Raw genomic sequence first — 72,089 nt, 5'->3', positions numbered from 1 at the left:
AACTGTTTTCTGCCCCTCCCAAAAGATAGAATTTGTAGATAATTGGCCCTCTTTCTGGGACTCACCCACAAACAGGACCAAGCCTGACCTGCTAAGGAGTGACGGACTCCATCCTACCTGGAGGGGTGCTCTCATCTTATCTACCAACATAGATAGGGCTCTAACTCCTTTAGCCCCACAATGAAATAGGGTGCAGGCCAGGCAGCAGGCTGTTAGCCAACCTGCCAGCTTAGTGGAGTCTGCCAATAGCACAGTCAGTGTAGTCAGCTCAGCCATACCCATTGAGACTGTGTCTGTGCCTCGACCTAGGTTGGGCAAAACTAAACATGGCGGTGTTCGCCTTAGCAATCTTATTAGGATAAAGACCTCCTCCATTCCTGCCATTATTGAAAGAGATCGTGATACCTCACATCTCAAAATAGGGTTACTTAATGTTAGATCCCTCACTTCAAAGGCAGTCATAGTCAATGAACTAATCACTGATCATAATCTTGATGTGATTGGCCTGACTGAAACATGGCTTAAGCCTGATGAATTTACTGTGTTAAATGAGGCCTCACCTCCTGGTTACACTAGTGACCATATCCCCCGTGCATCCCGCAAAGGCGGAGGTGTTGCTAACATCTACAATAGCAAATTTCAATTTACAAAAAAAAAAATGGCGTTTTCGTCTTTTGAGCTTCTAGTCATGAAATCTATGCAGCCTACTCAATCACTTTTTATAGCTACTGTTTACAGGCCTCCTGGGCCATATACAGCGTTCCTCTCTGAGTTTCCTGAATTCCTATCAGACCTTGTAGTCATAGCAGATCATATTCTAATTTTTGGTGATTTTAATATTCACATGGAGAAGTCCACAGACCCACTCCAAAAGTCTTTCGGAGCCATCATCGACTCAGTGGGTTTTGTCCAACATGTCTCTGGACCTACTCACTGCCACAGTCATACTCTGGACCTAGTTTTGTCCCATGGAATAAATGTTGTAGATCTTAATGTTTTTCCACATAATCCTGGACTATCGGACCACCATTTTATTACGTTTGCAATCGCAACAAATAATCTGCTCAGACCCCAACCAAGGAGCATCAAAAGTCGTGCTATAAATTCTCAGACAACACAAAAATTCCTTGATGCCCTTCCAGACTCCTTCTGCCTACCCAAGGACGTCAGAGGACAAAAATCAGTTAACCACTTAACTGAGGAACTCAATTTAACCTTGCGCAATACCCTAGATGCAGTTGCACCCCTAAAAACGAAAAACATTTGTCATAAGAAACTAGCTCCCTGGTATACAGAAAATACCCGAGCTTTGAAGCAAGCTTCCAGGAAATTGGAACGGAAATGGCGCCACACAAAACTGGAAGTCTTCCGACTAGCTTGGAAAGACAGTACCGTGCAGTACCGAAGAGCCCTCACTGCTGCTCGATCATCCTACTTTTCCAACTTAATCGAGGAAAATAAGAACAATCCAAAATTTCTTTTTGATACTGTTGCAAAGCTAACTAAAAAGCATCATTCCCCAAGAGAGGATGGCTTTCACTTCAGCAGTAATAAATTCATGAACTTCTTTGAGGAAAAGATCATGACCATTAGAAAGCAAATTACGGACTCCTCTTTGAATCTGCGTATTCCTCCAGGGCTTAGCTGTCCTGGATCTGCACAGCTCTGCGAGGGCCTGGGATCGGGAGAGACACTTAAGTGTTTTAGTACTATATCTCTTGACACAATGATGAAAATAATCATGGCCTCTAAACCTTCAAGCTGCATACTGGATCCTATTCCTACTAAACTGCTGAAGGAGCTGCTTCCTGTGCTTGGCCCTCCTATGTTGAACATAATAAACAGCTCTCTACCCACCGGATGTGTACCAAACTCACTAAAAGTGGCAGTGATAAAGCCTCTCTTGAAAAAGCCAAACCTTGACCCGGAAAATATAAAAAACTATCGGCCTATATCGAATCTTCCATTCCTCTCAAAAATTTTAGAAAAAGCTGTTGCGCAGCAACTCACTGCCTTTCTGAAGACAAACAATGTATACGAAATGCTTCAGTCTGGTTTTAGACCCCATCATAGCACTGAGACTGCACTTGTGAAGGTGGTAAATTACCTTTTAATGGCGTCAGACCGAGGCTCTGCATCTGTCCTCGTGCTACTAGACCTTAGTGCTGCCTTTGACACCATCGATCACCACATTCTTTTGGAGAGACTGGAAACCCAAATTGGTCTACACGGACAAGTTCTGGCCTGGTTTAGAATTTACCTGTCGGAAAGATATCAGTTTGTCTCTGTGAATGGTCTGTCCTCTGACAAATCAACTGTACATTTCGGTGTTCATCAAGGTTCCGTTTTAGGACCACTATTGTTTTCACTATATATTTTACCTCTTGGGCATGTTATTCGAAAACATAATGTTAACTTTCACTGCTATGCGGATGACACACAGCTGTACATTTCAATGAAACATGGTGAAGCCCCAAAATTGCCCTCGCTAGAAGCCTGTGTTTCAGACATAAGGAAGTGGATGGCTGAAAACTTTCTACTTTTAAACTCGGACAAAACAGAGATGCTTGTTCTAGGTCCCAAGAAACAAAGAGATCTTCTGTTAAATCTGACAATTCATCTTGATGGTTGTAAAGTCGTCTCAAATAAAACTGTGAAGAACCTCGGCGTTACTCTTGACCCTGATCTCTCTTTTGACGAACATATCAAGACTGTTTCAAGGACAGCTTTTTTCCATCTACGTAACATTGCAAAAATCAGAAATTTTCTGTCCAAAAATGATGCAGAAAAATTAATCCATGCATTTGTTACTTCTAGGTTAGACTACTGCAATGCTCTACTTTCCGGCTACCCGGATAAAGCACTAAATAAACTTCAGTTAGTGCTAAATACGGCTGCTAGAATCCTGACTAGAACCAAGAAATTTGATCATATTACTCCAGTGCTAGCTTCCCTACACTGGCTTCCCGTTAAGGCAAGGGCTGATTTCAAGGTTTTACTGTTAACCTTTAAAGCGTTACATGGGCTTGCTCCTACCTATCTTTCCGAGTTGGTCCTGCCGTACATAGCTACACGTACGCTACGGTCACAAGACGCAGGCCTCCTAATTGTCCCTAAAATTTCTAAGCAAACAGCTGGAGGCAGGGCTTTCTCCTATAGATCTCCATTTTTATGGAACAGTCTGCCTACCCATGTGAGAGACGCAGACTCAGTCTCAACCTTTAAGTCTTTACTGAAGACTTATCTCTTCAGTAGGTCATATGATTGAGTGTAGTCTGGCCCAGGAGTGTGAAGGTGAACGGAAAGGCTCTGGAGCAACGAACCGCCCTTGCTGTCTCTCCAGGGCCGGTTCCCCTCTCTCCACTGGGATTCTCTGCCTCTAACCCTGTTACTGGGGCTGAGTCACTGGCTTGCTGGTGCTCTTTCATGCCGTCCCTAGGAGGGGTGCGTCACTTGAGTGGGTTGAGTTACTGACGTGAACTTCCTGTCTGGGTTGGCGCCCCCCCTTGGTTGTGCTGTGATGGAGACCTTTGTGGGCTATACTCGGCCTTGTCTCAGGATTGTAAGTTGGTGGTTGAGGATATCCCTCTAGTGGTGTGGGGGCTGTGCTTTGGCAGAGTGGGTGGGGTTATATCCTTCCTGTTTGGCCCTGTCCGGGGGTTTCTTCGGATGGGGCCACAGTGTCTCCTGACCGCTCCTGTCTCAGCCTCCAGTATTTATGCTGCAGTAGTTTATGTGTCGGGGGGCTAGGGTCAGTTGGTTATACCTGGAATACTTCTCCTGTCTTATCCAGTGTCCTGTGTGAATTTAAGTATGCTCTCTCTAATTCTCTCGTTCTCTCTTTCTCTCTGAGAACCTGAGCCCTAGGACCATACGTCAGGACTACCGGGCATGCTGACACCTTGCTGTCCCCAGTCCGCCCGGCCTTGCTGTTATTCCAGTTTCAACTGTTTCTGCCTGCGGTTACGAAACCCCTACCTGTCCCAGACCTGCTGTTTTCAACTCTTAATGATCGGCTATGAAAAGCCAACTGAGATTTATTCCTGATTATTATTTGACCATGCTTGTCATTTATGAACATTTTGAAAATCTTGGCTCTCTCTAATTTTCTCCTTCTCTCTTTCTCTCGGAGGACCTGAGCCCTAGGACCATACGTCGGGACTACCGGCCGTGGTGACTCCTTGCTGCCCCCAGTCCGCCTGGCCTTGCTGCTATTCCAGTTTCAACTCTTCTGCCTGCGGTTATGGAACCCCTACCTGTCCCAGACCTGCTGTTTTCAACTCTTAATGATCGGCTATGAAAAGCCAGCTGAGATTTATTCCTGATTATTATTTGACCATGCTTGTCATTTATGAACATTTTGAAAATCTTGTCTCTCTCTAATTTTCTCCTTCTCTCTTTCTTTCTCTCGGAGGACCTGGGCCCTAGGACCATGCATCGGGACTGCCGCCCGTGGTGACTCCTTGCTGTCCCCAGTCCGCCTGGCCTTGCTGCTATTCCAGTTTCAGCTGTTCTGCCTGCGGTTATGGAACCGCCACCTGTCCCAGACCTGTTGTTTTTCAACTCTTAATGATCAGCTATGAAAAGCCAACTGAAAATTATTCATGATTATTATTTGACCATGCTTGTCACTTATGAACATTTTTGAACATCTTGGCATAGTTCTGTTATAATCTCCACCCGGCACAGCCAGAAGAGGACTGGCCACCCCTCATAGCCTGGTTCCTCTCTAGGTTTCTTCCTAGGTTTTGGCCTTTCTAGGGAGTTTTTCCTAGCCACCGTGCTTCTACACCTGCATTCTAGCTGTTTGGGGTTTTAGGCTGGGTTTCTGTACAGCACTTCGAGATATTATCTGATGTACGAAGGGCTATATAAAATAAAATTGATTGATTGATTGAACAGTAGGTGAACATAAGAGGGGTAAATAGACCAAATTATTAGGGTGAGGCACGTGGGCTACTAACAGCTTACTACACAACATACACTTAGTATTACTTTCTTAGCTACAGTATACATATCTCCCTGGCATATTACATCATTATGCAGCAACATACAAGACATTTTTGGACCCACCAAGTGCTCACTTGAACAGGAAGGTGCGCGGCGATCTTTCGTGGGCAAATTTTGTCATCAAAGTCTGACATTCTCTGGATTTATGGTGCTTTCAAGACAACTGGGAACTCTGAAAAAAACATTGTCGAATCATGACAACGTCAGTGATCTTCACGTCGTAGCTCTAGAAAGAGGCCCGAGTTCCCAGCTTACAATTCCGAGTTGGATGACCTTTCAAAACGTATTTTCCCATTCGGAGTTCCCAGTTGTCTTAAACTCACTGAAGTCAGATTTCCCAGTTCTGACTTAACAGTTGTTTTGAGCGTGGCAGAAATCCTGCTGGATTGACACAATTGCCAATGTTAAATGTATATAATTTTAAGCTTGGAAAAGAGACTCTTAAACCGAGAATTGGGACCACACACCCACTCCACTGAATAGCAGACTAGTGATTGCTTTGCAATGCTTGCAGTTAGCCACTGATTTCTTACAAACCACTCATTGTTGAATTTGCGATTTCCAACTTGTTGTGTAATGTTTATGTTCAATGGCCGATGAGCACCAATATGTTTACTCTATAATTTCTCTTCATATTACAAGGATTAAAAAGGATTTGCCAGTAGATTGTCGACTTGATTCGATCATTCCAATCAAAGCTAATGTAGATATAATGTGATTTGACGTAAATTTGTCTGTGACCAATGACCTTGAACCTTCTTGGATGGGCACTTCTATGGCAGCACCCAAGGGGTTTGAATTTTCTAGCTCTACCCTTAGATATGGCAGTGACGTAGTGTCCCCATGATTGACAGAACACTGAGCCAATCACGGCGCAACTAGGGTACATTACCAACCCCTATGCTTCATATTTTCCACTGGCTGCCCCACCACCACAGAACGCACTGAGCTAGGCTGAAACACCTGCATTTTGGAGCTGTCGTACTCAAGAAAGCAAAAAAGAGACCATGTTTGTATGGAGGCTTTATTAACTCAAAGATATATTTATTTATTTATTTTTACATTGTTTGCAAACTGATATGTGACTACTTTTAGTGAACTAGGCGTATGTCGCGGGTCACTACTTCACAGGAGAGCCATTTGAACATAAACTTTTTTTGTTGTTGTCAAAATGCGTTTTTTTTTGTTGCAGAAATTCCTTCTGCCACATGTGAACTTTCATCTGCCTTAATAACAGACTTGTATGCCATCTGTAAATACGAATAAAATGGTTAAATTACGAGCCTAGTTGGTTTAGCCACAGAAATAGGCAGCAACCTTCCCGCTAGTCATGATTGGCTGAGATAATGGACATGCCGAGAGATGAGTTTGGATTGGTCTACCATATAGCATGCTTCTGTTTATTTGAGCTGGTCAGTACTGTACGTGTAGGTAATCCTGTCTAACGCGGCTTTTATTTATTTTTATCGCGTAGTAGAACTGCATGAGTGTTGCTCTCCACTTTCTGGGTGACAAGTTTTGAAATCAGTGGAATTAGAGTATGATAGCTAAGGAGATGGAGAAAACACCTGTCTCCGGATTACGTCTTCAAACTAAGGGCAACCATGGCATCTGTAACAGGGAGAGGCATCCATCCATGATGTATAGGGGTAAGACAGTCTAGCTGGCAACATTTTCAGATATTACACATTTCTAATTTTGACAGAAAGTCATTTTAATTTCAAGTCAAAGTGTACTGTTGGCTGGCTCGCTAGCTAATGTTACGTGTACAGTATGATGTTATTAATTGTATCTCAGAGCCATTTGCTTTGCTAGTTATAGCCTAATGTTAGCTAGCTAACATTCAACCTGGTTAGCTACCTGCAGATTATTGCAGGGTAGTAACGTCATTAGTTGGGATTATGGTACATTGTTTACCTATACTAGCTAGCTACATGTCTTAACAAAAGACTCCACTAGGCAAGTAACCATTTCAATAGAATGTCACTGCGACAACTGTTGGTAGACATAGCTGGTAAATTCAATCTGGCTATCTACTTCGATTTCAGAGCACTCTCGTCTGAGTGTGTAATAACGCAAAATAACTGACGAATTTACGAACGCTCAACACCCATGGAATATGGCCGGTGTAAGTAAACTTTGGCAAAAACGTCTAAATTGTTGCCAGCAGCACAGTTACAGTCACCAACGCTCTGGATAATATAAAAACAGCCTAACCAGCTCTGCTAGGGCGAGTAAAATGGTCAGTGAACGGTTCTCTTACATTAGTCAGTTAGCTTGAGAATCCTCGGATCAATCCTTAAAGGGATGGGTGGGGCTAAAGCTTAAGTGGGTTTTAACATTGCTGAATGGTTGTAGACAAGGAGGAGCTCTCCAGTAGGTACCAACATTTTCAAAGGCCATTTTCTCAAAAAGTTTATCAACTTTCACAGCAGAATTACTTTCCCATTGTTCCTCAAATGCAGTGTAGGATCCTATGTGACACGTATTAATGTCAAAATAAAAAGCAAAAAATGTGGTGCTCAAAACATGAATGACGGGTCACCACTGCACCCACTCAGCCCCGGGCTAAGGTGCAGTGTGAACCTGTCTATTATGTAGCTCACAAGCACTCTCATACTGGGATAGAGGGAGATAGAGAAGGGGAGAAAAAGAGAGGAGAAAAGAGAGGGAGAGAGATAAAGAAAATGAGGGTGAGAAAGACAGAGAGAGGAAGAAAGAGGGAGAGAAAGGGAAAGACAGAGTGTTCTCAGTCTGAAGAGGCCTGGGGTGAGACCAGCATCTGTGGTTCAGGTATCTGAGGGGGTTGATCGATTTACCAGACGATCAATCAGCGGACATGGACTCAGAGATTTCAGGCAGGTCAATCTCTCACCAGCGCGCGCGCGCGCACACACACACACACACACACACACACACACACACACACACACACACACACACACACACACACACACACACACACACACACACACACACACACACACACACACACACACACACACACACACACACACACACACACACACTGAGTGAGACAGGTCAATCACTCACCAACCCACCCAGCAGACATCTGCTGATTGGAGGAACGACAAGGCTTTTCTTACAGGCCAAAGGGAATCATACACCCAACCCCCCCACATTTTTACATTTACATGATAGCGATTTAGGAGACGCCCTTATCCAGAGCAACTTACAGGAGCAATTAGGGTTAAGTGTCTTGTTCAAGGGCACATCGACAGATTTTTCACCTATTCGGCTCAGGGATTCAAAACAGCGACCTTTCGGTTACTGGCCAAACGCCTTAGGCTTCCTGCGGCCCAAATTCCATAAAAGTACGGATAACGCTAATATTTTATCCGTTGAGATGATTAAGGTTCACATTTAATGATGCAATGAGAGTGTGAAAGACAAAACAGTAAGATGTGATAACAGCGTTCTTCCATCAGTGTGTCAGTAAAGGGAAGAGAGATGAGAAGACCAGTAGCTCAATATTCCCACAGGAGCTTTCACGCATCCTCATCAACTCAAAGCCCATGTGTTATTGAAAGCTGCACAGGGACAGAGAAGAGAGAGAAAGAGAGAGAAAGAGAGAGAGAGAGAGCAAGAGCGAGAAAGAAAGAGAGGATTATATAGTTTATAAGATATGAAAGATATGTGTTATTTAAATGACTTAAGAAAATAATGAAGTAAAGGAAGGACAATACAGCACATTTCAACTCACAGCACTGTGAGTATTATATACATGTTCAAAGTTGCATGACGGGGCTGGGTAGATTTCAAAAGAATTCAAATGCAGGGTTCAGTTGGAGTTGAAATGATTATACAGCAACACTGCAGCAGCTTGCCAGTCTTTGTGGCTGTGTGTTAAAGATGCTGTGGAAGTCACAATCAAACAACAACATATGGAGACGTGTCTATAATGTTTATATGTACATGCCACTCAGAGTTTCAAGCAACGTCTCATATGGAACAATGGAAGTCAATATTTATATATAGTAGTTTGCACATGCAAAAGAAGGAAATAATTTCCTCGCTAGAAGTTATTTATTTTTGTTATATTAATAAGGGGTATTTTGGTACTATTGTTATCATGCTGAGTTGGACTGAAAGGACAGAAAGGTAATCTTTTTGTGATGGAGGGCATACTGATGGAGGACAAGGTATTATGAAAAGCCTTTTCTCCCACTAGTGAACTCATTTCACCCAGATGACTTCATTAAAAAGAAATCTATTAGCTTTTACATGATGGACTGCTTGAATCCATGAACATTCATCAACTAAGTCAACTCTTGGCTCTGCTGATTCTTGATTGGCTTAAGGGACGCACACACACACACACACACACACACACACACACACACACACACACACACACACACACACACACACACACACACACACACACACACACACACACACCACACACACACACACACACACACACACACACACACACACACACACACACACCACACACACCACACACACACACACACACACACACACACACACACACACACACACACACACACACACACACACACACACACTGCACTCACATGCATACACACACTGATTGGCCAGGTAGCTATATCAGTCAGTGTGCTCCCTCACTCTAACCATGGTGCTGGTAGAGTAACTTCATATCAATCATAAGCTCATTATGTGTGTTCCAAACTGGTAATGTATCATTCTTTGTAATTACTGTGTGTGGATATGGATGTGTGTGATACCTCCTTTCAGCAGCTCATCTAACACTCCATTTATCCCCTGGCATACATCACCAGCCAGCCTCTCTCACACTCTTAACAATAGTTCAAATCAGGCGACATTCTATTTAATCTTACTACAGTCTTTTTACTTCAACTCTTTTCCCTATTTTCAGGTCAAATGGTGAATATTATTTTCAGAGAGGTACAGTATGATGTTTAAATAGTTTTGATCTTCCAGCATCGTCTGAGAATCCTAAAGATTGGAAAGCGGCCGCGGTCATTCCCCTCTTCAAAGGAGGAGACACTCTAGACACAAAATGTTACAGACCCACATCCATCCAGCCCTGCCTTTCTAAAGTCTTCGAAAGCCAAGTGAACAAACAGACCCCCGACCATTTTGAATCCCGCCCTAACTTCTCCAATATGCAATCCGGTTTCCGAGCTGGTCACAGGTGCACCTCAGCCACGCTCAAGGTCCTAAACGATACCTTCGATAAAATACAGTACTGTGCAGCCATCTTCATCAACCTGGCCAAGGCTTTCGACTCTGTCAGTCATCGTATTCTTATCGGCAGACTCAACAGCCTTGGTTTCTCAAATCACTGCCTCGCCTGTTTCACCAACTACTTCTCAGATTTAGTTCAGTGTGTCAAATCGGAGGGCCTGTTTTCCAGACCTCTGTCAGTCTCTATGGGGGTGCCACAGGGTTCAATTCTTGGGCCAACTCTTTTCTCTGTATATATCAATGATGTCGCTCTTGCTGTGGGCGATTCTTTGATCCACTTCTACACAGACGACACCATTCTGTATACTTCTGGCCCTTCTTTGGACACTGTGTTAACAAACCTCCAAACAAGCTTCAATGCCATACAACACTCCTTCCATGGCCTCCAACTGCTCTTAAACGCTAGTTAAACGAAATGCATGCTAATCAACCAATCGCTGCCCGAACCCGCCCGCCCGCCTAGCATCACTACTCTGGACGGTTCTGACTTAGAATGTGTGGACAACTATAAATACCTAGGTGTCTGGCTAGACTGTAAACTCTCCTTCCAGACTCATATTAAGCATCTACAATCCAAAATTAAATCTAGAATTGGCTTCCTATTTCGCAACAAAGCCTCCTTCACTCACGCTGCAAAACATACCCTCGTAAAACTGACTATCCTGCCCATCCTTGACTTCGGCGATGTCATTTACAAAATAGCCTCCAACACTCTACTCAGAAAACTGGATGCAGTCTATCAGAGTGCATTCCGTTTTGTCACCAGAGCCCCATATACCACCCACCACTGCGACCTGTATGCTCTCGTCGGTTGGTGCTCGCTACATATTTGTCGCCAAACCCACTGGCTCCAGGTCATCTATAAGTCTTTGCTAGGTAAAGCTCTGCCTTATCTCAGCTCACTGGTCACCATAGCAACACCCACCCACAGCATGCGCTCCAGCAGGTATATTTCACTGGTCATCCCCAAAGCCAACACCTCCTTTGGGCGCATTTCCTTCCAGTTCTCTGCTGCCAATGACTGGAACGTATTGCAAAAATCGCTAAAGTTGGAGACTTATATCTCCCTCACTAACTTCAAGCATCGGCTGTCAGAGCAGCTTACCTATCGCTGCAGCGGTACACAGCCCATCTGTAAATAGCCCATCCAACCAACTACCTACCTCATCCCCATATTTTCTTCCCCTTTTTTTCTGCTCTTTTGCACACCAGTATTTCTACTTGCACATCCTCATCTGCACATCTATCACTCCAGTGTTAATTGCTAAATTGTCATCATTTCGCCACTATGGCCTATTTATTGCCTTAAATTAATTTGCACACACTGTATACAGATTTTCCATTGTGTTATTGACTGTACGTTTGTTTATCCCATGTGTAACTCTGTGTTGTTGTTTTTGTCGCATTGCTTTGCTTTATCTTGGCCAGGTCGCAGTTGTAAATGAGAACTTGGTCTCAACTGGCCTACCTGGTTAAATAAAGGTGAAATAAAAAAATAATTTAAAAAAATCATGTTGGGGAAGAACTTTTCAAAGCCAAGTCAAACAACCCCATGAGAAAGGAAGCAAAACACATTAATTACCTTGTTGATTACCATGTTAACACACACACGCACCCACGCATGCACGCACACATACACACACACACACACACACACACACACACACACAAACACACACACTCACGATCCATTGATACTGACCTCATCAACACACAATTAAAGCCCAGGCAGAGGTGATCCATCATAAGAGCTCAGACAGGCTCATCTGTTTCCCTTAATGCTGTAACACAAAGAGCAGACCCAGTCAACATGGTTTCCCATGTGGAACTCTAGTCGCCTTCTGAGAATCAATAATGTGCTATATGAGTACAGGGAAGCTCTGATGATGAGGATATTTACAAAGGCAAACAGAGCTCTGCGGCAGAGCAGCGTAGCTGGACACCTAATCTCAGTGAAAGAGAACCTTTGAGTCCTGTATTTCTGTACTTTCTATATACTGTAAGCCCAGGCAAGTTTCTAATTTGGTTGAACTACTTGGTGGTTCCCTGGGGCCTACTGTATTCTAGATTGGGTGAAATTATTTATGGTGGTCGACTCCAAGAGGGCTTCTGGGATTTTTCTGGGATAATTTTTAAAAATTCAGCTACAGATTCACACCCCGGACATTCAACTGGGCGTTCATTAAACCAGTCCTAACGAATCGTGACTAAAATCCCACTGGGCTTTTTAGACCTACATGCTTAAGGTCATCTACAGTATCAGTTAACATTTTTGGCACACCTACTCATTCAAGGGTTTTTCTTTATTTTACTATGTTCTACATTGTAGAAGACATCAAAACTATGAAATAACACAAAAAGAATCATGTAGTAACCAAAAAGTGTTCAACAAATCAAAATATATTTTGACTTTAGATTCTTCAAAGTAACCACCCTTTGCCTTGATGACAGCTTTGCACATTCTTGCCATTCTCTCAAGCAGCTTCATGAGGAATGCTTTTCCAACAGTCTCCAACAGTTCCCACATATGCTGAGCACTTGTTGGCTGCTTTTTCCTTAACTCTGCGGTCCAAGTCATCCCAAACCGTCTCAATTGGGTTGAGGTCAGTTGATTGTGGAGGCCAGGTCATCTGATGCAGCACTCCATCACTCTCATTCTTGGTCAAATAGGCATTACACAGCCTGGACATGAGTTGGGTCATTGTCCTGTTGAAAAACAAATAATAGTCCCACTAAGCGCAAACCAGATGGGATGGCGTATCGCTGCAGAATGCTGTGGAAAACATGCTGGTTAAGTGTGCCTTATTCTCTTAGTAAATCACAGACAGCGTCACCAGCAAAACACCCCGACACCATCACACCTCCTCCTCCATGCTTCACGGTGGGAACCACACATGCAAGATCATCTGTTCACCTACTCTGCGTCTCACAAAGGCACAGCGGTTGGAACCAATAATCTGAAATTTGGACTCATCAGACCAAAGGACAGATTTACACAGGTCTAATGTCCATTGCTCGTGCTTCCTGACCCAAGCAAGTCTCTTCCTATTATTTGTGTCCTTTAGTAGTGGTTTCGTTGGAGCAATTTAACCATGAAGGCCTGAATCACGCAGTCTCCTCTGAACAGTTGATGTTGAGATGTGTATGTTACTTGAACTCTGTGAAGCATTTATTTGGCCTGCAATATCAGAGGCTGGTAACGCTACTGAACTTATCCTCTGCAGTAGCGGTAGCTCTGGGTCTTCCTTTCCTGTGGCGGTCCTCATGAGAGCCAGTTTCATCATAGCGCTTGATGGGTTTTGCGACTGCACTTGAGTTCTTGACGTTTTCCAGATTGACCGACCTTCATGTCTGAAAGTAATGATAGACTGTTGTTTCTCATGGCTTATTTCTTGCCATAATATGGACTTGGTCTTTTACCAAATAGGGCTATCTTCTGTATACCACCCCTACCATTCCACTATTAAACTTTAAACAAGGCACACCTGTTAATTGAAATGCATTCCGGGTGACTACCTCATGAAACTGGTTGAGAGAATGCCAAGAGTGTGCAAAGCTATCATCAATTAAAATTGTGGCTACTTTGATGTGTTTAACATTTTTTGGTTACTACATGACCTGGTTACTACATGTGTTATGTCATAGTTTTGATGTCTTCACTACTTTTCTACAATGTAGAAAATAGTGAAAATATAGAAAAACCCTTGAATGAGTAGGTGTGTCCGAACTTTTGACTCATACTGTATATTCGCTCTGGATCTATGTTACTTAAACTATTCTGTATAGGTAATACTATTATATTTAGGTAGTACTATTCTGTATAGGAAATACTATTCCGTATAGATAATATCAGTGCCATATTCAGTGGGGAGAACAAATATTTGATACACTGCCGATTTTGCAGGTTTTCCTACTTACAAAGCTTCCTACTTCCTACTTACTTGCTACTCATCATTCTTTGGAGATGCTTTTCTGCAAAGGGGACAGGACGACTGCACCGTATTGAGGGGAGGATGGATGGGGCCATGTATCGCGAGATCTTGGCCAACAACGTCCTTCCCTCAGTAAGAGCATTGAAGATGGGTCATGGCTGGGTCTTCCAGCATGACAACGACCCGAAACACACAGCCAGGGCAACTAAGGAGTGGCTCCGTAAGAAGCATCTCAAGGTCCTGGAGTGGCCTAGCCAGTCTCCAGACCTGAACCCAATAGAACATCTTTGGAGGGAGCTGGAAGTCCATATTGCCCAGCGTCAGCCCCGAAACCTGAAGGATCTGGAGAAGGTCTGTATGGAGGAGTGGGCCAAATCCCTGCTGCAGTGTGTGCAAACCTGGTCAAGAACTACAGGAAACGTATGATCTCTGTAATTGCAAACAAAGGTTTCTGTACCAATTATTAAGTTCTGCCTTTTTTATGTAAAATGCTAATTAATTACTTAAAAATCATACAATGTGATTTTCTGGATTTTTGTTTTAGATTCCGTGTCTCACAGTTGAAGTGTAACTATGATAAAAATTACAGACCTCTACATGCTTTGTAAGTAGGAAAACCTGCAAAATCGGCAGTGTTTCAAATACTTGTTCTCCCCACTATATATAGAGAGTTGAGCCAATGCCGTTTCTGTCTGAGCAATCCGAGAGCACAACTTTCTCCTCCATAGCCTTGCTAAGTGATAACTGACCTTTCTGCATTGTTCTGTTTATTCTGAGAGCTTTCAAAACCTATGAAGATGTCCAGTGAAACCAGATATGCAATTGGTTGGCACCACAACCCAGTACAGATTTGGATACACATTATCCCGAATGCTAATCAATAAATAGTCTGTTAAGTTTGCAACTCAGTTTTGCATGTTTACAGTTGGTTATTTCATTATTATCATTGGTGCTCTCATATTGTTACATCACCAACAATTTGAGAATAAAGGCACTAACATTGCAGCCGCTCTAAAAACCTGGCCGAACTCTATATCAATTAGCTCTCACAGTCTCACATCATAATTAGACGCTCATCCATGTCTCCCAAACGTTACATTACGAAGTTGTTGCAAATGTCAAATTTTGAAGTGTTTCAGGTTAAGTTTAGGCATTAACTCCACATTTTTAAGAAATGCAGTTCTATGATTCAGTACTGTTTCAAACACACATGCACACACACATGCACACAATCTCACACGCACACATGCGCAAACACACGCACGCACACAAAAACACACAGCTGTCAAAACAACGAACTTGTGGATTTATCATCAAGACAAATGTGTGTTTTCCTGCTCCCACGTCAACCCCACAGCCCCTCAAGACAGAGCGATGGAAATGATAGCATGATTTTGTCTGTGGGTGAGTGGTAACAGAAGGGAACACAGCAGGGATGAGGGAAACAGACTCTCTCTGTCCTCAGATCTGTCCTCTCATCTCCCTGTAGAGTCGACTAGAGGAGAGACTGGTGGGTAGCAGCTTAATAGACACTGATGATGAAGTAGTGAACCTATATGACAGCACTACCTGGACAGGAGTTTTACTAAGTTTTATAATATGTCAACCTGTTGGTTTACCTGTTGGCACAGAGCTGCAAGGACAGAGTACATAACTACACCTGGGATACTCTTCCGATGAACTGCTTTGAGCTAGAAATGGATAGAGGTTGGATTCATTCACATGAATAACAGTGGTGTTGCACAAACATGGCACGTATTGATGTAAGTATGGTGAATCGATCTATAAATCAGTCTCCTAAAGGACCTCAGCCTCCTCTATTGTTAGTCCATCAGTCTTGACAAACCACAGCGCTCTGTGGAAGACAAAGATCTATCTCTATTACGCTTACAGAACACTAAAACAAGCCTCACCTTTTCTCCTTGGCTGTGTACAGCTAGAGCAAAGTGGCCAGGTCCAGGGAGGGAGAATACAACATTCAAATGAAAGGTCAGACGCCAGTTATTAGACCAAACTGTGCTGTCTGTTAATGGTATGGCCTACAGAGAGACACATTGATCAGCAGGCTGTGTGTGTGTGTGTGTGTGTGTGTGTGTGTGTGTGTGTGTGTGTGTGTGTGTGTGTGTGTGTGTGTGTGTGTGTGTGTGTGTGTGTGTGTGTGTGTGTGTGTGTGTGTGTGTGTTGATAGTGCAGCTTGCAGAGGGAGGCATTGATCAGCCCCTGTCCCCTCTGACAGCCAGGAATACACACTGCTGTTTGTTCTCCTAATTGAGCGTGTTCACCTTGTGGAACACACACACACACACACACACACACACACACACACACACACACACACACACACACACACACACACACACACACACACACACACACAGACACGGACGGACGGAAACAGAAACATACACACCAACACACACCTCTGGAGAGCGCTGACGGATGTAATCTCATGGCACAGTGTGTTTATCTGACCTCAGGCTCAGTCAATCAATGGCAGCACTCCAGCAGAGGGCTCTTTGTGTGTGTGTGTGTGTGTGTGTGTGTGTGTGTGTGTGTGTGTGTGTGTGTGTGTGTGTGTGTGTGTGTGTGTGTGTGTGTGTGTGTGTGTGTGTGTGTGTGTGTGTGCGTGCGTGCGTGCGTGCGTGCGTGCGTGCGTGCGTGCGTGCGTGCGTGTGTGTGCGAGATGCTGCAGACAAACACAGGCACATGCAGTAGTTAGTTTGCAGAGCATTACCTCTAAAGGGAGATAAACTCATTAAGATTACAACACAATCAGGGTACTATCAACACAGATATAAAGTGTTATACACACTACGTCCATTAGCTCAACTCTTTGCAACTTCATAAACGGCACGGACCTCTTGGTTTAGCAGCTATGGGTGTTTGGCTTTGAGTTGTAAGGTCATTGGTTCCTATCACTATCCCACACGTACAGACGCAGAAACACACTCCGCACACACACTTTCGTTACAATATGTTGTAGTCTTTCTGTTCATTTAAAGTCATGAAAGTCCTTGTATCTAGTATAGCTAGAAGCTGTGTGATGAATTACAGTAGTTTCTCTGTGCCTCTGTTTCATACCACCGGGTCAATAACTCATCTTTGATCAGACTCCATGAAGTTCTGATCAAAAACAATATCTGCTTGTGTTCCCCTCACACTCGCTTATGACGACACAGGGTCTGACAACCCATCACAAACACACCCTCACCCAATTCTGTACTTTCATATGCTCTCGTCACACATTCTACTCCTTATACAGGCTGGCTGATCCTAACATCAATCATCTTGTGATTATGCAGTGTTTGGAAGCAACTGGCATGTTGATAAATTAAGCAGTAGAACGATCCTCTAGTGTGTGTAGAGGATCAAATGAGCCACTAGCAGATAAACTACCGCAGCTAGCCATCCTGAGGAAATATGAATGATGCTATTGATCTTGAAGACATACTGTGTGATTATGTGTTGTTTTCAAGGATACAGGGATACTTTATGTATGCTATGTGCATATGTGAATTAAGGATGACTACAGTGCATGTCTATTCAAACATGGACAATCCTATTCCAGATTTGATGGCCTCCCTTCACAATGGACTATCAGTATAAATGTGTCCCATTGAAAAGCTCTAGTCGGTACAACCTCTGTCACAGATCCACAGCGCTCCTTAAATGAACCTGTCCGATTCTACATGAGGAAGAATGGAACAAATAGGCCAAATAGCTTATCAGGCCTTTTACTCTGGGAGGGAAGGGCAAGGAGGTCATAAAAAGGGCTTTACACGGCCAGACGGCCTGTACGACACACACACACACACACCGCAGGGCTGAGACAGGGCTCTCAGGCTTATTACGATGAACACCCCTGTCCCCCAGACACTTTAATAACCATTCTTTATGTTATAATAACAGTGCCCATTTTGGCATGGAGGGTTTCCATTCCCCCGCCAGTGTCCATCATGCGCTGCACAGATTAAGAGGCTTGTGCAGCCTAATGGCACACAGAGGCAGATTGGCCTCTCTGCTGGTCCTCTCCTTGGTAATGAGACCATTTTCCCAGAGCGGGCGCCACTCAGGGGGAACTAATCTCAGAGTGGTGTGAAGTGCAGGGCGCAGGGGGGGCAGAGAGAGGCGTCAAGCAGGGAAATGACAGGGAGGATCTGAAGAGGAAGGTTTCTTTACAGATCTCACAGTGAGAGGATGGGACCAAATGACTGCACACTGATCTAAATAGACGCAGGATGACGTTTATTGTCATATATCTTGTCCTGGAGGCAGAACTGAGCGATTTCCCCTTAGATAGGCCAGCTGCAAAGTAAAAATTGCTTTTTGGTCTTAATTTAAGGTTAGGATTAGTTTTAAAATCAGATTTTATGCCTTTGCAGCTGTGCCAGGTAGGGACCACTCTGCAACTCTAACCTGCTAAATACACACTGTCCATCCAGATGATTTGGAGATCTCACTACGGTAGTAGTGCTCCTCTCAAAGGCTAGATAAGGGTTTGTCAATATGAATGATTTACTAAATGCGGAGGCTGTTGGTTTTCCTGAAATGCAGTATAATATGACTGGAAAAGATGAAAACCCACTGATACTGTACTCATGCACACAGGCACTCACACGCACACATGCACACATGCACACAGGCACTCACACACACACACACACATACACACATGCACACACTGCAGTCGATATGCGAACAAAAAACATCATAGAGCACTGTTAGCTAAATATTGCAAAACATTAAAAGCTTAATTTCACACAGCACTCCATCAATAGACATTTTGGCAAATGACTCTAATTTATCGGCTTTACTAATACTCAGCAATAATTCTCCTGTATGCCAGTAATTAATAGGAGCTTTTCATCATCCAGATTTCCTCTATTACATTCAGACCACGTTCGTCTTCTGTAGGACGAGTCCAGGAGTTGGTTTGTCAAATAATCTATTGACCACAATGCATAACGTCATTGATAGGTTTGATTATTAAAGACCAATTAATAGAAAAATGACAAATTGCAAATTATTAAAAGATGTCTCAAAGATGTCTCATGACATGATCAATGGTACTGCTCTATAATCCATGCCTCTGCATACTCACAGACTTGACTGACATACACACATACACTAGGAATTAAGTAATTTTATTTTCAAGAATTAACGGGAGAGCATTACGATATCTCATCATTTATGATTACCACAAACCGCAAAATGATTTATTTTATCACTCTCAACAGAATGAAATACATGTAGGTCTACACTACTACTCAGGTTTAATACAGGTGACTGGTATCCCAGGACTTCCCGACTAAGCTTCTTCCTTTTCCCAAGAAGAAGAATGACTGGTCCCATGAAAAATATGCTGCAAAGAAATACACAATATGCAAATAGCTGAATGAACTGGACGTATGAACTCTCTGGCCTCATTCATACATTAGACCAGCTATCACAACACTGGCAGCCTACTAGCTGACTAAACTCCACTCCATGGTGAAGGAGGTTTCTGATGAACTCCACCAACGGAGTGGAGCACAGACCAGGCTTTGTGCAATTCAGTTGCGGTAATATCTATTCACCCAAGGTCAATGTTTCACAAAATGTAAATTGTGAAATGCAACATTTACTTGGAGCTAACTCTGCAAATAGCACTGCTGGGTGATTTGATAAGTCATAGTCACTCGATCAATAATATAATAATACTCTTAGCAAAGGTGTTTATCTTTCATTTACAATCTGTAGAAACTATGAGAATAGAATGGTTCAGACTTCTGTGAAACATCATAGCACAATAGGAAAGTATATGGCAGCTAGAAATCCAAACTGGACAGTCTTCAGAGATAGATGGGAGGGTTTGAGCGTAGCCCAAGGCTGTGACTTAAAGCAAACAAAAGATAACTAATGTAAAATATACTGTCTGTGAAATGTATATAGTATGTGTAAGTGTCACGATCATCAAAGGGACTGAGAGAGGACCAAGGCGCAGCGCGTGGAAAATACATCTTCTTTATTACAGAAAGAAGTCGAAAACGAAACAAACACTATACGACTAAACAAAACAACACAACAAAACAGACAACCGTGAAGCTATACAAACAGAAGTGCAGACACTAAACACTTCGACATAGACAATTCCCCACAAACAGCTAAAGCATATGGTTGCCTTAAATATGGCTCCCAATCAGAGACAACAATAACCAGCTGTCTCTAATTGAGACCAATTCAGGCAACCATAGACTTTCCTAGATACCTACACTCAACCATAGACACAGCTAGACTTCTATACTAAACATAAACCCAACTACTCTAATAAACCCCCTAAACCTTACAACCACCCTAGACACTACAAAAACACATACCTTCCCCATGTCACACCCTGACCTAACTAAAATAATGAAGAAAACAAAGAATACTAAGGCCAGGGGGTGACAGTAAGCTGGAAGTGGAAGGCTAAGTGTTGTTGTCCATTAGTTTACTCTGTTTAAAAAAGAACAAAACATAATAATGCTTGGGTTGTACCTGTCCTTGTCCTCTGTAGTTGAGCGCCTTTCTTTGTTTAATGAACTCCATACTTTTTCAATACATGTTAATCAAATACAACCATCGACTGTTTCCTTGTTGAGATTCAATTGCATTTGAGCTGACTTGCCATCTTGGAGCAAAAGCAATGAGCAAACAGTTGGTGGTTGTATTTGATTACCGTTTATTAAAGAAGCATGGATTTCAGCAAACAAAGAAAGATGCTCAACTACAGAGGACGGACAAACATAGGTACAAGGTGGACGTTTCATAGTTCATTTTTTTGTAAGTATTGACCTTGAGAGAATTGATGTAGCCGGAGCATAATTGGCGGAATTTATCAGAAACGTCCTTCACCATGGATTGGAGTTTAGTCAGCTAGCAGCCAACCATATTTAGCGTATTCAATGTAAATTGACCAATAGAAAACATTTACTTTCATGATATCTATAAATTCCATTGTTGACTATAATGTGTAGGTTACACTCGACCACTCAACGCAATTTCTGAAGGCAATCTCCATCTCCCATTCACAAATCTCCAAATTAGCTTTGTGGCATTGGAAGAGGCTCAAAATATAAACTCCAGCTAGGCCTATAGTCATTGTTAACAACATGGTTGGTAATGTGTTCAGAAACGCACTAGAGGAAATAGACATTTGCAACATTGATCCAACATTGATCCAACATTGATCCATTCATGATGTTACAATAACAAAAGCGAGTGCACGGCTTAACTAGTCAGATTTGCGAGGATTTGATCAACCGCGGCGCTATACATGGTGATGGATCTCCTCGACAAGGTCTATTTGCCTCTGCATTTGTTTCCTGTGACTAAGTCACCACGATAAGTGGGTCATCATAAAGTAAAAACAGCCACAACATTCTGAAATCCCCCTGATTGCCAGGTGCAAGTGGAGAGGACAGGGCCAACAAAGGTAAGCTAAAATTAATGAAATGTTCACTAGGATGTAGGCTAATAACATAATATTTTAGGCCTACATTTAAACTAGGCTCCATCAACAAAATAGTGTGGTGACTTTGACAGAACTTTGATCTGATTAAATTGTGACAAGATTCCTGTCCAGAATTCTCAATTTACATTCGTATAATCATGTGAGATGTTTTTAGCTGGTATTATACACTATTAAATCATATTTCCGGTTTGAACGGGAATACCGGGAATTACAGGGATGGTTTGAATTTTGTCTGGAAGGAAAATTGGTAGATTTTCAGAAAAATATAAAACCCTAATGACTAAAAAAGAGGAGAGGAGGGGAGAGGCCGTGCTTTTTCAGGTGAATTATGTCTCTTGCAGGCCATTGTAGGAGGCAGGGGTCCGTCTGGGTGTGACAGCACTGACACTTAGCAAGCGGACACTCAGGCGCTCCAGTGTATTTTAGAAAACTAATTTCCTGCTTAACAAAAGGTTACGATTTACATTTGGAGATGTGCTTTGATGGAGCATTTATCAATCCTGCCAACAAACAGGAAGCGGAGAGAATAGGGAGGTAGCTGGCTCCTAATACAAGCATGGACAGTAGGCCTATATCACAGCAAGGAGATCAGGAGAAATAGACAGACTGATGACCAAATTGCATTCACAACCAAATTGTATTTATAAAACCAGTTAAAGAGACATACAGTATGTGTGACGGTTATAGACAAGACAAGGTTATTCAGTAGGTCTATGCATCCACACACACACATGGAAACACACAGACAGGTGTGTGTTGCTCTGTAGGTGAGTGAAGGACACAGTACCCTGATGTGAACCCAACTCAGCTCAGCGTTGATGAGAAAAGCTGCTCTGGTGAGGAAGCCGTCCCAAATGATCCAGCACACGAGCAGGTGTGAACGAGACAATTAAGAGTTTTAATGAGGAGAAGGTGAGGATGGAGGGAGGAGAGTGGAAAGGGGAACACAGAGTGAGGAGACAGGAGCTGCATACCTGAGATGCCTAACGATATAGATCTAAAGAGCTTCTCTAGTGAATCTGACTCCAGCTCAGCTATGCTCTGTCTCTCACTAGTGTCTTATTTAGGAAGTCAATCACACGGCAAACATTGTTGAAAGTAGAAACAGTTAGGTACCAGGTTCGGTCAACACTACAATGTTAGATTCATAAAAACGTATATTCTGACAGAGTTCTATGAAAACATCCCTTTGTCTGGGTCAGTTTGATTGGATAATCAAGTGCAACCCTCTCTCTCTCTCAACTTTTGTGTTGTATTTTCATTATTGACCATGTCTATTCTCCCCATCACAGAGTGGGCCTAGTTCCGAGGCCAGAGGGATAATTCGATTGGTGAAAGCTGAGAATAAATCTCCCCTCTCCCTAAAAACACACCCAGCATTCCAGATTATGCAAATCGGCTCCCCATGGTTCCTTTGAATGTAGACGGAATGGGAGAGTTTACTGTCACCGGGAGGCCTGTAACACTGGGAGGGGAGCTAGAGCTACTGAGATAATCATACAGAGAGTTCATCTAAATGGCAGAATGGATGAGGAACCTATTGAACCATCAGTGTGATGTCCATTTAATTACATGAGGTTGTAATTAGGAGAAAAGTATCCCTTTACTCCTTCATTTTGTGTCTGAACTTTGATGTACCCAGATCTGTAAAGACTTTAGAGTACTCAGTATGCTTTTTTAGTTAGCAACTCAGCCACACATCCAACTGAACCTAACCATGTGAAGACGATCTCCAACATTCTCACCATTAAGAATACTCTACTTTACTAAAGGATTAAGGATTCATTTGGAATTATTAAATTATGAATTCCTTTTTCTGTCTCCATTTTCATTACCTCGGTCTCCTAGTGTTAGAACCCACACACAGCTATTATATCTAACAGCTCCAATGTCCTCCTCTCTCTCTCTCTCTCTGTCTCTCTCTCTCCCTCTCTCTTTCTGTCTCTGTCTCTCTCTGTCTCTCTCTGTCTCTCTCTCTCTGTCTCTCTCTCTCTCTCTGTCTCTCTCTCTCTCTCTCTCTTTCTGTCTCTCTCTGTCTCTCTCTGTCTCTCTCTCTCTCTCTCTCTCTCTCTCTCTCTGTCTCTCTCTCTCTCTCTCTCTCTCTGTCTCTCTCTCTCTCTCTCTCTTTCTGTCTCTGTCTCTCTCTGTCTCTCTCTGTCTCTCTCTGTCTCTCTCTCTCTCTCTCTCTCTGTCTCTCTCTCTCCCTCTCTCTTTCTGTCTCTGTCTCTCTCTGTCTCTCTCTGTCTCTCTCTGTCTCTCTCTCTCTCTCTCTCTCTCTCTCTCTCTCTCTCTCTGTCTCTCTCTCTCTCTCTCTCTCTCTCTCTCTCTCTCTCTCTCTGTCTCTCTCTCTCTCTCTCTCTTTCTGTCTCTGTTTCTCTCTGTCTCTCTCTCTCTCTCTCTCTGTCTCTCTGTCTCTCTCTCTGTCTCTCTCGCTCTCTCTCTCTCTCTCTCTTTCTAACACTCTCTCTAACACTCTCTCCATCCTCTCCTACTCATATCTTCTCCTCATTCTCACTCTCATCTCTCCCTCATTTCCTCCCAATGTGCAGAGACTGTTAAATGAAATCTCTTCCGTCACTGTACTTCTCTGTGAATGGTCCCACTGCTAAATGTTGTTTATCATGCTCAAGTGCTGGGGATAATGTGGGGTCTAGTCTTAAAATTTAACGCAATTATTCCAAATTGCTGTAGTTAAAACGCGTGCTTAAATTACCAGTGGCAATTTGTATGTTGAAAATGCTCCATTCTCAACGGTTCATTGTTATCTTGTTTTTAGTTGGCTGCATTTACACAAGCAGCCCAATTCTGATCTTTTTTTCCATTAATTGGTCTTTTGACCAATTACATCAGATCTTTCCACATCAGATTTTTTTCAGAACTGATCTGATTGGTCAAAATACCAATTAGTGAGATACATGATCCCCCAACACTTCTGAGAACAGTCCTGATTGTTGTGTGCTGTGTCCCGACGTGCACTTGGCTTATAGAATCACAGAGTGTCAAGCATATGAGGATCAAACTACAAAACGACAGAAAGAAACACAGATCACACTGGTACTATGAAATGACCCATAGAATAATAGCAGTTTAACTATGCATGAATTCCAAGGAATACAGGAGAGAGAAACAATGAATTATCTCACTATGAAAGTATTATTCATACTGTATGCTTGACAAATAGGAGAGGATTTGTAGAGATGCATACAACCGATATATACAGTAACAGTCAAAAGTTTGGACACACTTAGTCATTCCAGAGTTTTTTATATTTACTTTTCTCTACATTGTAGAAAAATAGTGAAAACATAAAAACTATGAAATAACAAATATGGAGTCATGTAGTAACCAAAAAAGTGTTATAAACAAATATAATATTTTTTATATTTAACATTCTTCAAAGTAGCCACCCTTTGCCTTGATGGCAGCTTTGCACACTCTTGACATTCTCTCAACCAGTTTCATGAGGTTTGATTTTTGATTTGATTTGATTTGGACCTCTTTTAGTCCTCATTTGGACTAATCTTCCAAGAGTCCATTAAAATACAATTAATAATACGAACACATTTTCACATATAAACATACTGTTACAAACAGACATAATACAGTAACATATTGACCCGATAAATACTCAATCTAAAAAGGTATTGATTCTTCATCTACTGTAGTCCAACACAACATTTCTATGTATTATATTTAAATGGTTTTAAAGTATTATTTAAATGTATGTATTGAGAGGTTTCTGGTTTGCGCAGTAAATTTATTACATTTCTTTATCGAAATGTTATTTTTCCTATTTCTCTTTTCTGTCTGTGAACAATCTATTCCTAGTATTTACTGAATGTCTGTCTCTTACCAACTCAATAACTCATTTAAATGTGAATAGAATTTGGCTGTTTTAAATGGTGTATACAATGAAATAAAATAAACATGTTTTTTTTTCAATTATCTTGTTGATTGATGACCAATCACCTGGAATGCATTTCAATTAACAGGTGTGCCTTTTTTAAACTTAAAAAGTGGAATTTCTTTCCGTTTGAGCCAATCAGTTGTGTTGTGACAAGGTAGGGGTGGTATACAGAAGATAGCCCTATTTGGTAAAATGCCAAGTCCATATTATGGCAAGAACAGCTCAAATAAGCAAAGAGAAACGGCATTCCATCATTACTTTAAGACATGAAGGTCAGTCAATTCGGAAAATGTCAAGAACTTTGAGAGTTTCTTCAAGTGCAGCCACAAGAACCATCAAGCACTATGATGAAACTGGCTCTCATGAGGACTGCCACAGGAAAGGAAGACCCAGAGTTACCTCTGCTGCAGAGGATAAGTTCATTTGAGTTACCAGCCCAGTAAAAGCTTCACAGAGTTTAAGTGACAGACACATCTCAACATCAACTGTTCAGAGGAGACTGTGTGAATCAGACCTTCATGGTTGAATTGCTGCAAAGAAACCATTACTAAAGGACACCAATAACAAGAAGAGAATTGCTTGGGCCAAGAAACACGAGAAAGGTGGTCTGATGAGTCCAAATGTGAGATTTTTGGGTCCAACTGCTGTGTCTTTGTGAGACGCAGAGTAAGTGAACGGATGATCTCCGCATGTGTGGGTCTCACTGTGAAGCATGGAGGTGGAGGTGTGATGGTGTGGGGGTGCATTGCTGGTGACACTGTGAGTGATTTGTTCAAGGCACATTTAACCAGCATAGCGACAACAGCATTTTGCAGCGATACCTCATCCCATCTGGTTTGCGCTTAGTGGGACTATCATTTGTTTTTCAACAGCACAATGACTCAACACACCTCCAGGTTGTGTAAGCAAAAGCAGCCAACAAGTGCTCAGCATATGTGGGAACTCCTTCAAGACTGTTGGAAAAGAATTCCAGGTGAAGTTGGTTGAGAGAATTCCAAGAGTGTACAAAGCTGTCATCTTTGCTAATTTTAGCTGTTCTTGCCATAATGTGGTATTTTACCAAATAGGGCTATCTTCTGTATACCACCCCCACCTTGTCAAAACACAACTGATTGGCTCAAGGAGGAAAGAACATCCACAAATTAACTTTTAACAAGGCACACCTGTTAATTGAAATGCACTCCAGGTGATTAACTCATGAAGCTGGTTCAGAGAAAGCCAAGAGTGTGCAAAGCTGTCATCAAAGATGGCTACTATGAAGAATCTCAAATATAAAATAAACTCAGCAAAAATAGAAACGTCCTCTCACTGTCAACTGCATTTATTTTCAGCAAACTTAACATGTGTAAATATTTGTATGAATATAACAAGATTCAACAACTGAGACATGAACTGAACAAGTTCCACAGACATGTGACTAACAGAAATTGAATAATGTGTCCCTGAACAAAGGGGGGGGTCAAAATAAAAAGTAACAGTTAGTATCTGGTGTGGCCACCAGCTGCATTAAGTACTGCAGTGCATCTCCTCCTCATGGATTGCACCGGATTTGCCAGTTCTTGCTGTGAGATGTTACCCCACTCTTCCACCAAGCCGCCTGCAAGTTCCCGGGGGAATAGCCTTAGCTCTCACCCTCAGATCCAACAGGTCCCAGACGTGCACAATGGGATTAAGATCCGGGCTCTTTGCTGGCCATGGTATAACACTGACATTTTTGCCTTGCAGGAAATCACGCACATAACGTGCAGTATGGCTGGTGGCATTGTCATGCTGGAGGGTCATGTCAGGATGAGCCTGCAGGAAGGGTACCCACATGAGGGAGGAGGATGTCTTCCATTTAACGCACAGCATTGAGATTGACTGCAATGACAACCAGCTCAGTCCGATGATGCAGTTACACACTGCCCCAGACCATGACGAACCCTCCACCTCCAATCGATCCCGCTCCAGAGTACAGGCCTCGGTGTAATGCTCATTTCCTTCGATGATAAACGCAAATCTGACCATCACCCCTGGTGAGACGAAACCGTGACTCGTCAGTGATGAACACTTTTTGCCAGTCCTGTCTGTTCCAGCGACGGTGGGTTTGTGCCCATAGGCGACGTTGTTGCCGGTGATGTCTGGTGAAGACCTGCCTTACAACAGGCCTACAAGCCCTCAGTCCAGCCTCTCTCAGTCTATTGCGGACAGTCTGAACACTGATGGAGGGATTGTGCGTTCTTGGTGCAACTCAGGCAGTTGTTGTTGCCATCCTGTACCTGTCCCGCAGGCGTGATGTTCGGATGTACCGATCCTGTGGAGGTGTTGTTACACGCGGTATGCAACTGCGAGGAAAATCAGGTGTCCGTCCTGTCTCCGTGTAGCGCTGTCTTAGGCGTCTCACAGTAGGGACATTGCAATTTATTGCCCTGACTACATCTGCAGTCCTCATGCCTCCTTGCAGCATGCCTAAGGCATGTTCACGCAGATGAGCAGGGACCCTGGGCATCTTTCTTTTGGTCTTTTTCAGAGTCAATAGAAAGGCCTCTTTAGTGTCCTAAGTTTTCATAACTGTGACCTTAATTGCCTACCGTCTGTAAGCTGTTAGTGTCTTAACGACCGTTCCACAGGTGCATGTCCATTAATTGTTTATAGTTCATTGAACAAGCATGGGAAACAGTGTTTAAAACCTTTACAATGAAGATCTGTGAAGTTTTTACGAATAATCTTTGAAAGACAGGATCCTGAAAAAGAGTTCATATTTTCATCTGTTTAAAACTTTTTGGGTTATTACATGATTCCATATATGTTATTTCATGGTTTTGATGTCTTCACTATTATTCTACAATGTAGAAAATGGTAAAAATAAAGAAAAACCCTTGAATGAGTAGGTGTGTCCAAACTTTTGAGGTGCTTCCGGGTGCTTTTTTGCAAACTTGAGTCAACGTTTTGTATAACATGTGTCCCAATATGCCTGGCAAAAACCAAACACTGCATGGTTGAAGATCTGATAACATTCAGTATCATGCACAAATAGAGAAAATCTGAAAGGGGGCAAAAACCTTTTCACTGCACAGCTTAATACAGTCATGTACTTTGCCTTTAATTTAATTACTAAACGACAGTGAGTATGTCTCATAGAGGATACAGAGGAGAAACCTGTAATGATGAAACATGATGTTGAAATTTCAGTTATGGGAGTAACTATATATATAAAGCGTGTTCACATATATATATATATATATATATACAGTTGAAGTCGGAAGTTTACATACACTTAGGTTGGAGTCATTAAAACTAGTTGTTCAACCACTCCACAAATGTATTGTTAACAAACGATAGTTTTGGCAAGTCGGTTAGGACATCTACTTTGTGCATGTGTAACGGCTTTCGTCGGTGGAAGGAGAGGACCAAAGCGCAGCGTGGTTAGTGTTCATCTTAATTTAATAACAATCAAAAAAACAGAACACTTCAAATACAACAACAAAAGTGAAAACCGAAACAGTTCTATCTAGTGCAGACACACAAAGACTGAAAACAACCACCCACCAAAACACAATAGAACATAGATATTCTATACCTAAATATGGTTCTCAATCAGAGACAATGACTAACACCAGCCTCTGATTGAGAACCATATCAGGCCAAATGAGAAACCCCACATAGAAACAGAAAACATAGATAATAACCACCCAACTCACGCCCTGACCACACTAAAACAAAGAAACTACAAAAGAACTATGGTCAGAATGTGACAGCATGACACAAGTCATTTTTCCAACAATTCTTTACAGACAGATTATTTCACTTAGAATTCACTGTTTCATAATTCCAGTAGGTCAGAAGTTTACATACACTAAGTTAACTGTGCCTTTAAACAGCTTGGAAAATTCCATAAAAGGATGTCATGGTTTTAGAAGCTAGGCTAATTGAGTCAATTGGAGGTGTACCTGTAGATTTATTTCAAGGCCTACCTTGAAAGGCCTACCAAGCCGAAGAACACCATCCCAACCGTGAAGCACGGGGGTGGCAGCATTATGTTGTGGGGGTGCTTTGCTGCAGGAGGGACTGTTGCACTTCACAAAATAGATGGCACCATGAGGAGGAAAATTATGTGGATATATTGAAGCAACATCTTAAGACATCAGTCAGGAAGTTAAAGCTTGGTCGCAAATGGGTCTTCCAAATGGACAATGACCCCAAGCATAGTTCCAAAGTTGTGGCAAATGGCTTAAGGACAACAAAGTCAAGGATTTGGAGTGGTCATCATAAAGCCCTGACCTCAATCCTATAGAAAGGAAGGTCGGAAATGAAAAAGCGTGTGCGAGCAAGGAGGCCTAAAAACCTGACTCAGTTACACCAGCTCTGTCAGGAGGAATGGGCCAAGATTCACCCAATTTATTGTGGGAAGCTTATGGAAGGCTACCCAAAACGTTTTACCCAAGTTAAACAATTTAAAGACAATGCTACCAAATCCTAATTGAGTGTATGTAAACTTCTGACCCACTGGGAATGTGATGAAAGAAATTAAAGCTGAAATAAATCATTCTCTCTACTATTATTCTGACATTTCACATTCTTAAAATAAAGTGGTGATCCTAACTGACCTACAACAGGGAATTTTTATTGTGATTAAATGTCAGGAATTGTGAAAATCTGAGTTTAGATGTATTTGGCTAAGGTGTATGTAGACTTCCGACTTCAACTGTATATATATATATATAAAGAGAGAGAGAAAGGTAGAGCGAGAGAGGGCGAGAGAGAGAGAAAATTTGGAGGAGAGACAATCGAGCAGGAGTGAGAAAGAGAATGAGGGAAAACTTGAGAAAGAGAGGAAGGGAGAGGAGAGAGAGAAAGAGAGAGAAGGTAGGAAGAGGGAGATCCACTTGAGAGTGAGTGTTATTAATCTGAGTGTCTGCACCTACCCACACTTCTCTACCCACGCTCCTCAGGCGGAAAACCAGGGTTATCAAAGCTGCTATTCCATATTAAATACCACACCTGTCTATACACGGATGTGAAGGGGGGAAAGTAACAGGATTGGAAGTGAAGAGGGGGAAAGAGAGAGGGGGAGAAAATGGAGGGAGAAAATGGAGGGAGAAAATGGAGAAAGAGAGAAATAAAGAGAGAAAGACTTAGGCCCTGCAGCAAGGATGTCAAAAGAGAGGTGGGAAAAAATCCTGATTCTTAAATTGCCTGTCGTCAATTTTTTTGGTGAAATAGAGTAACATGGAGCTGAGTCCTGCTAATCTGGAGGGAAAATCACCTTAAAGTATATTATAACTCCCATAACTGAAGGTTCAACATCATGTTCCATCATTACAGGTTTCTCCGCTGTATCCTCTATGAGACATACTCACTGTCATTTAGTAATTAAATTGAAGGTAAAGTACATGACTGTATTAAGCTGTGAGCAGACTATTATACTTACACTGTATTAGGACAGACTAACGGGTAATGACCTTTGGAATGAGAACAATTCATGAAATATGTTTAAAATATCCACATGAATGTACTGTATCGATGCCAATACTTTTTGATGCATTGTGAAGGCCAATTCAAACCGTTACAGTTACAGTGTAATCTTCATGTGCATGTGTGTGTGTGTGTGTGTGTGTGTGTGTGTGTGTGTGTGTGTGTGTGTGTGTGTGTGTGTGTGTGTGTGTGTGTGTGTGTGTGTGCATAATCAATCAACTGACGAGTCAGCAAAGCTGTCCGGTGGATCAGAGATGTCTTTGAATGGCTCATAAAAACAACAGCAGCCAGCCAGCTGTGAAATGCTGCTTATGCTAATGAAAACAAGAGCTGCTGCTGCTAGCTGCTAGCTGCCAAAAACATAAGGTGTTGAGAACGCACACTCTACAGAACCATCTATTAGGGGGAGGAAGGGGGGGGAGAATTGGAATTTTCTAATACTGCTACTGACTCTGTCTCTCTCTCTCTCCTGTCTGGATAAGTAGTATAGAGTATAGAGTATAGAGTAGGACAGAGTGGTCCAATCACAGTGACTCTTCGCATGTCAGTGATAGCACTGTGTGACTTCAAATCAAATTGTATTTGTCATGTAAACAACAGGTAACTAACAGTGAAATGCTTACAATGCAGAGAGAAAAATATAGAAAAATAATAAAACAAGGAATAAATACACAATGAGTAACGATAACTTGGCTAGATGCACAGGGTACCAGTAACAAGTCGATGTGCAAGGGTATGAGGTAATTGAGGAAGATATATACATATAGGTAGAGGAAAAGATCATAAACAGTAGCAACAGCGTATGTGATGTTGGTGGTGGGCAGTAGCAAGCTGTCTGCTTAAGTTTTTGAGATGATTGATCTCTGTCAAGGGAGGAGCTTGTTTTTACATATTGTGTATGTTCATTTAATCTGAACATATTTACTTTTATATTCGCTAGCTCAATAGGCAAATGCCGCTGAGTACTACACTGTAAACCAATCAGAACTTGTTTTACTATCCATGTTACTATCTCTGATAATCACATCTGCCAATCAGGTTATCCATATATAAGGTAGTAGACAGCTGGTGACATCTTGAGAGAGATCTGCATCCGACAAACTGCTCTCTGGTAAAGTATTTTTTATACCTTTTTTATTCAACTATTTAGTTATAAAACGTGATACCGTCATTGGCAGCTGTAAAATGAATCCCAACTTAGAACACAGCAACCTTTGCGTGTTTTGTCTAACACTGAACACCAACTACAGATACACATGCTTGTTTGAGCATCTCGAAGACAAAATTCCAAGTAGAATCAGTTTAACAGGTGTCATTATTTTACTATTGTAACATTCAGTGGGAAGAATTCTATTGCCCCTGTCAGGAGCCCAGGCTTTTGCCATAAATGGTAGAGTTTTCATCTGTGGACCACACAAGCTTTAGATTGTATTCTGCTGAGGCACTTGTCTCTCTCTACATTGGTCCGCTACACTGTTGACCAGGGTGGGATCCTTTCTATATGCCTATGGGGCCTGGGCACACAAATGCTGCTAGAGAGAAGGGGGAATACTGAAGCATGAGTTGATGACAGTTCTATAGTCTCCATCAAAGGCCCAGGCTTTTGACATAGATGGTAAAGCTCTCATTTTTGGAATGAAACATTGTAAGATTGTGCCCTCCACGGCAATTGATATACATTGATTGGCAGGTTACACTATATTTAGATGCTTAAAATACTGACTGAGACACCTTTGCTACTTGTCTCCGTACTCAATAAATGGTGAAACTAGTTTGAATGTATATGCATGAAATGTACATTATGGAAAACATGTCTCCCACTCAGTTAGCAGAATAATGAACGGTTTGCCAAGATTTGGGCACTGTCAACTTTTAGAAGGTTAGTAGGAAAAATAATAATTTGAACTAAATATACTCACTTTCACTGAACATTTAGTATTTGAAACTCATTCAATTCCCAACTGCTTTTTATATAATCCTACAGGTATCATTCTCCATACCTTACTGTATATTCCACAGCATCCAACATTATGTATGCCCACCATGGTATTAGGCAGCTGCTAAATGATAACTTATCTGGTTTAGAAATCAAATTCTTATTGCAGAGCGCATTCTACAACTATGTTTTAGAGAAGATTGTACTGCAAGGTATGCTATATGTGTAGGCTACGCCATATGTATTTTCAAATATGCATTTTAGCATACATGACACACACACACACACACACTTGAAATAAGACATAATCATGCCAAAACATAATTAAACATTGTATTCACTGACAGAGATAAAAAAAAAAAAAAAAAAATTCTCAGGGGGTGGATCAGCTTTAATATTGCTGATAGATTGTTGCAACCATCACTCCTGTGTTCCAATGGCACGTTGTTTTAGCTAATCCAAGTTTACCATTTTAAAAGGCTAATTGATCATTAGAAAACCCCTTTTTCAATTATGTTAGCACAGCTGAAAACTGTTGTCCTGATTAAAGAAGCAATAAAACTGTCCTTCTTTAGACTAAATCAAATCAAACTTTATTTACCACATGCGCCAAATACAAGTGTAGACTTTACCGTGAAATGCTTACTTACAAGCCCTTAACCAACAGTGCAGTTGAAGAATAAGAAAATATTTACCAAGTAGACTAAAATAAAAAGTAATAATAAAAGTAAGACAACAAGTATAGCAATAACGGGGTTAGATACAGGGGGCACCGGTACCAAGTCAGTGTGCAGGGGTACAGGCTAGTTGAGGTCATCTGTACATCTAGGTGGGAGTCAGTGTGCAGGGGTACAGGCTAGTTGAGGTCATCTGTACATCCAGGTGGGGGCAATTATTGTGATTCAACCTATATTGTCCCTAACATCTTTTACTCTCTCACAACAGTCATGACACACACACACACACACACACACACACACACACACACACACACACACACACACACACACACACACACACACACACACACACACACACACACACACACACACACACACACACACACACACACACACACACACACACACACACACTCAACCCCTTTCCCCCACAACATCCATAGACTCTCAGCAGTTGCATCATCCCAGAGCCCAACTCAAGAGAGGTCTTGATTTACGAATGCATATACAGTTGCAACTGTATGAGTAGGCCTGCAAAACTGAACAAAAAATGGGCAGAAATGTGGAGATTTGATTATCCATTGTCACGTCCTAGGTGATGGAGGTCAGATATACCCTCTTACCCTGAAACCCTAAAACACCCACACATGGTCCCCGTAGTGACCTTATTCACAAGTATCTCTGTGCAGTCAGACCTTTGATTTTGTGCCACTAGGGTCACAATAATATGCCCCCTCTCTGAATGTCCGAGTGTGACCCCTTCCCCATGGGTTACTGCAGCTAGTGTTGCCAGCACTGCCACTATCTGGGTGGGGGCACCCCACCGGAATCCCCACCGGCTAGGTACAAGGTCGTCAAGGTTCTCATTAGCAGCTTTGAGAATTTCCTTGTAAATTATGCTCTCCCTTTAGGGGGCTTTGACTTTGCAGGACCAACCCTGCCAAGCAGGCTCAGAATCTTGAGGGGGCAGTACTGCTCTTGGTCTCTGAGCTCATTTTGGCTGCATACAGACCGCTTACAGCAGGCGCATAAAACAGTTAGGGACTTCTTCTTAGTATCTGGGTCGTTCAGGTGGGTGTTTAGGGTATAGGGTTGTGGACTGTTCCATCAATATAGGACCATAAATAAATAAATTAGATGTATAATTTATTTGAAAAATGTAGTTCCCCATGATAGGACAATAAATAAATAATATGTAATAATTATTAATAATAATAATATGTATAATTCATTATAAAATGTATATCCCTCATCTGCACAAAATTGAAAGCTCTCTCACAGTGAATTCTGACAGAGAGAATTCACTGACAGAGAGATAGCTAATGAAACACAATTGTACCGTCATATACACAAAATTATCTCCTCCCTCGACGGGGATCGATCACCTTCACATTTTTCAGCTTTGGCCCACCACCTAATGAGTCTAAAGAGTTTATGCAAAAAGGATCAATGCAGATAGTCCGGGTAGCTATTTGGTTAACTATTTAAAATTCTTATGGCTTGGGGGTAGAAGCTGTTCAGGGTGCAGATGGAGAAGAGAGAACTGTCAATGACTTGGGTAGGTGGAGTCTTTACAGAAAGAGATGTTCCACTTAACTGTCTGACATTGTTCCTCTTGCTCCTCAATGCCAACGGAGGATTTATTCATTTATTATATATTTATAGGCTTCTCTCTCGGACAAATGATTGATCTATAATTAACGAGGTCTGGGTTTGACCTATTGACCCTGGTCACTGGGAAGGAGGGGGTTCTGCAGGTATTTACGATGAGCCATATTATAGACTCACGGGACTAGCCACTGGAACATGCAGTGACATGCTTAGGTGTGTGTGTGTGTGTGTGTGTGTCAGTTTCAAGAGGCAGTCTATTAGGGTTTAACTTCTTATGGCTGCAAGGGGCAGCACTGAGTAACCTGGAAAGAGGTGGCCATTTCAAACGGCCTCCTACTCAATTCTTGCTCGTACAATATGCATATTATCATTACTATTGGATAGAAAACACTCTCTAGTTTCTTAAACCGTTTGAATTATTTCTCTAAGTGAACCAGAACTCTTTCTGCAGCCCATTTCCTATCCGGAAGTGAGATTTCCAAAAGCGAGGTATTTTTTCAAGAGCTTGTCTATAAAAGGGAATGTCACTTGGGACTATAGAAACACGTCATACGCCTTCCCCTGGGTGTCATGCGGAAGTGAGAGCAGAAAGGATTTGAATATCTCATTCTGGGATTGAATACAGCCTCTTGGAGTGAGAGGTCCGCCATTATTTTTTTTTCGAAGGCGCGAAGTTGGACCTGGAATTACCTCCTGGAAAACCGTTGTTATAGGTGAATATGATCTCCGGCTTCGATTTTACTTGATACATGTCACAATATCATCTTAAAGTATGTTTTTTCAATATAGTTTAATTATATTATTGAAATTTCTTCGGGACTTTAGACGTGATGCGTTGGAAGAATTTTTTCAAGAAGGAGAGGTTAGCGCCGCACGGCCAGTGTGCTTGCTAATTCAAGAGGGAAATAGTTCGTTCTGGATCCAAACAAAGACCGTTCTGGACAATGGACCCCTTTACAACATTCTGATGGAAGATCAACAAAGATAAGGACCCAATTTGGGATGCTATTTCATATACCTGTCGAGCTGTGCTATCGCTACCGATTACTTGGAATCAATGCTGTTGTGTGTTAGCCATTGCAGTAAGCTAATATAACGATATATTGTGTTTTCGCTCTAAAACACTTAAAAAATCGGAAATATTGTCTGTATTCACAAGATCTTTGTCTTTCATTTTGCTATACACCATATATTTTTCTGAAATGTTTTATGATGAGTAATTAGGTAGTTGACGTTGGTGTCTGTATTTACTTGGCTACTCCCGTGCTATTTCTGACTGTAGCTATGATGGTAGCATCAATGTAAAACTGATTTATAGCTCAAATATGCACATTTTTCGAACAAAATATAGATTTATTGTGTAACATGTTATAGGACTGTCATCTGAGGAAGTTGTTTCTAGGTTTGTTTGGTTGGATCTTGGTTAGTTAGGTTGGCTTTGTGCATGCTACCTGTGCTGTGAAAAATGTCTGTCCTCTTTTGTATTTGGTGGTGAATTAACATAAGTATACGTGGTGTTTTTGCTGTAAAACATTTTAAAAATCGGACACGTTGGCTGGATTAACAAGATGTTTATCTTTCAAATGCTGTATTGGACTTGTTAATGTGTGAAAGTTAAATATTTAAAAAAAATTGATTTTGAATTTCGCGCCCTGCAATTGAGCTGGATGTTGTCATAAGTGTACCGATGTCGGGACAGCCCGCCTAACAGGTTAACCTGTTGAGGCTGGAGGCGCTGTTGTCACTATTTATGCTAATCGTGTAATTTTTGAAACGGCTTCCCACAAAATTCTTGATCGTACAATATGCATATTATTATTATTATTGGATAGAAAACAGTCTATAGTTTCTATAGGAGTTGAAATTTTGTCTCTAAGTGGAACAGAACCCATTCTACAGCAATTTCCCTGACATGGAGTCAGATTTCAGAAATTTTGGCCCCTGATCTGGAGTCAGTTAAAAGGCCAATGTTATTGCTATGAGTATACGGACACTGCTTACGTCTTCCCCTGGATGCCTTTACGTGATGACGATTTGAATGGGGTCGATTGCGCGTTCACAGGCACTATAAATTAAAAAACCCTGTAGCTAGCAACTCTTTTATTGGTGCGTCACGCGCGTGGAGGACACCGACCCGCACCTGTTCCAAGCATTAGTGTTGGGAGTAATCTTTCTCCGTTCATGTTAAGACTCGTTATAGGAGTTAAAAACATCATAAGGTAGTTAATTTAAAGCGTTTTATAGCAATTTATATCCGTTTAGTGCGATTTTGGGACATTTATTTCTGAAACGCTGTGAATCACCGGGCACGCTTCTAGTTCATGCTGAACGCAGTTGGCATTTCCACATGGCAAGAGGACAGCTTTCCACCAAAAGACGATTAGACCCAAGAAAGGATCCTTTGCCCAAGATACTGATGGAAGAACAGCTCAAAGTAGGACATTTTTATTATGATAAATCGTGTTTCTGTCGAAAAATGTTAGTGGCTTAGGACGCCATGTTTTTTGACGTTGCTTCGCTTGGCGCAAACTGTATTGAAAAGTAAGGATAATTTAAAAAATGTAATTCCGCGATTGTATTAAGAATTAAATTGTCTATCAATCGATGTCCACCCTATATTTTTTAGTCACGTTTATGAGTATTTATGTATAAGAGTAGATCACTGTCTAATATGGAGCACGGACATTTTCTGACCAGCTGGGCTACTTTCCCCATTGTCTAACCATGGAAATGTATTGTAATGCAATGAGAATACAATGCTAATGAAACATCTATGTGCAGTATATACAGTAGCATTCAATCTAACGGATCATTCAGGAAATACTACATTAACAAAATAACAAGCAGCTGTTTTTGGAAGTTGTGCTCCTCTCCACTTCCCTTGTTGCATTGATGATGTAGCCCCAGGACATTGGATCATTAGGGAAGAAATTGTCAGGAAAGATAGATATTGTCTTTAGAAGGAGCAATTTATTAATGTGTGGTCTCCTGGCCAAGCGCTCCCCCTCACTAAATGGTAATGCCACTGCCTGCCCTTGTGCTGGAGCCTGAATGATGCATGGACAGATCTGAGGCGGAGGTACGGAGGTGTGGAGGTAAGAACACTTTTCCACCTAACTGCCTCCTGCGGTGCGAGTAGATCTAAAGGCCATCCGCCCACCGCCGCGTGAAACGGACTGGAAACAAGGCTTCATATTCAGCCATTTATGATGTAGAGGAGAAGGGGAGAGGGGAGAAGATGAGGAGGGGAGAAGAGTGGAGAGACCTTGGGATGGGAATGAAGGGCATCATCCAAGACAAACTCTGCCAGACAGACAGACAGACAGACAGACAGACAGACAGACAGACAGACAGACAGACAGACAGACAGACAGACAGAGGTAACAGTGTTTCTCCTGCACCCCATCTCTCTCTCTCTTTCTCTCTCTCTCTTTCTCTTTCTTCTGTTTTCTTTATCTGTTTCTCTCTCTGTCTCTCTCTTTCACTCTCACTTTCCCTGTCGCTCTCTTTCTCTCGCTCTCTATCTCTCAGGTGATTGTTAGTATAGAAGTAATAGGTATTATAGCTCCTATGGGAAATACAGTATTATGACTGTTCTCATCACACTCTAGCTCAGAGAAAACGAAGACAGAATAATACTGCTATTCTTCAGGTGTGAAAGAGTATTAACCTGATAAGGACAGCAAAGGGAGTTTCCCCACTGGGCAAAAACTAGTTGAATCAACGTTGGTTCCACGTCATTTTAACAAAAAACTGTTATGACGTTGAATCAATGTGGAAAACGTGCAAAAAGTCATCGAAGTAAGGGAATTGAGTCTTATTTTCACAAAACTCTTAACCTAAATGCAATGTCATGGTGACATTTTTTGTTGATTTCATATTGAATTCACGTTTGTTGACAACTCAAATGTAAATCAAGAATAGATGTTCAACTGACGTCTGTGCCCAGTGGGTCCCTGCATGCTCAGCAGAGATACACAAAGACAGGATGCTCGTCTCCAGTTCACACAAGAAACCTCACGGGGCCTCAACAAAGAGCAGTTTCACAGTCCAGCAGCCCCATCTGCAGGCTCAGCACAACACAATGAATATTCACAACGTTCTGCTGGACTTCACAACACATTCAAGAGAGAAACAGAGTGAGAAGAAAGCACAACCACAGAAATATCTTGAAAAACCTACTCAATAAAATGATAGACACACATGATGCAATCTCATATGCATATGTATGTGTTCCTGTAAATAATCCGATCATTAACAGGTTGTTTGTTTATTTCTACCAGTGACACATCAACCCCTTTCGACAGGTTAGATTATCTAGCCTATACGTATTTCTGAGTGGTCCGAGCACTGTGCCTGGCTGGCTGTCCTCTAAGGGAATCCATCCTGTTGCTACTGGAGGAACAGGACGAGGGCACAGGCTTTTTTCCATCTTAATTAGGGGCCTGACGGCACCATTTAGACCAGGGGGATGAAGGACGACCGGGCATTAGCCATTACAGCCACCCCCGACTGTCACACACACCAGAGGAAGCACACACACACACACACACACACACACACACACACACACACACACACACACACACACACACACACACACACACACACACACACACACACACACACACACACACACACACACACACACACACACACACACACACACACACACACACACACACACACAGCCCTCCCGCCTATCTATCCCATCCCCAGCTCCTGTCACAGCCAGAGTCATTCCCATACTATAGGTCTGAGGGGCAATGCCACTTACTTGTACAATGACAATTACTACAACATGGCCCTGGAAACCAGCTTGCAGAGGCAATGTCACATCTCTCACTTTTAATAGCTGATTCAGTGATGTATTGTGGTGAGGCTGTAATGTTTTGATGTGGATGTAGGTGGATGGGGATTTGATGTGCTGCATGCAAAGGCTTGTAAATAAATGAGTGTTTTATGTGGATAAGCAAAGATACATAAACACACACACAGACACACACACACACGTACAGTACGTACACACACTGAGGTTACGAAATATTAGGAACACCGTCCTAATATTGAGTTCCACCCCCTTTTGCCCTCAGAACTCAATTCATCGGGGCATGGACTACAAGGTGTCAAATGTTGACTCCATTGCTTCCTGCAGTTGTGTCAAGTTGGGTTGTAGACCATTCTTGATACACACAAAAAACTGTTGAGCAGTTATTGACACACTCAAACTGGTGCGCCTGGCACTTACTACCATACCCCGTTCAAAGGCACTTAAATATTTTGTCTTGCCAGTTCAACCTCTGAATGGCACACATACCCAATCCATGTCTCAACTGACTCAAGGCTTAAAAATCCTTCTTTAACCTGTCTCTTCATCTGCACTAATTGAAGTGGATTTAACAAGTGACATCAATAAGGGATCATAGCTGGATTCATCTGATCAGTCTCTGTCAGTGTACGCACCTACATGTGACCCCTCTGAGAAGTATTGAGATGGTTCTCCCTCTCTGTATATGTTTGTGTAGTGGGGCGGTGTATATAGGTGTACAGTGGTTCTTTCTTTAAAAGTTGTGGCGTACTGCAGCACAGCTTGCAGGGTGCCACAGAATTCTATGGCACGTTATTAAAGTGTCAGCCATTGTTGCCAGAATGACACAATTTACCACAATATGCCACCCTCTACCACAAACGGTTGCGCCATAAGCTCCAAACTTGTAAAGGAAGAACCACTGTGTATATATAGGTTTATATAGAGGTGTATAGAGGTGTATATAGAGGTGTAGATATACATTAGCAGAATTGAACATTTTTATTTTGTTTACAGAAATGTACCTCTTCATGTGATTGTTTATTTATTCTCTTCTGATCCTGGTCCACAGCAGCAGGGAGAGATGGAGATCTTTATCACAAGCACACAGATAGAGCAGAGGCTGGAGTTTGTGTGTTTACTCTGCTTTTAATCTGCTTGTGGACCTTTCTCTCCCCAGGTGAACACAAATCACACAGCCAGAGGGTTTACCTCTATCTGCATAGGTTATCCAGTGCTTTGAGTCTGAGCGTGTGGTATGGCTGTAAGGTGTATGGGTCAGTGACACAGTTACTGGTTCTGCTGATAGCGGAAAGTACAGTCAGGTGGACTCAGGTGGAATCTGAGGGAGAAGGTCTACTGGGGCCAGAGCTGTATAAAGCCTCCTGTTCCACCCCTACTGTGGAGATGCAACACTCTACACTGGGGACCAATATAGACCTGGGATGCCAGGTGTGTGCACTCACTTGGCAATCAGCCACGTTAACTGTTCAGCAAAGTTCCAGGGAGAAATGCTAACCAGCAGGATTGCAGGTGGCCCTCCAGGACTGTAGCCTCTGAGGACTGCAGCTCTGCACCCTGATCTGAACTATAGCATTAGAGCAGGAAATAACTTTGTCTACTAGACATTTACAGTGAAGATATCCATCAGTACTGCCCTGTAGGAGCCTTAAATGTAGAACTCACTGATGTAGTCTATTCGCAATGGAGTCCAATGGTACTTCAGGGTAGTTACAGCCACAAGCTACTGTATGTCTATGACTTTCAGGTGAACTAAATAAAGAATAACCTCCATCTGTCACTAGTGGACAATGTGCTCCAGGTTTACTGGACACTAAGTGCTTGGGTAAACAGTACTGAAGGATAGGCAACTTCAGTTCTACTTCTGGTTTTACTATAGCTTCTAACAATCTACCAAACATAACATTAACATGGCAGAGAGTCTTTATTACCAGTTTGGACCTTTAGACTGGAGGGAGACTGAGATGACTGGGTCCATCATAGAAGTACTACATAGGCCTGACTTTCTGGCATACTGTTCTACAGATCACTAACTCTTCTGGAGAAACGGAGATACAGATCACTCACTTTTCTGGAGAAACAGAGATACAGATCACTCACTTCTCTGGAGAAACAGAGATACAGATCACTCACTTCTCTGTAGAAACAGAGATACAGATCACTCACTTCTCTGGAGAAACAGAGATACAGATCACTCACTTCTCTGGAGAAACAGAGATACAGATCACTCACTTCTCTGGAGAAACAGAGATACAGATCACTCACTTCTCTGTAGAAACAGAGATACAGATCACTCACTTCTCTGGAGAAACAGAGATACAGATCACTCACTTCTCTGGAGAAACAGAGATACAGATCACTCACTTCTCTGGAGAAACAGAGATACAGATCACTCACTTCTCTGTAGAAACAGAGATACAGATCACTCACTTCTCTGGAGAAACAGAGATACAAATCACTCACTTCTCTGTAGAAACAGAGATACAGATCACTCACTTCTCTGGAGAAACAGAGATACAAATCCCTCACTTCTCTGTAGAAACAGAGATACAGATCACTCACTTCTCTGGAGAAACAGAGATACAGATCACTCACTTCTCTGGAGAAACAGAGATACAGATCACTCACTTCTCTGGAGAAACAGAGATACAAATCACTCACTTCTCTGGAGAAACAGAGATACAAATCACTCACTTCTCTGGAGAAACAGAGATACAGATCACTCACTTCTCTGGAGAAACAGAGATACAGATCACTCACTTCTCTAGAGAAAAAGATACATGGTACATGTTCACTAGGGATTAACCACTTTGTCACGGATTCCTCCGTTACTGCTGCTCATTCCGTCCACCAGTTCTGTAAGTTTACGTCACCGGCCTTTAGGTGTCTCATTACGCACACCTGATTCTAATTTCCCTGATTAGTAATTTTTGTATACGTGTTTGTTTAGGGCTTCGTCCCCGTGCCTTTCATGGCATGTTGTATTTTTGGGTGGAGTATTAAAACCCCTTATTATGTATTCCTGCGCCTGTCTCCAATCATTTAAACAATGTGACACGTTCAGTACATCATGATTAACTGTTGTTCTGTTTGATAAAGATCTGCAGTTGATGGCATTTCCTAAAGATGTTTATCACTTTTATTTTCTGCCAGCTGATTGAACTTAGCTCACTTCCTCATCCATGCAAGGGGTATTCTTTTGACAGCGGGACGACTCTGGGCCTCCTCTTCAGCAAATTCTCTTGATCTATTTTCCTTTCTCATTTTTTCCTCATTTCATTTCCTCTCCTCCTCTTCCAGCCTCTCCTTCCTCTGCTCCCTCAGTCTCTCCTCCTCTCCCAGCCTCTCCTTCCTCTGCTCCCTCAGTCTCTCCTCCTCTCCCAGCCTCTCCTTCCTCTGCTCCCTCAGTCTCTCCTCCTCTCCCAGCCTCTCCTTCCTCTGCTCCCTCAGTCTCTCCTCCTCTCCCAGCCTCTCCTTCCTCTGCTCCCTCAGTCTCTCCTCCTCTACCAGCCTCTCCTTCCTCTGCTCCCTCAGTCTCTCCTCCTCTCCCAGCCTCTCCTTCCTCTGCTCCCTCAGTCTCTCCTCCTCTCCCAGCCTCTCCTTCCTCTGCTCCCTCAGTCTCTCCTCCTCTCCCAGCCTCTCCTTCCTCTGCTCCCTCAGTCTCTCCTCCTCTACCAGCCTCTCCTTCCTCTGCTCCCTCAGTCTCTCCTCCTCTCCCAGCCTCTCCTTCCTCTGCTCCCTCGGTCTCTCCTCCTCTCCCAGCCTCTCCTTCCTCTGCTCCATCAGTCTCTCTCCTCTCCCAGCCTATCCTTCCTCTCCTTCCTCTGCTACCTCAGTCTCTCCTCCTCTCCCAGCCTCTCCCTCCTCTGCTCCCTCAGTCTCTCCTCCTCTCCCAGCCTCTCCTTCCTCTGCTCCCTCAGTCTCTCCTCCTCTCCCAGCCTCTCCTTCCTCTGCTCCCTCAGTCTCTCCTCCTATGTACACACAGACATGCAAAAATATTGATTACAACAGACTGACAGGGAACACACCATAAGTCTGAGTTACAGTAAATACCAGATCAAGGGTCAAATCTCCCCAGACTGGTAGATAGACTCTAGAATGGATTGATGAGAGTATTCCCAGGGTTACAATGTTTGTTTGAATAAGAGTTTGGAGAGTTGGTAGAATCTTGGGGGAGGTGACGCGTCTTTGGCCTTTAGGCCTTTGGTCCTGGGTTCAGGAGAGGCAGTGAATTATGTCCTGGCTGTTAGGCAATGTGGGACCTTGTCCAAAAACAATTCCTATCCACAGGCCCTATGCACTTGTTGAGATCCATTTGATAGGGGTATTCAAAACCCTATCAAAGGGCGAAAGGGACCAAGTAACTACCATGCTGTTTTTCAGAACAGGGCCAGAGAGTGATTCTGTTTTCTACAGCGCCCACATGAAAAAAACACTATAGTATACAATGGTATAAATACTACTAGTAGTATTCACTGTAGTGTTTTTGCTGACTTTATTGTAGTATTCACTAAAATCCGCAAAAAACACTACAGTGGACACTGTAGTATTTACTGTATTGTTTACTGCAGTATACTGTAGTATTTACTGTATTGTTTACTGCAGTATACTGTAGTATTTACAGTTAACTGCAGTATAAATAAGTTAGTAAAAGAAAACAACAGTAATATACTATTGTAATTAATGTAGTGTTTTTGCGAACTGTACTACACTGTAGTATTTACTGTAGTGTTTTTGTAGACATTACTGTAGTATTTATTACTGTAGTATTAGGTAGGTAGGTAGGTAGGTAGGTAGGTAGGTAGGTAGGTAGGTAAGGATGGTAGGTAGGTAGGTAGGTAGGTAGGTAGGTAGGTAGGTAGGTAAGGATGGTAGGTAGGTAGGTGGGTAGGTAGGTAGGTAGGTAGGTAGGTAGGTAGGTAGGTAGGTAAGGATGGTTGGTAGGTAAGGATGGTAGGAAGGTAGGTAAGGATGGTAGGAAGGTAGGTAAGGATGGTAGGTAAGGATGGTAGGTAAGGATGGTAGGTAAGGATGGTAGGTAAGGATGGTAGGTAAGGATGGTTGGTAAGGATGGTTGGTAGGTAGATAGGTAGATAGGTAGATAGGTAGATAGGTAGATAGGTAGGTAGATAGGTAGATAGGTAGATAGGTAGATAGGTAGATAGGTAGATAGGTAGATAGATAGGTAGATAGATAGGTAGATAGATAGGTAGATAGATAGGTAGGTAGATAGATAGGTAGATAGATAGGTAGATAGATAGATAGATAGATAGATAGATAGATAGGTAGGTAGGTAGGTAGGTAGGTAGGTAGGTAGGTAGGTAGGTAGGTAAGGATGGTAGGTAGGTAGGTAGGTAAGGATGGTAGGTAGGTAGGTAGGTAGGTAGGTAGGTAGGTAAGGATGGTAGGTAGGTAGGTAGGTAGGTAGGTAGGTAGGTAGGTAGGTAGGTAGGTAGGTAGGTAGAACCGGGGTCTGGACAGATGGTTATAAGCTTCTGCTCTTTTCTATAACCTGTAAGTAACAGAATATATGGTATATACTTGGCATGTAGGTTTCTCACGTATGGGTTGCACAAACTGCGATATGGCGGAGGAAAATGGGCAGGGTACATGCAAATGAAATACTGTAGTATTTATTTACTATAGTGAAAAAGTGTATTTGCGGACAGTGCTTTTTTTTGCAGGTAATAGTATGGTATTTACTATGGTATATTACAGTATACTACAACATTCTATAGTAAGTACTACACATGATCGAGTGGTACTACAGTGTGTGGTGTAGTATTCTACAGTATACTACAGTTTACTATTGAATTCTATAGTAAGTATAGTAGTATTCTATAGTAAACTGTACTATGTTTTTTATGTGGTTGGCTACAGTAGTACATACCCTCTTTCATTGGCTCATTTCACTGGGCCAGCTCTCTGTCCTCAGTATCAACCTCTCTGATTGTTTGTAAGTTCATCATCTTTGCCCTGCCCCTGGCCTCTCTTCTCTCCCTCCCATCTCTCCTCCTCCCCTCCACGCTGTATCTCCTCAGAAGTAAACACAACATATTTTTTTCTGGATACATTCGACTCCCACACATGGCTAAAGAGACCACATTCTCTACAAGACAACAATCTTAAAGAGACAACATTTCCAAGGCCCTAAAAACAGATACTATTGATGTGACCCATGACTCAGTCTGTTCTTTGTTTATGACGTTCTCCACAGTAAGTAGTATCAAATCAGACATTCTGAGGGCCATTTAATTATAACAGGCATACTGAGAGCACTACTCACGCAGCAGCTTATCTCACTGGGAGGGAGTAATCACCATGGTGCATAGAGAAATGCACATACATTTCATTTGAAAGCATTATACAGTCAAGCTTTTTTTCTCGTCAACTCATCCTCTCGTCTTATCCACCTCACCTTTCCCGTTCTAGTATGTCCCCTTCACCTCTCTTTGTATTTTCTCACCTGTCCTCTTTCTCCAAGCGTGCTATCTCTTCTCTTTTTCTCTTGTCCTCCTCTCTGGCCCTCTTATGTGCTGTATCCATCTGCACATGCTCATTAATAGCCTTATAATCATGGGAGATGTAGTCCAGTAGCCATTCTACTCCCTCGCTGATGGACTTATCCAGGGTCTTCCCTGAGCCAAGCACAGCTAAGCACAACTTCTACAAGAACAACATAAGGGCATGTTTCTGTTACAGAAATTCTGAGCTGGCCTTTAGCCTTCATCAATATATGCTATGGCATGAGACACTTACAATGAGGCAGCGACAATGGTGTCTGTTGACCAGTTTCTCCAGAGAGAGACGGTGTATCAGCTACAGCTCTCCCAGAGCCCCAGACAGGTCCTGCTTATTGGCAAGCCTATGAGTGAGAGTGTGAGAAAGAGTGTGAGAAAGAGAGTGAGAGAGAACGTAGGAGAGAGCGAGAGAGTGAGAGAGAGAGAGAGAGAGAGAGATAGAGAGAGAGATAGAGAGAGAGAGAGCGATGGGTCAGGTAATTCAAATCAGGTCTCGGTTGTGGGCCATTATCCACTCTCTCTCTTAGTGCTGACACAGATGAAAATGGCACACCTGACAACACCGATGTCACAATATTATTTTGTTGTCATAACATCTACACATTAGGGAATGAGTCATTCAGCCAGTTAAAGCAGATGAATACCCTTGTTTAGTATTAGCTGGTAATTATAATTCTGCTTTATTTAGTCTTACTGTTGTTTGACATTCCATCCTCCAGCCTGTGCTGGTTATGAATCACATACACATATGGCTTTCATCCAACAAAAACATTCAGTGTTGGTCAGTGTTTTATTTTTGGTAACCATCTTTTTGATGACAACTGTTCAACACTCTAGAAACAGCCATTCTGAGGGTGTAGAGTAGGACCATGCCCATTCCCTCCTAAAACCTTCCTGGATTTTCGGGACTTGTCAAAAACAATTTGCCAGCTATGTTCAGTAAAGCCGCTGGAGTCTGAGAAACACAATAGGGCCAGACCAGGGGCTTAGCTGGCAGGCTGCACCATTACACATAGAAATGTAATGTATAGAGCTAAAACAACGTATTCTATACCTCTCAGAGTCATTGCTGTTCTACACATTACAGCTCTATTTGTTCTGTGATGAGGCTCCCTGTTGTTTGAGCAGCTCCTGGGGTAGAGTAGGAGTTGTCCCTATGTGTTCTCCCTTCTCCCACTGACTTAATATCCTTCCCTTTCTTCAGATAGGCTAATCAGTTTCTGTCCCATTGGCCACAGAGAGTTCTACTTGAGAGAAAGGGTGTGGCCAGACTGGCTGAACCAGATTTTCTGGGAAGTGAAGTTATTCCTCTGTTATAGCAGTTTTCTGGCTAACTGTTAACATAGAGGAAAACTAACAGAACAGGCACACCTGTGTCCTACAGCTAACAGGTCTTTGAAGTGGAGGGCTAAGAAGATGCCATGAGGATTATGTTCAGGAGGATGGGATATACATGTTGTTAACGTTATGGATACTTTATGGAGATATCCACTCTCCATGGCTTGGCTCAAGTGGCAGTTACATTCCTGGTCAAGTATAAAGGGTAGTTTCTAAGCCTCAAGGACTACTAACTACAACAAGGTAAATAGAACAACTCACGCCTTCCTGCTTCTGGGAAGGCTTTCCACTAGATGTCAGAGCATTGCTGCAGGGACTTGCTTCCATTCAGCCACAAGAGCTTTATTGAGGTTGGGCACTGATGTTAGGTGATTAGGCCTGGTTCGCAGTCGGCATTTCAATTCATCCCAAAGGTGTTCGATGGGGTTGAGGTCAGGCTCTTTGCAGGTCAGTCAAGTTCTTCCACAACGACCTCGCTTTTTGCATGGGGGCCTTGTCATGCTGAAACAGGAAAGGGTCTTCCCCAAACTGTTGCCACAAAGTTTGAAGCATAGGATCATCTACAATGGAATTGTATGCTGTAGCGTTAAGATTTCCCTTCACTTAAACTAAGGGGCCTAGCCCAAACCAGGAAAAAAAACTCCAGACCCTTATTCCTCCTCCACCAAACTTTACAGCCGGCACTATGCATTGGGGTAGGTAGCGTTCTCCTGGCATCCGCCAAACCCAGATTTGTCCAATGGTGAAGCGTGATTCATCACTTCAGAGTCCAATGGCGGGGAGGTTTACAGCAATCCAGCCGACGCTTGGCATTATACATTGTGATCTTAGGCTTGTGTGTGGCTGCTCAGCCATGGAAACCCATTTCATGAAGCTCTCAATGAACAGTTATTGTGATGAAGTTGCTCCCATAACTCGGTAGTGAGTGTTGCAACCGAGGAGAGATGATTTTTACACGCTGTGCACTTCAGCTCTCTGCGGCCCCGTTCCGTGAACTTGTGTGGCCTACCACTTTGCGGCTGAGCCGTTGTTGATCCTAGATGTTTCCACTTCACAATAACAGCACTTATAGTTGATCGGGGCAGCTCTAGCAGGGGAGAAATTTTATGAACTGACTTGGACTGACTTGTTGGAAATGTGGCATCCTATGACGGTGCCAAGTTGAAAGTCACTGAGCTCTTCAGTATGGGCCATTCTACTGCCAATGTTTGTCTATGGAGATTGCATGGCTGTGTGCTAGATTTTATACACCTTGTCAGCAACGCTGTGTCTGAAATAGCTGAATTCAAATTTGAAGGGGTGTCCACACTGTATTTTCTTAAGTGTACCGTGGGTATCACCTCCCATGGATTTTTTCACATTTTGTTGCATTACAAAGTGGGATTGAAATGAATTTAACTGTGTGTAAAAAAATATGTATATTAATAAAAAATAAAACACTAATATACCTTGATTAAATAAGTTTTGACTCCACTGAGTCGAAATAAATGCTTTTGGCAGCAATTACAGCTTGTGTTGGATGAGCCCGAGCGGAAATGGAGGAAAACTCGCCTCCCTGCGGACCTGGCATCCTTTCACTCCCTCCTCTCTACATTTTCCTCTTCTGTCTCTGCTGCTAAAGCCACTTTCTACCACTCTAAATTCCAAGCATCTGCCTCTAACCCTAGGAAGCTCTTTGCCACCTTCTCCTCCCTCCTGAATCCTCCTCCCCCTCCCCCCCCCCTCCTCCCTCTCTGCAGACGACTTCGTCAACCATTTTGAAAAGAAGGTCGACGACATCCGATCCTCGTTCGCTAAGTCAAACGACACCGCTGGTTCTGCTCACACTGCCCAACCCTGTGCTTTGACCTCTTTCTCCCCTCTCTCTCCAGATGAAATCTCGCGTCTTGTGACGGCCGGCCGCCCAACAACCTGCCCGCTTGACCCTATCCCCTCCTCTCTTCTCCAGACCATTTCCGGAGACCTTCTACCTTACCTCACCTCGCTCATCAACTCATCCTTGACCGCTGGCTACGTCCCTTCCGTCTTCAAGAGAGCGAGAGTTGCACCCCTTCTGAAAAAACCTACACTCGATCCCTCCGATGTCAACAACTACAGACCAGTATCCCTTCTTTCTTTTCTCTCCAAAACTCTTGAACGTGCCGTCCTTGGCCAGCTCTCCTGCTATCTCTCTCAGAATGACCTTCTTGATCCAAATCAGTCAGGTTTCAAGACTAGTCACTCAACTGAGACTGCTCTTCTCTGTATCACGGAGGCGCTCCGCACTGCTAAAGCTAACTCTCTCTCCTCTGCTCTCATCCTTCTAGACCTATCGGCTGCCTTCGATACTGTGAACCATCAGATCCTCCTCTCCACCCTCTCCGAGTTGGGCATCTCCGGCACGGCCCACGCTTGGATTGCGTCCTACCTGACAGGTCGCTCCTACCAGGTGGCGTGGCGAGAATCTGTCTCCTCACCACGCGCTCTCACCACTGGTGTCCCCCAGGGCTCTGTTCTAGGCCCTCTCCTATTCTCGCTATACACCAAGTCACTTGGCTCTGTCATAACCTCACATGGTCTCTCCTATCATTGCTATGCAGACGACACACAATTAATCTTCTCCTTTCCCCCTTCTGATGACCAGGTGGCGAATCGCATCTCTGCATGTCTGGCAGACATATCAGTGTGGATGACGGATCACCACCTCAAGCTGAACCTCGGCAAGACGGAGCTGCTCTTCCTCCCGGGGAAGGACTGTCCGTTCCATGATCTCGCCATCACGGTTGACAACTCCATTGTGTCCTCCTCCCAGAGCGCTAAGAACCTTGGCGTGATCCTGGACAACACCCTGTCGTTCTCCACCAACATCAAGGCGGTGGCCCGTTCCTGTAGGTTCATGCTCTACAACATCCGCAGAGTACGACCCTGCCTCACACAGGAAGCGGCGCAGGTCCTAATCCAGGCACTTGTCATCTCCCGTCTGGATTACTGCAACTCGCTGCTGGCTGGGCTCCCTGCCTGTGCCATTAAACCCCTACAACTCATCCAGAACGCCGCAGCCCGTCTGGTGTTCAACCTTCCCAAGTTCTCTCACGTCACCCCGCTCCTCCGCTCTCTCCACTGGCTTCCAGTTGAAGCTCGCATCCGCTACAAGACCATGGTGCTTGCCTACGGAGCTGTGAGGGGAACGGCACCTCAGTACCTTCAGGCTCTGATCAGGCCCTACACCCAAACAAGGGCACTGCGTTCATCCACCTCTGGCCTGCTCGCCTCCCTACCACTGAGGAAGTACAGTTCCCGCTCAGCCCAGTCAAAACTGTTCGCTGCTCTGGCCCCCCAATGGTGGAACAAACTCCCTCACGACGCCAGGACAGCGGAGTCAATCACCACCTTCCGGAGACACCTGAAACCCCACCTCTTCAAGGAATACCTAGGATAAAGCAATCCTTCTGCCCCCCCCCCCCCCCCCCCTCCCTTAAAAGATCTGATGCACTATTGTAAAGTGGCTGTTCCACTGGATGTCATAAGGTGAATGCACCAATTTGTAAGTCGCTCTGGATAAGAGCGTCTGCTAAATGACTTAAATGTAAATGTAATAAGGCTTTGCGTTTTGGCCAAATAGTTTATTCCTTTGCCATGTTTTTTTTTACAGTATTACTTTAGTGCCTTGTTGCATTCAGGATGCATGTTTTAGAATATTTTGATTCTGTATATATGAAATCTTCTTTCACTCTGTCATTTAGGTCGTTATTTTGGAGTTACTACAATGTTGTTAATCCATCCCGTTTCCTCCCTTCACAGCCATTGAACTCTGTAGCTGTTTTAAAATGACCAATGGCCTCATGGTGACATCCCTGAGCAGTTTCCTTCCTGTCCTGCAGCGACTGTATCTTTGTTTTGTCTAGTCAGTTTAATATATCATCCACAGCATAATAATTCATTTGACCATGCTTAAAAATAGATATTTAATGTCTGATTTGTTATTGTTACGCATCTACCAATCACTGCCTTTCTTTATGAGACTTTTGAAAAGCTTCCTGGTCTTTGTAGTTGAATCTGTGCTTGAAATTCAATACTTGACTGAGGGACCTTACAGATGTTTTAACGGCAGATTTCCTCCTCTTCATCTGAAGAGGAGGTGTAGCAGGGATCGGACCAAAGCGCAGCGTCGTTAGTGTTCATCATGACTTTAATTAAGAAAATAAATGTGAACACTACAAAATACAAAAACAGGACACTAAAGTGAAAACCCAAAACAGTCTTATCTGGTGCATAGACACAGAGACAGAAGACAACCACCCACAAACCCCAACACAAAACAGGCTACCTAAATATGGTTCCCAATCAGAGACAACGCAAAACACCTGTCTCTGATTGAGAACCATATCAGGCCAAACAAGAAACCCACATAGAAACAGACAACATAGAATGCCCACTCAGCTCACGACCTGACCACACTAAAACAACAAAAACACAAAAGAACAATGGTCAGAACGTGACAGTACCCCCCCCCCCCCCCCACCCCCCCCAAGGTGCGGACTCCGGCCGCAAATCCTAAACCTATAGGGGAGGGTCTGGGTGTGCATCTGTCCGCGGTGGCAGCTCTGGCGCAGGACGTGGACCCCACTCCACCATAGTCTTTGTCCGCTTTAGTGTCCTCCTTTGAGCAGCGACCCTCGTCGCCGACCCTGGCCTGGGAACCCTACTAAACGGGCCCACAGGACTGAGGGACACTTCTGGACTGAAAGACGCCTCTGGACTGAAGAAGCAGCTCCGGACTGAGGGGCAGCTCAGGACTGAGGGGTAGCTCAGGACTGAGGGGTAGCTCGTGGCTGAGGGGTAGCTCATAACTGAGGGGTAGCTCATAACTGAGGGGTAGCTCATGACTGAGGGGTAGCTCAGGACTGAGGGGTAGCACATGACTGAGGGGTAGCTCATAACTGAGGGGTAGCTCATGACTGAGGGGTAGCTCATGACTGAGGGGTAGCTCATGACTGAGGGGTAGCTCATGACTGAGGGGTAGCTCATGGCTGAGGGCAGCTCCGGACTGAAGGGCAGCTCATGACTGAAGGGCAGCTCATGACTGAAGGGCAGCTCATGACTGAAGGGCAGTTCCGGACTGAAGGGCAGCTCATGACTGAAGGGCAGCTCATGACTGAAGGGCAGCTCCGGACTGAAGGGCAGCTCCGGACTGAAGGGCAGCTCCGGACTGGCGGGCGACTCCTGATTGGCGGGCGGCTCTGGCGGCTCCTGAATGGCGGGCGGCTCTGGCGGCTCCTGACTGGCGGGCGGCTCTGGCGGCTCCTGACTGGCGGGCGGCTCTGGCGGCTCCTGACTGGCGGGCGGCTCTGGCGGCTCCTGACTGGCGGGCGGCTCTGGCGCCTCAAGTCTAGTGCGGGGAGCAGCAACAGGGCGTACAGGGCTCTGGAGATGCACAGGAGGCTAGTTGCGTGGTGCCGGAACTGGTGGTACCGGGCTGGAGACACGCACCACAGGGCGAGTGCGTGGAGGAGGAACAGGGCTCTGGAGACGCACAGGAAGCCTGGTGCGTGGTGTTGGCACTGGTGATACTGGACTGGTGCGAGGAGGTGGCACCGGATATACCGGACCGTGAAGGTGTACTGGAGCTCTTGAGCACTGAGCCTGCCCAACCTTACCTGGCTGAATACTCCCCTTAGCCCGGCCAGTGCGGCGAGGTGGAATAACCCGCACTGGGCTGTGCTGGCGAACGGGGGACACCATGCGTAAGGCTGGTGCCATATACACCGGCCCAAGGAGACGCACTGGAGACCAGATGCGTTAAGCCGGCTCATGGCACCTGGCTCGATGCCCACTCTAGCCCGGCCGATACGAGGAGCTGGGATGTACCGCACCGGGCTATGCACACGTACAGGAGACACCGTGTGCTCTTCCGCATAGCACGGTGTCTGCCCATACTCTCACTCTCTGATTGAGAACCATATCAGGCCAAACAAGAAACCCACATAGAAACAGACAACATAGAATGCCCACTCAGCTCACGTCCTGACCAACACTAAAACAACGAAAACACAAAAGAACAATGGTCAGAACGTGACAGATGTTGTATGTATGGGAGACAGAAGAAGGGCTAGTCATTCAAAAATCATGTCAACCTTTATTATTTCACACAGAGTGAATACATGTAATTTATTATATGATTTGTAAGACACTCGTGAACTAATTTAGGCTTGCCTAAACAAATGGGGTGAATCATTTTGCAACAACAATATTTGAGTTATTCATTTTATTAATTTGCTAACATTTGTAGAATTTTCTTTTCACTTTGACATTATGCAGTATTTTGTGTAGATCAATGACAAAAACTCACAACTAAATCCATTTCAATCCCACTTTGTCACGCAACAAAATCCAAATTGGGTGAATACTTATGATACCCACTACACACTAAATTCAAGATTCTCAAGAACACAAAACGATGGGATTCAATGTTAATTCATTTGTAATGAGCTCAGTTGTTTTGACAAAAGAGGACATTTCTTCTTCCAATTCACCTCAACAGAGCAGCTGCCTTATGCTGACAAATGAATGTCAACAGTTAGTTCCCTCATAAACTCTGTGACAGTTGAACAGATGGAAATTTGGAAAGCAGTCAGAGAACTTATCAAACCATAACAACATTCAGACAGAGTTTATGCAGGCCCTGGTTTTCAGGCTAAATCTCACATTGCTCTAGAATCGGTTGAGTAATGTCTGAATAATAGAGTTACAATGACCAGAACGGACAAGGCCTTTGCTTGGGCTATGGGAGGTAAAGTCAATGACCGACCATTAAAAGTTGACTTGAATGGAAATGTATGATCTAGTAGTTGTAATTCTACAGTTTTTATTAGTGTGACATCCTGCCTAGAGAAGGTCCGAGGAGGTATGTTGTGTTAGAATATGCTTTAGCACTGCTGAACTCTAAGCACAGAGAACAATGACCACTCTTACATTCATAAGCCTTGTCTATGAGGAGATTGTAATGGCTACACCACACAAACACATACACACAGCTTTATTTTTCACACACACACACACAAGCAAAATGTTTTTTCATGGGCTTTCCTTTTTGTAATCCATCCAGTAATTGGATAGTCTGTGATTCCAATACTACATTTCATTCAAAACACACATTCTGTTCACTCCACCCTTCCTAACAGTTCTGGCCCAGCTAGCACCTTTGGTTCCTTCAAAGTTGTGGGAATGTACGTTTTTGGTTTCCCATTGGTTGGGAATGAAGCCATACGTTTCCTGACCGGTAAAACCGTTTTTTTTTTTTTTACATTCTGAGAACGGAAGTGAAAATGTTGCCTGTTCAGTGAATGATCATTTTTAGAATGTTTTACTACGGTTCTTTGAAAGTTTTCCTGGTAGGTTTTAATAACATAAAATATATGTTGTTTGGGGATTTTTGAATAACTTTCTTAAAAACTTTCACTGAATGGTTCAATAATACTTTTAATAACATTACCAGCTCAGTTTAACTGTTTTGAACTCAAAACAGAGATAGGACACATGCAAATGCATGTTCTTAAGCATTAATCAAGCGAAGACATGTCTTTTGTATTGTAACCCAGAGTCGGTGAAATTTGAACATATAATCTTCTGTTCTCCATGGAATTAGTCCACCGTGCCACCAGGCTGGAGCAAGCATGCCATGTTATTTATGCATACAAAACTGTTCATTTTTGTCTTTTCAAACAGACCCCATTTCAAAGGAAACAAGCCCTCATTAAGATCAACACACTTAATAACAAGATGGGGGATAGAGAGAGTTTTGTTGATGCTGAGAACGGAATGTATACTGAACAAAAATATGAACGCAACACGCAACATTTTCATTGATTTTACTGAGACACAGTTCATATGAGGAAATCAGTCGATTGAAATAAATTAATTAGGCCCAAATCTATGTATTTCACATGACTGGGAATACAGATATGCATATGTTGGTCACAGATTACTTAAAAAAGAATAGGCCTCACAATGGGCCTTAGGATCTCGTCACAGTGTTTTTGTGCATTCCAATTGCCATCAATAAAATGCTATTGTGTTCGTTGTCCGTAGCTTATGCCTAGCCATACCATAACCCCACCACCATTATGGAGTACTCTGTTCACAGTGTTGACATCAGCAAACCGCTCGCCCACACAATGCTATATACGTGGTCTGCGGTTGTGAGGCCGGTTGGACGTACTGCCAAATTCTCTAAAACGACCTTGGAGGCAGCTCTGGTGGACATTTCTGCAGTCAGCATTCCAATTGCACGCTCCCTCAAAACTTGAGACATCTGTGGCATTGTGTTGTGTGACAAAACTGCACATTTTAGAGTGGCCTTTTATTCTCTCCAGCACAAGGTGCACCTGTGTAATGACCATGCTGTTTAATAAGATTCTTGATATGCCACACCTGTCAGGTGGATGGATTATTAAATCGAACCATGTTTTAACTGTTAAGAAATGTTCCGTTTTTCCTTGTGTAGTCTTAACATTCTGTATACTCCCCTTGTCCTGAGGGTCAATGACCCGCCTTCATTAAACACCAAAAATAAAGCAGCTTAATTTAATTTTAAACCCCAAATCTATTTTGCACGAAGAAACAATCTGTCATTCATCACATATCTGGGTTTTCCCTCTTTACGATGCAGAAAGACTGCATTTAATCAGTGGACACCACTTGTTTTTATTACAACACACCTGTCATAATTGTTTTCTTTATTAAAGTAGAGGTTTATTATTATTATTATTATTGCTAAAGGTACTGCATAGATGTAAACATACCTTTTTTAGAAAGAAATAGCACTTGTATAGCTTAAGAAAGTAGCAGAAATGTGCTGAATTTAGTTTTGAATGCATTTCTTTGAATGGAAACAATAACAGTCAAAGAATTTTGGCAACATAGTGATATATTCTTATATACTGTACAATGAGGAATTCAACTACAAAATACTAGTCTTCTCCCATTGTTTTAACCATTGACCCCACCCACAAGGTGTATAAACAACAACAATAATTAAGAATAAAATAAGATAATAGATACAAAACAAAAATGTAAGGAACATAAATCAATCAACTCTAATTAGCACATGTAGGACAGTATGCAAGTGTGTGTGCATGGACTTTGCAGATGTATTTCTCACATGTGCAGCACATAGTATTTGTTTTCCAGTCCTTCTTTGGGGGGAGGAATTGGCATCTCCTCCTCTTGCCTGCCCCAGCTGCAGCCTCAGGTTGATCAGGGCAAGATTCAATCCCCTGAACAGCTTTCACAAGCGCTGCAGAGGCTGCTGTGCGGGGGAGGCACTCCCTTTTTGAATGTGTGGGGTTGCAAGTGTCTTTCCCAGCTGCTCCAGGAACACCCTCCTCTTTTTCCGCTGATCAGGTATCCAGGTAGGGTTGATCTTGTTCGATATCACGAAGGCATTGTATGAGGACACTTCAATGATGTTATGGAAGATGACCAGGGCCAGCGGGCAGTCATCCTCCTGCAGCTGTAAGGTCCAATCACCTTGTCCAGGTTGTCCATGCCTTGTTTGTTGTGGTTGTAGTCCAGGATGATGGCTGGCTTCCTGTTCTCACGATCACTGATCTCAGACGTTTTGTGCAATGTGCTCAGGAGGACCACATTATTGTTCCTCTTTGGGAGGTAAGAAACTAGAGTGGTGGTGGTGAAGGCAAACTTTGATGAAAAGGCCTCTCTCCCCCTTTTTGTGAGGAGTGCAGGGGGGGCTCAGACTTGTTCTTTCTAACTGTGCCAACCATGGTGATCCTCCTCTTCAGGAGCTGCTGGCTGAGTTCAATCAGTAGCAAGCAATCTCAATTTCTCATTGTGTGTGTGTGTGTCTTTGTGGTTTTTGTGGAGTGTAAATTATTTTATAATTGTCGGGTCAAAGACCCTAAGACAATCTTTGTACCCTGGTGGTGTACAGCTTTCAAGGAAATATGAACAAAGGCGATGTTTCACTTTTTCTAATGATGGGGTCACTCTAGGAAAAGTAATCAAATTTCAAGAAGAAAAATATAATTTAGGGGGTTTTCTCTGATGTTAAACATAGTGGCGGGTCAATTTTGACCCTAAAGACAACACAAAGGTTAAAATAACAAAGAAATAAAAAAATTGTCAAGTTTCTTAAATGTGCTGTGAATGTTCTTAAGTCAAGCAACTATCCTGCACCAATGCCAGAAAGTTGTGTGAAGGCTGTATGCTAAATAACATAGGACAACCACGCTCTCACCATGCTCTAAGAAACATAGTTCCCAGAACCTTATGTGCTAGCTGGGGGTCCTCCAAACTATCCAGAACCTTATGTGCTAGCTGGGGGTCCTCCAAACTATCCAGAACCTTATGTGCTAGCTGGGGGTTCTCCAAACTATCCAGAACCTTATGTGCTAGCTGGGGGTCCTCCAAACTATCCAGAACCTTATGTGCTAGCTGGGGGTCCTCCAAACTATCCAGAACCTTATGTGCTAGCTGGGGGTCCTCCAAACTATCCAGAACCTTATGTGCTAGCTGGGGGTCCTCCAAACTATCCAGAACCTTATGTGCTAGCTGGGGGTCCTCCAAACTATCCAGAACCGTATGTGCTAGCTGGGGGTCCTCCAAACTATCCAGAACCGTATGTGCTAGCTGGGGTCCTCCAAACTATCCAGAACCTTATGTGCTAGCTGGGGGTCCTCCAAACTATCCAGAACCGTATGTGCTAGCTGGGGTTCCTCCAAACTATCCAGAACCTTATGTGCTAGCTGGGGGTCCTCCAAACTATCCAGAACCGTATGTGCTAGCTGGGGGTCCTCCAAACTATCCAGAACCTTATGTGCTAGCTGGGGGTCCTCCAAACTATCCAGAACCTTATCTGCTAGCTGGGGGTCCTCCAAACTATCCAGAACCTTATGTGCTAGCTGGGGGTCCTCCAAACTATCCAGAACCTTATGTGCTAGCTGGGGGTCCTCCAATCTATCCAGAACCTTATGTGCTAGATGGGGGTCCTCCAAACTATCCAGAACCTTATGTGCTAGCTGGGGGTCCTCCAAACTATCCAGAACCTTATGTGCTAGATGGGGGTCCTCCAAACTATCCAGAACCTTATGTGCTAGATGGGGGTCCTCCAAACTATCCAGAACCTTATGTGCTAGCTGGGGGTCCTCCAAACTATCCAGAACCGTATGTGCTAGCTGGGGGTCCTCCAAACTATCCAGAACCTTATGTGCTAGATGGGGGTCCTCCAAACTATCCAGAACCTGCATTAGAAAATAGGAAATGCGGTATATATACGCTTCAGAATAAAGTTATGAAACCTACAAACTGTTATAATAATCATAATTTTCTGCTGTCTACCTGTGTGTGTGTGCGTGTGCGTGTTAATAGGTCACTTCTCTGAGTGCTCTCATTATATCGTTATGTCAAGGAGATGTACTAGTAAAGGGAAATGGCTTGAGGCAAAAACATAAACAAGAGAACTTCTCATGGGAAGCAAAGCTGAAGTAGATTCAGATAAACGTTGTGCCCATCCATCTCTCCCTGCCATCCTAAGCCACAAACACTACTTGTAGCTTAGTGGACCAAAGGGCTTAAGGAATTTCTCAGGTATGTTAATTTTGTCTATGCATTAACTATAGAAGAGCTTCTCAGCTAGTACATAACATTCGGAGAACCATATGTTTCTTAGAGCTTGGTGAGAGTGTGGTTGTCCTATGTTATTTTGATTACAACCTTCACACAACTTTCTGGGAAGGGTGCAGGATAGTTGGCTTGGGAACATTCTCAGCACTCTTAATAAGGAATTATGACAAAATACTTTATTTATTGGTATTGCATTACATTAACAGAAAGTTTAATAAAAATTCAAACATGGTTACATTTAATTTCAATGTTGGTAATATTTTAGGAATGCTCTCAAACTGGTTTGACATTGGGAATGTTCTCAAATAGTTCAGAGAACATTATGAAACAATGTTATTCCATGGGATTTTCAGTACTTCAGCATAACCTTTCCTACAGGTTTCCTCTTGGTTCTCAACTTGTTCCAAGAACATTTAAGAAACATTCCATCAAAACCACAATAAAACTTTAGTAACTTTCAGATGACATTCTAAGAATGTTATTTAAAAACATATAGGCCAATTTTCCATTCTCAGCATCAACAAAACTCTTTCTATCCTCGATCTTGTTAAGTACGTGCAGGGGAGTTGGGCGCGCCCACTAGTTGGCCACACCTGATCTTAATGAGTGTTTGTTTCCTTTGAAATGGGGTCTGTTTGAATAGACTAAAATGAACAGCTTTGTATGCTTAAAAAACATGGTATGCTAGCTCCATCTTGGTGGCATAGTAGACTTATTCCATGGATAAAAACAGAAGGTTAAAGGTTTGAATCTCACTGATGCTGTGTCTTGTCACAAAAAAAACAAATGTTTGCGTGATAAATGGCTAAGGAAATACATTTCCACGTGTCCTATCTGTGCTTCAAAAAAGTTAACCCCAAATAAGCTAACAGGGTTTTTGAAAGTTTCAAGGAAGTTATTAAAACATGTCTAAATAACCTCAGGGCATGAATAAAACCTGAGACGTTCTCAGAACCTCCCTGCAACCTACAAATAAGCATCCCAGTGGATGCAACATTTTCACTTCTTTTCTCAAAATGTTTAAAAAACGTTCAATTTTACTGTTCAGGAAACTTATGGATTTGTTCCCACAACCAATGTGAAACCAAAAGCATACGTTCCCACTTCCAAGAAACCAAATGTGCTAGCAGGGTTGTGATGCTAAAAACAAACAAAGTGAAGATAGACGCGATTCCAGTTCAAAGTGGATACACCAATGTACATATTTACCTCATACGAGCTTGAGTTCCTCATTGTAATGATGATTCATTGGGATGAACAAGAAAGGAAAGGTCACCTGGTAAAAAGTGTTGACTGAAACAGCTTTGTTCAAAACAGTGTTTTGGTCTTCTCTTTAGGCATACCAACAATATTTGGAAAAACTATAAACAGTGCATTCGAAAAGTATTCAGACCCCTTGACTTTTTCCACATTTTGCTACGTTATAGCCTTGTTATAAAATTGAGAAGGCTCTGTTCTGTGGTGATAACTTTACCAAAAGGCCTCAACTGACAGGTTCTGCTGTCCTCCTGAGGGAACTCCACTCTGACCATGAGGGACCGTCTGGAGGAGCTGCGTCAGAGGGCCCAGGAGTTCCGGGAGGCAAGAAACAAGGCAGATGAGACCCCATTCCCTGAGGATGACGCTGACCCAGATGACCCAGCATGGGTTAGTGTCGCCACTCCACAGCAGGCTGTGGTGTTTGAGAAGGAACCAGTCCTGGACAACTTCCTGTCCGAGGCTCAGCATATCCGCGGTGACATCACTGAGCTCGAAACCGAGGTGAGTGATCTTACATATTCCTCCTAAGAGTGGTATACACCATTTGATCCTCAAAGCCTGCACCTTAGTTGGACTGCAACTTAATGTCCATGATAATACTGTGGTGAATTCTGGAGGTGGAAGGATGCTCTATAAATCCTTGTTGTTCATTTATATTTTGACTGAATCCTCTTCTCCTTCTCCCCAGGTGAAGAAGTTCAGCCAGCATCAAAGGAGCCTGGTGGCAACCATGCGTCGTTTCAGTGTGATGAAAAAGGAGAGCAGTGTGACGAGGGACATCAAGCTGCAGGCAGAGCGCATCCACAGACGGCTGGACGCCCTCTTCAAGAAGGCACAGAGTTTAGAAGACATGCAGGGACTGGCTACAGCCACTACACGCATCCAACGCTCCCAACACGCAGCGCTAAACAGACAATTCCAGCAGGTCACTCTCCAAAAGTTATTATAACCTTTTATTTCAATGGTGTTTTTCTGATGTGTACAATGACACATACACGTTAGCGTAAAAATATTGGTTAGCTTTAGTTTACACATGGTAGCCTTCTTGAATATCCGCTAGCACTAGCTAAGCTAACAGTGAACAGAAATGTCTGCTTCTAGTCTAAAGTATTTTTTCCTCTTTAAATCACTCCTAGGTGATGCGTTTGTACAACGACTCCATTCTCAGTAAACAGGAGCGGTGTAAACACTTCATCATCCGTCAGCTGGAGGTGTCTGGTCGCGATGTCACCGAGGAGGATGTGGACGAAATGGTTGCTGCGGGGAAGTGGGAGGTGTTTAACCAGAACCTCCTCAACAATGAACGCATCACACGCTCTAAGCTGTCTGAGATCGAGCAGAGACACAAGGTAAGCGTGATGACATTAACATAGAAAAGTGTTGATGTGTAAGAGAATGCGAGACTATGTTATCTAAGCAAAGAGAAGACTTTGAAATCCCTCAGTAAGGGAGATCTAAAGTGGGCCTCGCATGTCTGTGACAGACAAACACTAATATTGGCTCTAATTTAGACCAATTTCACTGTTCATTCAGACAACTCCTTGACTAACGTTCAGTCCTAATCTTTTCTGTAACTACTATAGGAGCTGGTGAATCTGGAGAGCAACATGAAAGAGCTGAGAGATCTGTTCATGGATGTCTTTATGTTGGTGGAGGAGCAGGGAGACTACATAGACCACATCCAGACCAGCGTAGAGAAGACACAGGACTATGTCACTGTCAGTAACGAGAAGTTTAAAATGGCTGCCAGGTACAGGAAAAATAACCCTTTGAGGAGGCTGTGCTGCTGTTGCTGCCCCTGGTGGTGATGCACATAGAGGAGAGACTGGAGACTGGAGATGCCTCTGGAGGTTTTTCAGATGGGGAGAGAAAGAATTCTGGAGAGTCTACAGGTGGCATTTCACTTATAAGAATCTTCAGAGGAGACCGCGTGAATCAGGCCTTCGTGGTCGAATTGCTGCAAAGAAACCACTACTAAAGGAAACCAATAAGAATAAGAGAATTGCTTGGGCAAAGAAACACGAGCAATGGACATTAGACCAGTGGAAATCTGTCCATTGGTCTGATGAGTCCAAATTTGAGATTTTTGTTTCCAACCGCCATGTCTTTGTGAGACTCAGAGTAAGTGAACAGATGATCTCCGCATGTGTGGTTTGTGGTTCCCACCATGAAGCTTGGAGGGGGAGGTGTGATGGTGTGTGGGTGTTTTGCTGGTGACACTGTCAGTGATTTATTTAGAATTCAAGGCACACTTAACCAGCATGACTACCATAGCATTCTGCAGCGAAAAGCCATCCCATCTGGTGTGCGCTTAGTGGGACTATCATTTGTTTTTCAGGTGACCTGGCCTCCACAATCACCTGACCTCCACCCAATTGAGATGGTTTGGGATGAGTTGGAAAAAGCAACAAACAAGTGCTCAGCATATGTGGAAACTCCTTCAAAACGGTTGGAAAAGCATTCCAGGTGAAGCTGGTTGAGAGAATGCCAAGAGTGTACAAAGCTGTCATCAAGGCAAAGGGTGGCTACTTTGAAGAATCTAAAATATAAATATTTGTCTAACACCTTTTTGGTTACTACATGACTCCATATGTCATATTTCATGGTTTTGATGTCTTCACTATTATTCTACAATTTAAAAAAATTGTCAAAATAAAGAAAAACCCTTGAATGAATGGGTGTGTTCAAACGTTTGACTGGTACTGTACATAGGAATGCATTTACCTGTGAGTTTCACTTCAAATCAGGCAGGCTCAATGGACAATCTGTTATATTTCAAAATCTCATTGTGGATTACGTTATTTCACTGTGGTTATATGTTTGCTAACTTTTTATTTTGTTAAGGCCATTTAACATTTCAGAAGATGGCTTTCAGACAAAGACATCAAGATTAAAACTCTCTGACTGTGAACAAACATCCTGTGTTAGGTGAAACTATGACACATTTCAATGTGTCACTGTGCTTTGTCATAGCAGCAGCAGTGTGGGAGTGTTCTTCATTAAATACCAATATGTCTCACAGTGAACACAGGGGAAATTCCCGGTCACAAGTATATGGCCAAGTATGGGGGACACGTTTGTGTGTGTGTGTTTGTCAAGTCCTCAAGAATAGTAAAACAACTCAAATTCAGAGAAGTGGAGATATTTTGACAGTCCTCACTTGTAAAAAAGCTATTTTAGGCTTAGGGGTTAGGGTTAGAATTAGGGTTTGGGATAAAATTAGGGTTAGAGGTTAGGTTTAAGTTTAGGGTTAAGCATTAGGTTTAGGGTTAGGGATTTAAGGTTAGGGTTAAGGTTAAGGTTAGGTTGAGGGTTAGGGTTAGGGTAAATGGGATTTTGAATGGGAATCAATTGTTGATCCCCAAAATTCCTCACAAGTATAGTGTGTGTGTGTGTGTGTGTGTGTGTGTGTGTGTGTGTGTGTGTGTGTGTGTGTGTGTGTGTGTGTGTGTGTGTGTGTGTGTGTGTGTGTGTGTGTGTGTGTGTGTTCGTGCGCACGCACACGTCAACAGTGGACCCAGGTGTCTGATGTCAGAGTCTACACAGAGTCCAGGATGTTCATGGACCTGACTGGTAACACAGGTTTAAGTGATATCATAGAACAGGATGTGTCTAGATACACACTGCAGGGCACAGGGAGGATATCAACACACACTGCAGGGCACAGGGAGGACTTTACAAGGAGGACAGGGAGGACTTTGCAGGGCACTTTACAAAAAATCTGACCATTTTACTCAGTACTTTGTTGAAGCTCATTTGGCAGCGATTACAGCCTCGAGTCTTCTTGGGTATGACGGTATAAGTTTGGCACACTTGTATTTGGGGAGTTTCTTCCATTCTTCCCTGCCGATTTTCTCAAGCTCTGTCAGGTTGGATTGGGAGCGTCGCTGCACAGCTATTTGCAGGTCATCAAACCATATAATCTTGTTTCTCAATTTTGTTTCTCTCTTTTCTGGTCTGAGAGTCCTTTAGGTGCCTTTTGGCATACTCCAAGCTGGCTGTCGTGTGCTTTTTACTGAGGAATAACTTCCGTGTGGCCACTCTACCAAATAGGCCTGATTGGTGGAGTGCTGCAGAGATGGTTGTACTTCTAGAAGGTTCTCCCATCTCAACAGAGGAACTCTGGAGCTCTGTCAGAGTAACCATTGGGTTCTTGGTCACTTCCGTGACCAAGGCCCTTCTCTCCCGATTGCTCAGTTTGGCCGGGCGGCCAGCTCTAGGAAGAATCTTGATGGTTCCAAACTTCTTCCATTTAAGAATGATGGAGGCCACTGTGTTCTTGGGGACCTTCAATGCTGCAAAACATTTTTGGTACCCTTCCCCAGATCTGTGCCTCGACACAATCCTGTCTCGGAGTCCTAAGGACAATTCCTTCGACCTTATGGCTTGGTTTTTTCTCTGACATGCACTGTCAACTGTAGGATCTTATATAGACAGGTATGTGCCTTTCCAAATCATGTCCAATCAATTGAATTTACCACAGGTGGACTCCAATCAAGTTGTAGAAACATCTCAAGGACATCTCACCCTTCTCTGGTCTACGTATGCCTACTTAGCCACTTTCCACCACCATCCCCTATTCACCATTAGGAGTACATTAAACTGTTTCGGAGTAACAACCCTGCCACCAAGTGGTTACAGGGAGAAGTACAACAGGAAGCACAACATTTTGTTCACATCTGAAAGTTCTGTATCAAATAGTACAGAAAAATCAAGTTTATCCCTGGTTGAGTTACTCACAGTAGGACAGGCTTGCCAGCGATGTGGGAGTGCTGTAGGACGTCAGTGATGGCGACCTTGGTGTCTTGGAGGCGTTTGACGTCGCTGGAATCGACCACGAACCCCAGACCATGGTACTGGGCGTAGTAGCTCCCCAACATAGCCTTGCCCAGCCACCCTGTCCCCCCAACCAAGTCACCCTGCCCCCCCCCCCCCCCCCCAAACACAGCTCAGCCACAGACACTCCATCCACAAGGGTCTGGTCACACATGTTCTCTGTGTGAAAGAGCAGAAATTACACTCACTAATACTCTTCAAGATCATAAGTTAAATAACTGTTACATGTCAAACTTATTTTGAAGTTACTGTCTGTCTTTGTGTATCAGGGATCAGTCAGTCTGTGAAGTTGTAAGAGGTTCCTCCGTAACGTCTGAGGAAAATCAAAGTGTGTCTGAGAGAACAACCATCTGTGGTCAGTCCAGTTATCTGTCATTGTTGTGTGTTATAGCCTGTGCTAAATCAGACTGGATGAAGCCCAGATCTCAGGAGCTGTGGTAGACTGAAGCAGACGACACAACAGTCTTTAGTCTCTTGTCACAGCTGTTAAAGGGATAGATCACCCAAATACCAAAGACTGAAGTTTTCATACCCGTCAGACTGTTATTATTGGCTGAAAAATCTCAACTGTAAGCCTATGCGAGAATAAAGTTGATGTTACTGTATGAGAGAGAGGCTCACCTCCCTGTAGATATGTGATTATAGTGGTCTTCCCTGTGTCGTCCAGACCCACCACCACCAGTCACTTTCCTGCTGGAAAAAAAATAACAACACAATGAAAGTTAGGTTTATAGTACACAGGTAGACAGCACGGTTGTGACTAAAGGCAGTACAGATTCAAGCAAAAGTGACTTTTTGTGACAGGTTAGTAGAGCATTTTGGCTAACCCTAATCCTTTTCTTAACCTTAGTCTTAGTATCCTAAATTCTGCTAACCTGCTACGAATATGTCACTTCCGGTCATAGCTGTACTCCCTCTACTCAGAACCAGACAGCACAGGAAGACTAATGTGTCACCTCTACTCACCTAACAGGTTCTCTGCACCAGTCACAACAGAGCATCCTGACCAAATATCTCCTGACTAGCTATTATAGTCAAACTGGGGAAAGATGCTCATTTAATGAGACAGATAGACTGTAATGGTGGTCATTGTCTCTATGCCATTCTACAGGGCGTGTTGTGTGATTGCACATTCAACACATAGAAATCAAAATATTCATAGAACTGTTGTGGTGTTTTAGAATGTGAATTGTCACTCACAAAGTTCCAAAATGTGTTAGAGAGAGACTTTTTTTCCCCCACATGTTTTATTACCTTCTCTAATCACTGTCCTCTTCTCTGTTTCAGCTGTGGTAGAGTACAGAGAGAGAATATAACAGCAGGTGGCACTGCTGTCAAATAATTGTGTAAAGTGGAGAGACGAGCAAGAATGGACAACTAACTACCAGGGTCAAAGATGCATGACTCTATTGTTTGTATTTTGTATTTGAATTATGACTTACCTACTGAAACCACATTAGATTCATATATTTTAGTCAGCACAAATGACATACCGGTTCGATGTTGCTGCTTCATTACAACTCAATATGATTCTTTTGTGACTTGAGTTGCATGTTGATCATGTTGATTAATTTACAACATGATAATAAACCCAGACTGCTGAGCTGTCATGGCTCGGTTGAAAATCACATCACCATGAACACTAGATATATTAACACTGACGTCTGTTAATAAAACATGTCTCTGTGGAGGCCTTCCTCAGTGACCTAGTCGCGGTTTGGGGCGGTTGGAGGGGTACAGTGAGACCCCCTACAGGTTAATCCTGTCTTTAATGAGACAGAAAGGCACACACACACTACACACACACACTCTGCATTCATCAGCTCTGATAGACAACACTGACAGCAGCAGAACATCAGATTCATCCAGCCATCCCACTGTGAAGGTAGCATATATTTACTGTCCTGTAAGGGAGAGTGGGGTAAGTTGAGCCATTTCTTACATTCAGCATCACTCTTTCAAGTTAAATATATAGTTTTCTTTCTAACAAAGATATCTACATATATTCCAGGATGTTGTGTATCCCTGGAAATAATCAGAATTCATGTAAACATCACAGTTTTTTGAAAACATACCTTGTCCAAAAAAAGGGGTTTCTTGGCACACCTTACCCTGGGTATGGGGTAAGTTAAGCCACCTACACATTTCTGTACTGAACAAAATATTGCCACTCCCTTTTAAAAACATGTACATCTTTATTTTCCAAACACATTTCAACACAATCACATTTGCTCTTTTAACACCTCACAAACACTTTTAACATAGGCCAGGCCCTTCTGTCACCTCATATCCCAGCGATAATGCCTTGCATTACACCTGGTAGAAAACATTTCAATCTGCTAAACTTGCCATTGCCTCAACCATTAGCTTAACTTACCTCAACGCAAACACTTTTCCTATGTATACTTGGACCACACAGCTACAAGGATACACTTTCATACTAGGTTTAGGACCTCATATTGAAGCTCATAGACCCCAACTGATGTATAGAACTATTATCTACTTTGATTAATATACAAGCATTATGAAACTTCGAACACAATAAATTCATTTGACTTGGTGAAAAAATATTTTTGCGGGGCCTAACTTGCTTACCACTTTTTCCATGTAAAACATTTATTCAAAAGCCCGGTCATCCCACTGATCCTTAAATTATTGACGGTATTATTTAGCATAATGACATCAATACCAGATACATATGTTTCCATCAGCTGTACCTCGAGTCAGCAATATAGCATTTTGTCATAAGTGAAATTCACTTTTCATCTTTATGACATTTTTGTCCTTTGGAAAATAGTTTACAAGCTATTGGAAGTCATTAAAATGATTGCATTGCCCTTGTTATGCAAGGACAATACAGGTAACAGGTAATCTGATCGAGTCTCCCTGATATACTATACTCTACACTATCATCGAGTTCAACACAAAGTGATTACTGGGCACTCCGGCTGTATAATTCTATTTCTTCTGATTACTCTACAGGGCCAAGCTGCAGTCATACGGATGGGGGAATGTGTTCAGCACACATTCGGCTTCTACCACAATCATAATGGAAACGTTGTACAATGTGTTTACTATGTAGGTAGATCAAAACGCTCTCGTGAAAGGTCATCCTCTTTCATATCTCTCTGTGTGTGTTTTGTGTGTTGTGTGTGTGTGTCCTTTCATTCATCCTTTTATCTGTCCATCCACCCGTCCTTCTGCCTGTTGGCCCGTTCACCTGTGCTTTCTGTAACATGATATCTAATAAATTGTTCTATAATATCAGGCCGGTCTGCTTTGTACCAGAGGGAATGCTGAGAAATGTTATTTTGCAGACTCATTTTAGATTAAAGAGATTTTGAAAAGAATGGAGAGTCGAATTAAAAGACAGAAATTGGTCGCTTTTAGGGACATATTATAGCTCACATTATCGCAGTAAAATGTATTCATATTATTACATTACATTATTACATTATTACAATGCTTTGACATCACTGTAGAATATTCTCAGTAGTTGAAATGGCCAGCGATCAAAGCTGTCATGTGATAACAGAGTGGAGTACCTCTTCCTAAAGTCACCTCTGATCCAAGAAACCTCCTGAAACTCTGCCATTCTCTCATTAGACCGAAAACGCACTCTGAGAGCTTGGACACTTGGCCAGGATGTCTGTCTGAAAGAGAGAGATGTGACTCACTAGTTGTCATATGTGTGATTATTCCTCCAGTCTCAGAATGAAGTGAAGGAAGAAGGTTTTCTCAGTGCAAATAGGGGGCAAATAGGTTAAATGTGTGATGTATAATCAGGGAGTTAGGAAACAGGTGCAGAAGGTGAGTTTAATAATCATCATCCTTACAAGCAAAAAGAAGAGACGAAAAGAAAAGCGTACTGAACGTAACCAAAACCTATACTGCCTAATGACCGAGGCTTACTGAGGGCCATGTGAAGGGAGAGTAATCAGGGTGGAGATGAAGTCCAGGTGTGTTTAACGATGGGTAGCAGGTGTGCACAATGATGGTTGCCAGGTGTGCACAATGTGGGTTGCCAGGTGTGCACAATGTGGGTTGCCAGGACCAGTGGTTAGTGGACCGTTGGTTAGTAAACCGTTGACGTCGAGTGCCGGAACGGGGACGGGGGTGTAGATGTGACAAAATGTCAAGTTTGAAAGTTTATTCGCCATGTGCACAGGATACAACAGGTGTAAAACAGTACAGTGAAATTCTTACGTTGAGTCTTCTTTACCAACAACGCAGTGGTAATAATAATATAGGTAGATAATAAAAGAAAATATAGTAATAAAATTGAATTAAAATGAAAACACCACAAGAACTACGATGTGAGTTAGAAACACAAGAATGCAAGTATATACAGGTCAGTGCCAGTACCATATTCAATGTGCTTACCACAGACATGTCTGATTTCAAGAGGAATCTCCTGCAACATCCGTAGTAACTTTCCACCTCACTGCAGAGCTTCTCTCTCTTTTCAGGGTTCACTCGATAGGCATGTTGTTGGATATAAAAGCAGGGTAACAATGTCAATATAATTGTACCCAAAAATGTCGAGTTGGTTGCATGGTACTAGAGTGGTTGAAGTGGGTTTATACATAAAAAGTGACTTGTAGTAGGATATATACGGTACCAGTCAAAAGTTTGGACACACCTACCCATTCAAGGGTTTTTCTTTATTTTTTACAATTGTCTACATTGTAGAATAATAGTGAAGGCATCAAACCTATGAAATAACACATATGGAACATGTAGTAACCAAAAAAGTGTAATAACAATCAAAATACATTTTTTCTAAGTAGACACCCTTAGCCTTGATGACAGCTTTACACACCAGCTTAATTGAAGTAGTCACCTGGAATGCATTTCAATTAACAACAGGTGTGCCTTGTTAATTTGTGTAATTTCTTTCCATCTTAATGCGTTCATGCGTTTGAGGCAATCAGTTGTGTTGTGACAAGTCAGGGGTGGTGTACAGAAGATAGCCCTATTTGGTAAAAGACCAAATCCATATTATGGCAAGAACAGGCCAAATAAGCGGTTTGCTGAAGAGGTAACCGCCGTGTCTTTGTGAGATGCAGAGAAGGTGAACGGACTATCTCCGCAAGTGTGGAACCCACCGTGAAGCATGGAGGAGGAGGTGTGATGGGGTGGTGGTGCCTGGCATCCACAATCACCCAACCTTAACTCAATTGAGATGGTTTGGGGTCAGTTGGACCACAGAGTGAAGAAAAAGCAGACAAAAAAGTGCTCAGCATCTGTGGGAACACCTTCAAGACTGTTGTAAAGCATTCCTCATGAAGCTGGTTGAGAGAATGCCAAATGTGTGCAAAGCTGTCATCAAGGCAAAGGGTGTCTACTTTGAAAAATCTCAAATATAAAATATTTTTTGATTTGTTTAACCTGTCTAGGATCAGCGTGGCGCTAGCGGCACACCCCCCCCCCCCCCCACTGAAAAACCAGTGCCGCGAAATTCAAAAAAAATATTTTTTAAAAATATTTAACTTTCACACATTAAAGTCCAATACAGCTAATGAAAGACACAGATCTTATGAATCCAGTCAACATTTCCGATTTTTAAAATGTTTTACAGGGAAGACACAATATGTAAAGATGTACATCTATTACCTAAAAACACATTAGCATAATCCACCATCTTTTATTTGTCCACCAACACCAGTAGCCATCACCAATTCGGCTAAACTAAGATATTTATAGCCCCTAACCAACAAAAAAACTCATTAGATGACAGTCTGATAACATATTTATGGTATGGGATAGGTTTTGTTAGAAAAAAGTGCATATTTCAGGTATATGGCATAGTTTACAATTGCACCCACCATCACAAATGGACTAGAATAATTACAATGAGCAACGTGTTTACCTAACTACTAATCATCAAACATTTCGTAAAAATACACAGCATACACGAATCGAAAGACACAGATCCTGTGAATACAGACAATATTTCAGATTTTCTAAGTGTCTTACAGCGAAAACACAATAAATCGTTATATTAGCTTAGCACATAGCAATTAGCAGCCCAGCATTGATTCTAGCCAAAGTGAGCGATAAAAGTCAACATCGCCAAAAGATATAAATTTTTTCACTAACCTTCTCAGAATTCTTCTGATGACACTCCTGTAACATCACATTACAACATGCATATACAGTTTGATCGAAAATGTTTATATTTAGCCACCAAAATCATGGTTAGACAATGTGAAATGTAGACAAGCTGGTAAAGAAAACGTCCTTGCGCCACTTAGACAGTGATCTACTCTTATACATAAATACTCATAAACGTGACTAAAAAATATAGGGTGGACAGGGATTGATAGACAATTTAATTCTTAATACAATTGCGTTATTACATTTTTTAATTTATCCTTACTTTTCAATACAGTTTGCGCCAAGCGAAGCTACGTCAAAAAACATGGCGTCCTAAGCCACTAAA

The 72,089-nt window shown here is 42.8% G+C and overlaps 1 protein-coding gene and 1 pseudogene across 2 annotated transcripts; one reads left to right on the top strand and one right to left on the bottom strand.

The window, feature by feature from the left end:
* Positions 1-42,129: 42,129 nt before the first annotated feature.
* On the bottom strand, positions 42,130-65,688 carry LOC129817019 (ADP-ribosylation factor-like protein 13B; annotated as a pseudogene).
* Positions 47,903-63,538, top strand: LOC129816486 (syntaxin-19-like). 2 transcript variants are annotated; one of them, XM_055871026.1, is made up of 5 exons: positions 47,903-48,172; positions 61,043-61,309; positions 61,497-61,733; positions 61,945-62,157; positions 62,392-63,538. In XM_055871026.1, exons 2-5 carry the CDS (start codon positions 61,079-61,081, stop codon positions 62,614-62,616), a joined length of 906 nt encoding a protein of 301 aa, XP_055727001.1. In that variant the 5' UTR covers positions 47,903-48,172; positions 61,043-61,078; the 3' UTR covers positions 62,617-63,538. The 2 variants fall into 2 exon arrangements, with proteins under 2 accessions (XP_055727001.1, XP_055727002.1); XM_055871027.1 differs by lacking the exon at positions 47,903-48,172 and having other exon boundaries at positions 60,416-61,309.
* Positions 65,689-72,089: the final 6,401 nt, after the last annotated feature.

Source organism: Salvelinus fontinalis, chromosome 19 (genome assembly GCF_029448725.1).
Source record: "Salvelinus fontinalis isolate EN_2023a chromosome 19, ASM2944872v1, whole genome shotgun sequence".
Taxonomy (NCBI): domain Eukaryota; kingdom Metazoa; phylum Chordata; class Actinopteri; order Salmoniformes; family Salmonidae; genus Salvelinus; species Salvelinus fontinalis.
This window is presented reverse-complemented; position numbering and strand designations above follow the sequence as displayed.

Coding starts and splice junctions, on each gene's coding strand:
- LOC129816486 (XM_055871026.1), top strand. CDS start 61,079: ATGAGGGACCGTCTGGAGGAGCTGCGTCAGAGGGCCCAGGAGTTCCGG. Junction 61,310..61,496: donor TCACTGAGCTCGAAACCGAG/GTGAGTGATCTT, acceptor CCTTCTCCCCAG/GTGAAGAAGTTCAGCCAGCA. Junction 61,734..61,944: donor TAAACAGACAATTCCAGCAG/GTCACTCTCCAA, acceptor AATCACTCCTAG/GTGATGCGTTTGTACAACGA.